General features: G+C 35.3%; 1 long non-coding RNA gene across 1 annotated transcript; it reads left to right on the top strand.

Annotated features, from left to right (window-relative positions):
- Positions 1-33,750: 33,750 nt before the first annotated feature.
- On the top strand, positions 33,751-37,414 carry LOC113333543. The gene is made up of 6 exons (XR_003352127.1): positions 33,751-33,958; positions 34,061-34,125; positions 34,203-34,291; positions 35,318-35,472; positions 36,867-37,019; positions 37,134-37,414. It is a non-coding gene; the product is annotated as an uncharacterized LOC113333543 (long non-coding RNA).
- The last annotated feature ends 34,675 nt before the right edge of the window (positions 37,415-72,089 follow it).

Raw genomic sequence — 72,089 nt, forward strand, 5'->3', positions numbered from 1 at the left:
TGATGGCTTGTTATAAAGCTATAGTCAATGGAACAATATCTTATAAAATTATCCAAAATATATTTGCCTCTTTTTTGCGGATACAAAGCTTTTACCATATCCTTTGCTTGTTGTGAAAAACTAGCATTTGATAATTAGACCTTCAATACAAGTCAAAACTAGAGAAATGATGGCTTGTTACAAAGCTTACAACCAACGGAACGATGTCCTATAAAGTGATCCAAAGAATATTTTGTCTCATTATTACACATACAACGTGTCTACCGTCGCCTTTTCATATTGTTAGAAACTCTCTTTTGAGAATGAGACCTTCAATTCAAGCAAGAACAAGAGATATAATGGCTTTTTACGAAGCTTACATTCAATGGAACAATATTTTATAAAATGATCCAAAAATATTTTGCCTCATTTTTGCGAATAAAAGCCGTGTACCGCCGAGTTTTCCTTTTCTTAGAAACTCACTTTTGCGGATGAAACCTTCAATTCAAGTCAGAACTAGAGAAATGATGGCTAGTTACAAGATTACAACCAATTGAACAATATCTTATAAAATGATCCAAGAAATATTTTGCCTCGTTTTTGCGGATACAAATTGTGTACCGCCGCCTTTGTATTTTATTAGAAACTCGCTTTTGGTAATGAAATCTTCAATTCAAGTCAGAACTAGAGATATGATGGCTTGTTACAAAGCTTATTGTCAATGGAATAATATCTAATAAAATGATCCAAAAAATATTTTGCCTCATTTTTACGAGTACAAGGCGTTTACCGCCGCCTTTTCATTTTGTTAGAAACTCGCTTTTGAGAATGAGACCTTCAATTCAAACCAGAACCAGAGATATGCTGGCTTGTTACAAAGCTTACAATCAATGGAACAATACCTTGTAAAATGATCCAAAACTATTTTGCCTCATTTTTGCAGACACAAGGCTTGTACCGCCTCCTTTGCCTTTTTTTAGAAACTCTCTTTTGTAAACGAGACATTTAATTCAAGTCAGAACTTGAGAAATGATGGCTTGTTACAAAGCTTACAACCAATGTAAAAGTATCTTATAAAATGATCCAAAAATATTTTGCCTCATTTTTGCAGATACAAGGCGTGTACCCTGCCTTTACCTTTTGTTAGATACTCGCTTTTGCGAATGAGACCTTTAATTAAAGTCAGAAGTAGAGAAATGAAGATTGTTACAAAGCTTACAACCAATGAAACAATATATTGTAAAATGATACAAAAAATATTTTGCCTCGTTTTTGCGAATACAAAGTGTGTACCACCGCCTTTGCATTTTGTTAGAAACTCGCTTTTGTAATGAGACCTTCAACTCAAGTCAGAACCAGAGATATGATGGCTGGTTACAAAGCTTACAGTCAATGGAACAGTATCTTAGAAAATAATCCAAAAAATATTTTGCCTCATTTTCGAGGATAAAAATCGTGTACCGCCGCCTTTGCATTTTTGTTAGAAACTCGTTTTTTCGAATAAGAGCTTCAATTCAACTCAAAACTAGAGAAATGATGGCTTGTTGCAAAGCTTACAGTCAATGGAACAGTCAATGGAGGAGAGGCAGATTTGATTTGATTTGATTGATATTGGCATTAATTTAATTGGAGAAGTGGATTCGTACTTGGTACTGATTCTATTTTATTTTTTGATTTGTGCTAAATGAAGTCTCTGAATAGAGGAACAATATGTGTTCGTCTTTTCCACCAGAAAAGTTTGTCCGTCTTCTTCTGTCAGTCGTCTTCTGTTTTGGGAAGCAGGAACGAAACCGCTGGAGTAAAACCTGTCATGTCCTGTCCAGTCTAGCAGGAAGGAAACCGGTCCGACCCAACCAGGCCCAACTCGGTCCGACCCAACCATCCCCAACTCGGTCAGACCCAACAGAGCCTGTCCTGTTCTATTATGTTTTTGGAGTGTGCGCGACCAAGGGCGTTCTGGATTTGTGTATATACGGTGGGAACCAAATTTTGAGGTATATAAATATAACGCGAGTTTTTATATGCTAGGGGTATTTACTCGCTAGGCTTATTTATTTATTTTTAGGATATGCCTGGTTTTGTTTATTTTTGTCTTAAAATAAGTCAACAACATATAAATAGTCAATTTAACTATTTTTATGGATCTCAATCATTCAGAACTTTGGTCTTAATGCTATTTCTTCTCTTAAATATGATATTGGCTATAGTTGAATGGTGTATTTTGTTTAATTGGTCGTACCAACTCAATTCCAATGTATTTATTTGGGGTTTAGAAGTACTTGAGCACCATTATTGTGTATTTGATATTTTCTTCCCAAATTTGAAATGTTTCGTGGGATGCAATCCACTGCTTGACTATTAAGAGTCGGCATTTTCAAAAGATACGTTGCAAATAAAATCATATGTATTCCAAATTTGGTGAATGAACTCATAAAAGATGATATGAGTCAGCAAATTTCCATTTATCTACTTCATCCATGATACTAATGAACCAATATATGTTGATATATGACAACAAGAAAACTATCTTTAGTAATCTACTCAACCTAAAATAATGATTTTTGTTAGAGGGAGAGAAAAAACAGATCCGAGGAGAACAATAAATCGTAATCGATTCATTAACTAGGAACGATTCAATATAATTGTACGAGCCGGACTAAGTTACCCTGCGTTCAAATAAATTTTTCCCACACTTTGGCCATTCTCATCGTCTTCTTCTAAGTCCTAACACTTAATTACCACCATTAGGAAAATCCAGTTCAAAATAAAATATCCCTAGAATTAAACTATACAAAAATGTTAGTCGCGATAAATGTTGATTCAAAGTGAGTTAGTGCGCAAAAAATCAGAATCATATTTCTATAATTTATCACTGTTAAGAAAAAGTACTGTCCATGATATGATGGGAACATTTTATTTTGTTTGATAGTGAAATTCCGCGAGAGCTCACAAACACGATCCTTGAAACCCATCACCATCATGACATGTATCTACTGCCCTACTGGTGATATTTGGAATTCTCTATGTGTTAACACAGATTGTTCATTTGTGTTTTTAGGCTCATGCGGATTTATTTTCTTTGATGCTAGGCAACAATTATTATCTTAATTGTGATTATAGTAAAATTCTCGTCCATTAATGAAACCTTAAGTTTGGTAGTTAGGGTTGGGGAGAAGAACAAGACGGCAGGAGATATAGGTTTTATTTTGATGATGACTCGATGGGCATGTGAACAATTCGTTTGGTTGGAAAGGGTGATTTCGTCCGACTCGATAATATATACAAAACCGGCCTTGATTAATGAGTCAATTACGATTTTTGCTCTCCTCGGATTTCTTTTTGCTCCCCCTTTAAAAAAAATCAAAGTAATTGGTTGACATGTGTAGTGAGATTCACTTGGCCTATTGAGATAAAGAAATTTCTCAAATTAAGTTAAATGTAGCAAAATTGAAAATGGAAAGAACCCCGAAGTAATAAGAGTTAGACTTAATGACTCATATAAAGCATGTGAAAAGGGACATATATATCATGAGGAAAAGATGTATTTTTTTCCCAGTAGCAATGACACCAAAGTACATGTATCAGCTGAATATGGGATGAAGCTAAGATGTAATTCTAGCTCCCATCATAAATGAAAGAGTTGGAAATGCACCTGGTCATAGGTGTTGATATATACAATGTAATGTGTGTATCATAGTAGCAATCAATTTTCACTTCAACTTTAATGGCAACAAGAACTTTGCCGGGCCAATTGACTATCTTATTCAGTTGAACTAGATCCAAAATCTGCACCTATGGAATGAAAACGCGAGACATAAATTCTTTAAAGCACTTGAGATATATTGGGTGAAACGTAATACATATTCAGTCTAAAGTACTTGAGTTGAATCAAACTTTTATTACGTAATAAGGCAACACCACTTATTAGAACTCTCAAGACCCAAATTTTTAACTCATAGTTGTTTTTCTTCCACTAGCTTAAGGAATTTAAACTAGTTATTGAACTATTTCCTTATAATATGACTACGAGGATTGGATCATCGAGCACAATGCTTCTCAAAAAAAAAATTTCAAGATAGAACAAAGACTTCACAATATCTTTATATGTACCGAGAGATAATCACACCTTGTTTAAATTCGAAAGAACCCCATGCAAATGGATATCATGTGAATCCTGACTGTGATGATAATGTAATTGATTGCATATTTTATAGTCACTAAAGTATTTGGAAGGAAGCATACTTTAGAGAGACTAATGATTCAATTTAGTGAAATGTAAATCACTATGTTATTGATTTGGATTATTAAATCCATATTGACTCCGACGATGAAATGTTGCAAAATGACTCACTTTGGTTGTGACATGATGTTTCGTTTTGAAAGGACTCATACATACATCGCTTTGTTTGAGTGGATGAGACAACGAGAAAAATATTGACCGAATGCGAAGTAACGACATATCTCTCAATAAGTGTTTTCTAAAGTACCAGATGTACAACTCCCTCCTCCCTTCCATTATACTTTTAGGTAAGAGAGCATATCACTCATTTTACAAAGTCTTCAGTAAAACAGGATCGAGACCATCCTAAGATGCAAATGGTAAACAATCCATATTACAAAGATAACAAGGTGAAATTTAGAAAATTATTCATGCAGAATGCGGACCATTAAAGTGACTTACGGCTCTGGTGAATGTTTTGACATTTTGGACTAGTTATAGTTCCCAAGAAATTTGCGTTTAAAAACGCCTAGCACATATTACACAATACAAAGTGCAAAGGTTCACCACCCTTATTAATGCTAGAGAATTTACATCAGAAGGACTTGATGAATATTGCGTGTTTAATAGGATCAATATAGAGCATCTTATACCCAATGGTTGACAGACACATTTTTGTGACCAAATTGTCCTCAATTTTCAGTATTGTTGGTACTCGATTTTCTACTTATTATGGTGTTTTATGTGTTTGTAGGTATTTTTGGAAAATAAACATTTTTGGAAGATTCGGCTCGAAAAGTTAGTATAGGCACCCGGAGGACACATGTTATTCGGACTCTCAGTTTTGGATAAGGGGTACCTAACTGATAAGGGGCACCCCAGGAAACCAACTGCTAATCGCACCCCATTACTGGTTAAGGGGGCTCCATCTTCTTCCTTGATTTGAAAAGAAAAAATTGGCGGGAAATTTGGTTTCAACAGTAAAGGATTTATTATCTTTAAGATAAGAATATTTTCTTGCCTTACAAAAATGAAGTTTTGAAGAAAAAGGAAGTTATCTTGTATTAAACAAGAAAGATATCCTTAGAAGATTTTATCTTGGATTTTATTCTCCGAATTAAAGAAGATTTGGGTTTAGTAAAAAATATATATAATAAAGAGAAGGAAAAATTCTGAAGATATTTTTAATTAAAAAGAAGAAGATTTTGGAGTTATGGAAGAATATATTTGAGTGATGTGTATTGTGTGTATAAATAGATAGCTAGAGAGCACATTTGGGGAGAGTTTTTGGGAGAGAAAAGAAAATCACTGTTTTATCATTGTTTCTCCCATTTCATCTTTGTAAACACCCTTTGAGCAATAAAAATGAATTTTGAGCGTGTTTCCATGATGATGAGTTAATTCTCGCGCAACCAAGGCAATGGATGAAGCTATCTATGCATGAATGATTGGTAACAATTTTATTTTCTCTAATTTACAATTTATAATTCATTCAATCACCGCTTTTGCGGAGTTCTAAATGTTCACATAATTTTCTTAATTACTTGTGATTCAATTTGATAGATTATACTTTGTTTAATTGATTGATAGTCTATAGGGAATACAATTAATATTTGGGAATACGTTTGATTATGTTTGATTTAATAAATAAAGGACTTAAAGGATAGTTAGAGTTTTGAAACATATTTGGTATCGTTCTTTCATGTATAATAATGGAATCTAGTGTTTTGGTCACTTTTAATATCTTGAAATCAATTTTGCAATAAGTTTTCTATTTTTAAGTTTTATAAGTCTAAAATCTTTTGCTTTCACAAGTCTCAACGAACTTATTACTACAACTCAATTTGAAATCACATCAGTTTTTGGCGCCGCTGCCGGGGACTTGTCTTTAGGCTAGAGTTTTTAGATTTTTATTTGTTTTTCATTTTCATTTTATTTGTTCTTCTTTACGTTTCTGGGTTTTTGTGTTTTCCTTACAGATTTTGGAATTTGGAGCGAAAAATTTTTTACCAAAGCTTTTGGTGAATGCTTAAAGATTTGGAGTAAAAGCAAAGCGAAAGGAGCGAAAGAAAAGGAGAATAAAAATTAATTAAAAAAAATAGAGAGAGATTGAGAGACAATTTTTTTTTAGAATTTCTTTTAGATTATTTTTTTCTTTTGCACTTTATTTTTGGACTTTGGACTTTGGGACTTTATTTTTTTTTAAACCCTACGGAAGGGTAGTTTAAATATAAACTGTTTGCAGAGAAGGACGGAAATTACGATATCGCCTCGGCCCCTTGGGTTCGTACATGACATAGGAGTCGTGGCCCGAGTCGACTTCAGCGGTTCATCCCCCGTCTGGTACGGGAGGTAAGTTTGTCGAAACACTCGCGAATCTCCTGTCTGCGAGTTACTGTATTCCTTCGTTTGCATATATGCTGAGGATTTGAAAACGGATGCTTTAATTTCCTAGTAAATGGAAAGGACTGATCATACAAGATAAGGGTTCGGATTTCATCACCGTTCCCTTCTTGCCCGCCTTAGGAAAACGAAACCAAACGCGAACCTAAGCCTAAAATTTGACTAGAACGAGACCTATAGGGTAACGAGCTTAATAAGAAAGTCATTCGAAAAATATTGGTTACTCTTTTAAGCATGCATCAAAGTTCATGATGGTTTCTGCGAGTTGAATACCCCGCCTGGTAATGTCGGTGATGCCTTGGGTATCAAAGCTCCATTAAGCTTCCCTCGTCTCGATTCAACTTACTTAAACTCGGATTGATTCCAGAGGGGTTTGCTTAAATTGTAACGAATTCCCTTTCGAAGGATTAGAAGCTGGTCTAGAAACAATCTAAGTGGAGCCATCATGCTTTTTGTTTGCTATAAATCTTTAGGTTTGCTTTGGTGGAGTCAGTCTGCTTTGTGTTTGCATAGAACTTCCCTTCCTTTTAGGATTTCTTTCTTTATCTTTTGTTTTTCTAGTGTATGCCCAAGGTTATTAAAGAGCGGGCTTGGAAAAGAAACACTCTAGGTCGTTTGATTAGTGATAAACCTAGTAATTCTTCTTGTGAAGGCGGGGAGCTCGAAGACTCTTCTTTTGAGAGCCCTGTTTTTGGAAACTTCAGTTTTGAGAATCTGTCTCTTCGTGAGGAAAATACCCCTAGTACTTCAGTTGTGCCAGCAATGGCAACTTTGAAAGATTACATGTTCCCAACTAGGTCCACCCGAGCTTCGTGCATTAAATTGCCAGCCACCACGGCTAATTTTGAGATAAATCCTAGTATTCTGCAGATGATCCTTATATTCTTAGGAAAAGATGATGAGAACCCTTATTTTCATATTAGGGACTTTGAGGAAATTTGTGGGACAATTAGAATAAAAGACCTTACTGATGAAGTTTTGAAACTTAAGATGTTTCCCTTTTCCTTGAGAGATAAAGCCAAGACCTGGATGAACAACCTACCATCTGAATCCATTGAAACATGGCAGGAACTTATTGCTGCTTTCTATATGAAATTCTACCCTAAGCATAAAACTGCGTCTGTTAGGCAGAAAATTAGTGCTAGTGTGCAACAAGAGGGAGAGTCTCTTTATAGGTTCTTAGAGAGATTCAATGATCTCCTATCCCAGTGTCCTCACCATGGATTTGATAAGATGAAACTCGTAGAGATTATTTATGATGGTTTAGACTATTCAACCAAAGCCATGGTTGAGTCTATGTGCGCTGGTGAGTTCACTAGTAAAAGTGCTGATGATGCTTTCACCTTCTTAGGAGCTGTCGCTGAAAAATCCCAACAGTGGGAGTCTTGTGTTGAACCCCCCAAAAGACTCTTGGTCAATAGAAGTAGCACCAATGTGGTAGATACAAGCTTCGGGTCTGATGCTAAGTTTGCTGCTTTGTCTAGAAGGTTAGAAGCTTTGGAATTGAATCATCCTAAACATAGGTCTCTTGTTGAACCTGATGATAGGTTTAGAGCCTCTCAAGTGTCTAGTTGTGGAGTAGAACCCAATAACTCGTTTTGGGAAGGTCAGGTTAGTGAAGAGCAAGCCCATGCTGTCTATAACAATGCTAGGTTTGAGAACCGACAGAAGTTTGACCCATACTCAGAGACTTACAACCCTGGTTGGAGAAACCATCCTAATTTTTCTTGGTCTAAGGGTCAGAATCAAGGACAGTCTAGTAATTCTCAGCCTCCCCTAGGTTTTGGTTATGCTAAGAACTCTTCAGGTCAACCCCAGTTTCAGAAAAAAGATCTCCACCTTAGAAGAAACCCTTACTATGTTAGCAAAGAACCATGAGATGTTATCAAAGAACCACTGTGGTTTTCAAGAAGAAACCAGGCAGAATTTTAAGAATAATTCCCAGTCTCTTGCTAACTTAGAACTTCAAGTCGGCCAAATAGCTAAGTTTCTTAGTGAAAGAGAAGATGGAAGTTCCCTAGTCAAACTAATCCTAACCCTAAAGGAGAGAAATCGTACAATCATGTGAATTCTATAACAACCCTTAGGAGTGGAAAGAAAGTTGACAATAAGGTTGCCATGCCTGATAGTGAACATGTTGTAGTTCACCCTTCTGAGCCAGAAAATGAGGAGACTGATAGAGTCTCCAAAGAGACCAATGAGGGTCCTGCTGAGCCCGGCTTTGTTCCCAGAGCCCCGTTCCCCCAGCTGCTAGTTCCAACTAAGAGGGAGTCCAACTTTAATGATATATTGGAGGTTTTTAAGCAGGTTACTATCAACCTCCCATTGTTAGATGCGATTAAGAGATTCCCGCTTATGCCAAGTTTCTTAAGGATATGTGTACGCGAAAGCGAAAATTAGTGTCCAGAAGAAAGCCTTCCTAGCTAGTCATGTGAGTTCTATTATTCAGAATACCACTACTCCTAAGTATAAAGACCCAGGGTCCCCTACTATTGCACAATAGGTAAACACCGTGTCGAGAAAGCTTTGCTTGACTTAGGAGCCAGTGTGAACTTACTGCCATACCATGTGTACCTTAAGCTAGGACTTGGTGAGATGAAACCTACCCAGATGACACTTCAGTTAGCTGATAGGTCCGTTAAAATTCCTCGTGGTGTGATCGAGGACGTTCTTATTGAGGTCGACAAGTTTATTTATCCAGTGGATTTTGTTATCCTAGATACCCAACCTGTCCCTGACCCACAGAACCAAATACCAGTGATTTTAGGTCGCCCGTTTTTAGCTACATCCAATGCGATCATTAACTGTCGAAATGGTATTATGAATTTGTCTTTTGGTAATATGACTATTGAGCTGAACATTTTTAATATTAGTAAGCTACCCTCTGAACTAGATGACTCGAACATAGAAGAGGTGAACATGATAGGAACATTAGTCGAGGAGTCATTACCAAACACTTTGTTAGAAGATCCATTAGAGAAATGCCTAGCCACTTTGGGATTGATTTTGATGATACGATGTGATTAATGAGGTGAATGCTTTGTTAGATTCAACCCCTTTGATAGACACTAGTAATGGCTGGAAACCTAAGTTCGAACCTCTACCCGTTTCTGAGTCTACCCTAGTTCCTTCGTTAGAAAAGCCTCCTAAGTTGGACCTTAAACCATTACCAGATTCCCTGAAGTATGTGTTTTTAGGCCCATCTGAAACTTTACCTGCGATTATAGCATCCGACTTGGATAGTGATCAGGAAAGTAGGCTAGTGACTGTCCTTCAGAATAACAAGGAAGCTTTAGGGTGGACCATAGCAGACATTAAGGGTATAAGTCCTACTGATTGTATGCATCATATCTATTTAGAGAGTGACACCAAACCTTCTAGGGAGATGCAACGTCGACTGAACCCTAATATGAAAGAAGTAGTTCGAACCGAGGTTCTTAAGCTGTTAGATGCAGGCATTATCTACCCCATTTCAGACAGTAAGTGGGTCAGCCCCGTTCAGGTTGTTCCCAAGAAATCCGGTATTACTGTAGTCCAGAATGATAACAATGAGTTAATCCCAACCCGGGTGACCACGGGTTGGCGTGTCTGTATTGACTATAGGAAATTGAACAAGGTCACTAGGAAGGACCACTTTCCCCTTCCCTTCATCGACCAAATGCTAGAGAGATTAGCTGGACGTAGCCATTATTGCTTTTTAGATGGATACTGCGGTTATAATCAGGTTGTTATTGCCCCAGAAGACCAAGAGAAAACCACTTTTACCTGTCCCTTTGGTACCTTTGCGTATAGACGCATGCCTTTCGGGCTATGTAATGCCCCTGCGACCTTTCAGCGTTGTATGTTGAGCACATTTTCTGACATGGTAGAACGGTTCTTAGAGGTCTTTATGGATGATTTTTCAGTGTTTGGTTCGTCTTTCGATGAGTGCTTGCATCATTTGTCATTAGTTTTGACTAGGTGTAAGGAAAAGAATTTAGTGCTTAATTGGGAGAAATGTCACTTCATGGTTCGTTCAGGAATTTTTCTAGGGCATATAGTATCTTCGAAGGGTATAGAGGTAGATAGAGCCAAAGTTGACCTCATTAAAACTTTACAGGTCCCAAAAACCGTAAGAGATATTAGGTCATTCTTAGGGCATGCAGGTTTTTATCGTCGATTCATTAAGGATTTTAGCTTAATTTCTAGACCTCTTTGCAATTTGCTTGCAAAAGACGTTAAGTTTGTCTTTGATGATGCTTGTTTAGAGGCTTTTGAGAAGCTTAAGAATTTACTCACTACCGCCCCCATAGTCCAGGCACCCAACTGGAACCTACCCTTTGAGATCATGTGTGATGCTTCAGATTATGCTATTGGTGTTGTGCTAGGTCAGCGAGAAAATAAGTTACTTCATGTGATTTACTATGCTAGCAAAACTCTGAATGATGCCCAGTTGAACTATACCACTACGGAGAAGGAACTATTAGCTATTGTGTTTGCCTTAGACAAGTTTAGATCCTACCTCTTAGGTTCTAAGGTCATAATCTTTACTGATCATGCTGCTTTGAAGTATTTCTTTCCAAGAAGGATACTAAACCTAGATTGATTAGATGGATCCTATTGTTGCAGGAATTTTCCTTAGACATTAGAGATAAAAAAGGTGCAGAAAATGTAGTAGCAGACCACTTGTCTAGGCTTGTTGTGGATACCCTTAATGATTCTCCTCCTGTTAGGGATAGTTTTCCTGATGAACAACTGTTCTTTGTTACCCAAGCACCTTGGTATGCGAATATAGTGAATTATCTTGTTACTGGTCGAATGCCCCAACATTGGGGTAAACAAGATCGTTCTAGGTTTTTAGCCGAGGTGAAGCACTTCTTTTGGGATGATCCTTATTTGTTTAAGTATTGTCCAGACCAGATTATTAGGAGATGTATACCTGAGAATGACCAGTCCAGTATTATTTCCTTTTGTCATGATCATGCTTGTGGGGGTCACTTTAGTGCTAAGAAGACTGCTGCTAAAATATTGCAGTGTGGATTCTATTGGCCTTCGTTGTTTAAAGACTCCCACAGTTACTGTGTTACTTGTGAACGTTGCCAGAAATTAGGAACCATTTCCCGTAGGAACATGATGCCCTTGAACCCTATTTTAGTTGTTGAGGTCTTTGATGTATGGGGTATTGACTTTATGGGTCGTTTCCTAATTCTTTTGGTAACTTTACATCCTGTGTGTGTAGACTATGTCTCTAAGTGGATTGAGGCGGTTGCGTGTAAAACCAATGACCATAGGGTTGTGATTGAGTTCTTGAAAAATAATATACTTACACGTTTTGGTACACGCGAGCTATAATTAGTGATGGAGGGTCGCACTTTTGTAATGGACCTTTTAGGCTTTTGATGAAGAAATATGGTATTACACATAAGGTAGCTACCCCATATCATCCACAGACTAGTGGTCAGGTAGAGGTTTCCAATAGGGAGATAAAGCGTATATTAGAGAAAACAGTTAATCCTAATCGGAAAGACTGGTCGTCTAGGCTTACTGATGCCTTATGGGCTTACCGTACTGCGTTTAAGACCCCCATTGGAATGTCGCCTTATCGGCTTGTGTATGGCAAGGCATGTCATTTACCTGTTGAGTTAGAACATAGAGCTTATTGGGCTGTTAAGCAGCTAAATTTTTCACTTGACAAGGCAGGAGCCCATAGGAAACTCCAGCTCAATGAGTTGGAAGAGATTCGTATAGATGCTTACGATAGTGCGAAGGAGTATAAGAACAAAATGAAACTTGTGCATGATAAGAATATTTTAAGAAAGTCATTTTCTCCAGGTCAAAAAGTTCTTCTGTATGATACCCGCTTGCATCTTTTCCCTGGGAAGTTACGTTCTCGGTGGACGGGTTTTTATTGTTCGCACTGTCTTTCCTCATGGAGCTGTTGAGATCGAGACACCAGATGGTAGTAGTTCTTCGAAGGTTAACGGTCAGAGATTGAAACCCTTTTTAGAGCCCTTTCCTACAGGTGATGTTGAGGAGGACCCTGTTTACCCTTGATTGACCATCGAGGCGATTGTATGTTGTATATTAGTTTTTGATTTCTCTCTTCACCCAGGTACTATCTTTCCGACTTTTCTCTTTACTGATTCCTTGTGTTACCTTACTTTTTGGTATTGCTCTTTCATTAGAAACACTAAGGACAATGTTAGATTTAAGTTTGGGGGTGGGGAAGAAACTTTTTGTTAGCTTTTAGTTGCAATAAGTAAACTCCAGAGCCTAGAAATTTATGCTTATTAAGGTTGGCACTAACCAATCCAAGTGGATGGGAACATCTTGGTTGTAGGAGTTGAGGAACCAATCTGATTAGATGGAAACATCTAAAGAGTCTATTCTTAAAAGCACAGAGCTCAGGTGTTAGAATTAAAAAAAAAACATGGTAGTTTCACCATAACTCGTTGAATCCCAATACCTTATGTATTTATTTCTTAAGTGATTTGATGGGGCACACGACTCAAGTTGTTACCATTGCTAGGGTGAAATAGGGTGATTGAGATACTTAAAAATATATATATATAAAAAAAAAGAAAAAAAAAAGTTTGAGACCAGACCATCAGACCAACCGGAATAAAATCAATAAAGTCGACCACTGGTGCCCTTGTATATGCCAGTTGTGTTGACCTAGAGTTAGGTTTATCGACCACTGGTCCCCTTGTATATGCTATTTGTGTTGATATTAGTCAGACTGGTATCTCAGTCCATCAGGATAGGTTCATCTTGGCAGAGGCCTTCAGACAGATATGGGAAACACCGTTCACTTTGAACCATCTATTTTTATCTTTATCCATCCTCTTAATCTTTCCATGTGATTGGTTGACTACGGTTATGATGTCTAGAAACTATCTGATTAGAGCTCTGTCACTTATATATGAATTTTAGTATGTTGAGTGCAAACTCGTGTACATCAATTGGAATTTCGCATCAGGGTACTTTCTCTTATAGTCAATGATTGTACGCCAACCAAGGAGATTCTTTAGTGCCTTCTAAGGTTCTGCGTAGATAGCTAAGGTCTGGAGTAAAGGTTTTGTGGGTACACCTCTGGTAAACCCTCCAGAGACAACACTCCACCGCTAGGGCCACCTAGCGGTTTAACAGCTTGTTGCACGTGCTAAGTGTAGTCATTTTTATTTTTCTAGATTAGATTTGCTCGAGGACTAGCAAATAATAAGTTTGGGGGTATTTGACAGACACATTTTTGTGACCAAATTGTCCTTAATTTTCCGTATTGTTGGTACTCGATTTTCTACTTATTATGGTATTTTATGTGTTTGTAGGTATTTTTGGAAAATTCGGCTCGAAAAGTTAGTATAGGCACCCGGAGGACACATGTTATTCAGACTCTCAAATTTGTATAAGGGGCACCTAACTGATAAGAGGCACCCCAGGGAACCAACTGCTAATCGCACCCCATTACTGGTTAAGGGGGATCCATCTTCTTCCTTAATTTGAAAAGAAAAAATTGGCGGGAAATTTGGTTTCAACGGCAAAGGATTTATTATCTTTAAGATAAGAATATTTTCTTGCCTTACAAACATGAAGTTTTGAAGAAAAAGGAAGTTATCTTGTAATAAACAAGAAAGGTATCCTTAGAAGATTTTATCTTGGATTTTATTCTGCGAATTAAAGAAGATTTGGATTTAGTAAAGAAATATATAGAATAAAAGAGAAGGAAAATTCTGAAGATATTTTTAATCAAAAAGAAGAAGATTTTGGAGTTATGTAAGAATATATTTGAGTGATGTGTATTTGTGTGTATAAATAGAGAGCTAGAGAGCACATTTGGGGAGAGTTTTTGGGAGAGAAAAGAAAATCACTGTTTTATCATTGTTTCTCCCATTTCATCTTTGTAAACACCCTTTGAGCAATAAAAATGAATTTTGAGCGTGTTTCCATGATGATGAGCTATTTCTCGCTCAACCAAGGCAATGAATGAATCTATCTATGCATGAATGATTGGTAACAATTTTATTTTCTCTAATTTACAATTTATAATTCATTCAATCACCGCTTTTGCGGAGTTCTAAATGTTCACATAATTTTCTTAATTACTTGTGATTCAATTTGATAGATTATACTTTATTTAATTGATTGATAGTCTATTCTTAGGGAATACAATTAATATTTAGGAATATGTTTGATTATGTGTGAATTAAGAAATAAAGGACTAAAAGGATAGTTAGAGTTTTGAAACATATTTGGTATCGTTCATTCATGTGTAATAGTGGAATCTAGTGTCTTGGGTACTTTTAATATCTTGAAATCAATTTTGCAATAAGTTTTCTATTTTTAAGTTTTATAAGTCTAAAATCTTTTGCTTTCACAAGTCTTAACGAACTTATTACTACAACATCATTGAAAAATATCATCAATGGTCTCGCAGAGGCTACCATCAAAAGTTACAGATGGTGCCTAAGGAATAGGTTATGCGTACCAACCTATTTGTTATTGCTTTGGGGATGTGCAATATTACACGCATCTTACTTAATTCGTTTTTAGAACCCAATATTAGTCAACCTTTTTGCGTACCAGTTGGTAACTGGATTTAAGCCTGACATTCGTGTTCTTACGTATTTTTGGTTGCACTATGTATGTGCCATTACGACTCCACATTGTACTATGATGAGTCTTCAAAATTGTTAAGTAATTATGTTGGAAATGAGTTCCAAACAATTATCCGCATTTTAAAAATTTTGGCAGGAGATCTCTTACCGCTAGATTTGCGGGTTATCACTTTAATAAGACAGTCTTCCCTTCGTTAGGAGGAGATAAGAAAAAATATTTTCTAAGGTAACGACAGGAATTGTCGTGGTGTGTTTCCACTGTGTCTCATATTGATTCTTGTACTCCACAAATGTAAACGTGAAGTGATAAAGAATATTCGATTTTCAGAATGTACACTGATGTTGCTAAAGTGATGATATCACACATACCAGCTGCAAACCTACCTGCAAAGTTACAAATCTTCAATACAGGATATATATCATTTTTGTAACTACACTTAGTGGAAGTGTGGTTGAGGCCGTGGCTCCATAAAGGAAGTTGGAGAGACCACTTGGTTCGATCAATCCTCACCTAGAAAGGAAGTAAGTGAGTAAGGCACAACTTATTTATATCATCAGAAATCATCTCATAAGATTGTCTCTGAATATGTCCATGAATCAAACTGGAGGACGCTCCGAATTCTTAAATGATTCTAGAGAACAATGAAATCCTGACGGATTATGGGAATGCATATGAGTCAATGGAAGGATCATGCGTGCACAATGATGATATAGTCCATAAATAGTTGCTTCATAAGTAGAGCACAATGGGATCGAACCATGCTTTATTTTGATTAATTTCGAATAAATAGCATATTTGGCCTACGCAATCCAGGTAGAACTTAGTTCTTTGACAAATATACGGGTATTTGGTGTGGTAGTGCTAACCAACCTAGTGTAAATGTTGTGGACATATGTGGTTATTTGTCACTTAGTGTAGTGAGAAGAACGAGGTCTTAAAGTATAAAGAATCAATTTGTGGCGCGAGGTTTCTCACAAACCCCTGGATCGCTTACTCTTTTGAACATCATAATGTTCAGTTAATTATTTTGCTTGGTAGTTTCAAAAAAACTTGAAACATAGTAGATGTGGTTATATCTCTGGAGATTTAGACTCAAAGATATTTGCAAAAGTGCATGATGGAATTTTGCTTCCCAAGTACAATGACTCTAAACCACGGAGTATGTTTGCAGTTACACTGGAACACTCACTTATTGATTTAAACAATCAGGCGGATGTGGTATACCCGTCAAAGTGACTATTTGATTGGGAAGGGATAAACAAGTAAGGTTTCGTGCCATGCGCATTAAATAAGTTCCTGATTCATAATTATAGCTATCTATGTCGACGGTATGGACATGATAAGTATTCTTAATGGAATAAGAGATCTTACAAGCTATTTAAAATCTGAATTTGAGATGAAAATCCTGGGAAATCTCGATCTTATCTATGTTCTAAACTAGATGACCGAGCTTGTGGTAAATTATTCCACCAGTTTGCGTATGTCAATTGTCAGGAAATTTAACAAGGACGTGCATGCTGCTAGCACTCCCATGATTAGTCGAGTTTTAAATGTACATAAATGACCAATTCGTCTAAAGGAAGATGACGAAGTTGGGTCTGGAGATGAACTTTCCTTATCTAAGTATAATAGACGTATTATTGTACTTAACATAATATACTCGACCAAATGTTATATCCTCAATGAACTTGTTAGCTAGATATAGCTCAGCGCCAACGCGACGTCATTGGAATGGTATAGTGAATGTAATCATGTGCTTAAAAGTAAAAATTGACATAAATTTTTTTTATCCATGCAAAGAAATAAAAAGGAATGCTAACGAAAGTGCAAACCAAAGGTTTTTGATTATAAAGGAACAATAATCTATTCTCCAATGAAAGTAATCAGGGGGAGATACTGTAGACTACTTTCTAGGTCATTACCGATATTCAGTTTCGAAAAGTACATGACTAAAGGAATAGTCTGGAATAACTCTGAAAGTAACCAGGGAGAGATGCCGACATCAGGAGGAGTATCCAAGGATATGATGTCAACATAATTTACTTCGAAATTGAATCTATGTTGTACTCTTTTTACCTTCGATCGAGAATAGTTTTTCCAAAAGGGTTTTGTTACTCGACAGGGTTTTTAGCGAGATAATACTAAAAGTACCAAGTATGTTGAACGTTGAAGACATAAGGATCGCGTTGATATTATTGAAAATATTTGAATCAAAGAAATGAAACACGATAGTCCGTTAATCAACGTAACTTCCAGAATCAACAACATGGTTCTATAAACATCTAAGTCACCAAAGTAAAGTGTGATAAACTCCTTTTGACTTCATTAGACTAATGAAAATTTTCTGACATCATGGGGAGCATCTAATGGTGTGTTGAACTATTTTCTTTCACCGAGTTTTCTTTTTCCCACAGGGTTTTGTTACTCGGAAAGGTTTGTAATTTCCCAGCTAAGGCTATTGTCTTTCACACGAGGATTTTCTGCCTTAGGAGTTGTGAAGCAACTAGTCAACTTCAGCGGAGCAAATTGATCATCTACAACAGATCACCTTTACTTACATCTTTCACGTTGTACTCTTTTCCCTTCGCCAAGGTTTTATCCCACTGGGTTTTCCTTGTCAAGGTTTTAATGAGGCAACGTATACGAATCCAACTTTGTTCTAAGTTTACTTAATATTGTACTCTTTTTCTTTAGTTCAGGTTTGTCCCTCTAGGTTTTCCTGACGAAGTTTTAACGAGGCAATTAACTCAGACTCGTCGATCTCTGAAGATCGTATTGCATGTGATGAACTACATGTAAAGAAGAAGACAACATGTGAAGTACTACATGTGAAGAGTTGTACCAAGATTTTATCCCACTGGGTTTTTACTTTTCAAAGTTTTAATGAGGCAATTGATTTCGGCACAAGTCATTAAGGAAAGGAAGACATTTGAAGAACTACATTCGAAGCATGAAGTACTGTTTATGAAGTTCTATTGGACCGCACAAGGGGGAGTGTTGTAGGTCCTACAACCCATAGATGTGCGGCCCATCTAGATATCTAGGGTCTCCCTTCTACATGTATATAAAGGACATTGTTCCATGTAACCCTTCTAATGATTAATAAGAAACTCTGCCTCTTTCTCTATCATTCTCACCGTTATCACTACAAAACCATATAATATGTTGCCTTTTTTTTTTGCGAATACAAGGCGTCTACCGCCATCTTTTCATTTTGTTAGAAACTTGATTTGAGAATAATACCTTCAATTCAAGCCTGAACTAGAGATATGATGGCTTGTTACAAAGCTTACCGTCAGTGGAATAATATCTTATCAAATGATCCAAAAATATTTTGCTTGTTTTTTTGCAGATACAAAGCGTTTACCACCGCCTTTGCTTTTTGTGTAAAACTAGCTTTTGATAATGAGACCTTCAATTCAAGTCAGAACTAGAGTAATGATTGCTTGTTACAAATCTTACAATCAATGGAACGATATCTTATAAAATGATCCAAAAAATATTTTTCCTCATTTCTTCGGATACAAGGCATCTACCGCCGCCTTTTCATTTTGTTAGAAACTCGCTTTTGAGAAAGAAACCTTCAGTTCAATCCAGAACTAGAGATATGATGTCTTTTTACAAAGCTTACAATCAATGGAACAATATATTATAAAATGACCCAAAAATATTTTGCCTCATTTTTGCAGATACAAGGTGTGTACCGCCATCTTTGCCTTTTGTTAGAAACTCGCTTTTGCGAATGATACCTTTAAGTCATGTCAGAGCTAGAGAAATGATGGCTTGTTACAAAGCTTACAACCAATGGAACATTATCTTATAAAATGATCCAAAAAATCATTTACCTCATTTTTGTGGATACAAGGCATGTACCGCCGCCTTTGCCTTATGTTAGAAACTCGCTTTTGCGGATGAGACCTTAAATTCAAGTCAGAACTAGAGAAATGATGTCTAGTTACAAAGCTTACAACCAATGGAACAATATCTTATAAAATGATCTAAAAAATATTTTTCCTTGTTTTTGCTGATACAAATTGTGTAACGCTCCCTTTGTATTTTGTCACAAACTCGCTTTTGGTAATGAAACCTTAAATTCAAGTCAGAACTAGAGATATGATGGCTTGTTACAAAGTTTATTGTCAATAGAATAGTATCTTATGAAATGATCTAAAAAATATTTTGCCTCATTTTTACGAGTACAAGGCGTTTACCGCCGCCTTTTGATTTTGTTAGAAAGTCGCTTTTGAGAATGAGACCTTCAATTCAAGCCAGAACCAGAGATATGATGGCTTGTTACAAAACTTATAATCAATGGAACAATACCTTATAAAATGATCCAAAAATATTTTGCCTCATTTTTGCAGATACAAGGCTTGTACCGCCTCCTTTGCCTTTTTTTTAGAAACTCTCTTTTGTGAATGAGACATTTAATTCAAGTAAGAACTATAAAAATGATGGCTTGTTACAAAGCTTACAACTAATGTAAAAGTATCTTATAAAATGATCCAAAATAATTTTGCCTCATTTTTGCAGATACAAGGCGTGTACCCCCACCTTTACCTTTTGTTAGATACTCGCTTTTGCGAATAAGACCTTTAATTCAAGTCAGAAGTAGAGAAATGATGGACTGTGACAAAGCTTACAACCAATGAAACAACATCATGTAAAATGATATGAAAAATATTTTGCCTCGTTTCTGCGAATACAAAGTGTGTACCACCGCCTTTGCATTTTGTTAGAAACTCGCTTTTGTGATGAGACCTTCAATTCAAGTCAGAACCAGAGATATGATGGCTTGTTACAAAGCTTATAGTCAATGGAACAATATCTTAGAAAATAATCCAAAAAATATTTTTCCTCATTTTCAAGGATACAAATCGTGTACCGCCGCCTTTGCATTTTTGTTAGAAACTCGTTTTTGCGAATGAGAGCTTCAATTCAACTCAAAACTAGAGAAATGATGGCTTGTTACAAAAGCTTACAGTCAATGGAACAATGTCTTATAAAACGATCAACAAAATGTTTTTCCTCGTTTTTGCGGATAGAAAGCGTGTACCTCCTCCTTTACATTTTTTCAGAAACTCTTTTTGAGAATGAGACCTTAAATTAAAGTCAGAACTAGAGAAATGATATCTTATTACAAATATTACAGTTAATGAAACAATATCTTATAAAAAGAACCAAAAATATTTTGCCTCATTTTTGCAGATACGCGGCGTGTACCGCCACTATTGCCTTATGTTAGAAAATCGTTTTTGCGAATGAGACCTTCAATTCAAGTCAGAACTAGAGAAATGATGGCTTGTTACAAAACTTACAACCAATGTAATAATATCTTATAAAATGATCCAAAAAAATATTTTGCCTCATTTTTGCGATACAAGGCGTGTACCTTTGCCTTATGTTAGAAACTTGCTTTTGCGTATGAGACCTCCAATTCAAGTCAGAACTAGAAAAATGATGGCTTGTTACAAAGCTTACAACCAATGGAACAATATATTATAAAATGATCCATATAATATATTGCCTTCTTTTTGCGAATACAAGGCGTCTACCGCCACCTTTTCATTTTGTTAGAAACTTGCCCTTGAGAATAAGACCTTCAATTCAAGCCAGAACTAGAGATATGATGGCTTGTTACAAAGCTTACCATCAGTGGAATAGTATCTTATCAAATGATCCAAAAATATTTTGCTTGTTTTTTGCAGATACAAAGCGTCTACCACCGCCTTTGCTTTTTATGTAAAACTAGCTTTTGATAATGAGACCTTCAATTCAAGTCAGAACTAGAGTAACGATGGCTTGTTAAAAATCTTACAATCAATGGAACAATATCTTATAAAATGATCCAAAAAATATTTTGCCTCATTTTTCGGATACAAGGCATCTACCGCCGCCTTTTTATTTTGTTAGAAACTCGCTTTTGAGAAAGAATCCTTCAGTTCAAGCCAGAACCAGAGATATGATGTCTTGTTACAAATATTACAATCAATGGAACAATATCTTATAAAATGATCCAAAAATATTTTGCCTCATTTTTGCGGATACAAGGTGTGTACCGCCATCTTTACCTTTTGTTAGAAACTCGCTTTTGCGAATGATACCTTTAAGTCATCTCAGAACAAGAGAAATGACGGCTTGTTACAAAGCTTACAACCAATTGAACAATATCTTATAAAATGATCCAAAAAATCATTTGTTTCATTTTTGCGGATATAAGGCATGTACCGCCGCCTTTGCCTTATGTTAGAAACTCGCTTTTGCGGATGAGACCTTAATTTCAAGTCAGAACTAGAGAAATGATGGCTAATTACAAAGCTTACAACCAATGGAACAATATCTTATAAAATGATCCAACAAATATTTTTCCTCGTTTTTGCGGATACAAATTGTGTACCGCTGCCTTTGTTTTTATTCACAAACTCGCTTTTGGTAATGAAACCTTCAATTCAAGTCAGAACTAGAGATATGTTGGCTTGTTACAAAGCTTACTGTCAATGGAATAGTATCTTATAAAATGATCCAAAAAATATGTTGCCTCATTTTTGCGAATACAAAGCATGTACCGCCGCCTTTCCATTTTGTCGAAACTCGCTTTTGCGAATGAGACCTTGAATTCAAGTCTGAACTAGAGATGCGATGGCTTGTTACAGAGTGATGAGTGCCAAATATTGCATTTTTCTATATCTTTTTATTGGCATGTAACTCATCTTTTGTGCTTTAATTCCCTATTCTAGCCCAAATTCTGTATTTTCATTGTTTTCAAGAATAAATATGTTTACTAATTAATTTTGTGTTTTAGGTACTAAATAAAGCTTGGATGAATTGAGAAGCCAAAAGAGCAGAGGAATGGTAGCTAACGACTACCGAAAAGATATATCGGAAAGCCCCCGTGAGAAGGCCGTGAAGCACGAAGGAAGATCACGTATAGCGAAGCCGCAATCCGCTTGCAACTCTCCCGCAATCCGCTTGCAATCCTAAACTAAGACATGGGCTGGGTAGAGAACCCAAGAACCAAGATCCAAAATCCAAACCCATTTCCTCTCCCGAGCCGTCAGATTTGTTAAAGCTGCTTATCATCCAACAACACCTCCACTCAATGCATCAAAATCTGATACACCCACTCAACGCTAAATCCACCTATCCTCTTTCCCCTAAGAGCGTCCACAGTGGGAGAGTAAACCCAAATATTTGGTCTTTTGAACAGACGTAGTGGAACGTACTATCGATCAAATTTGGATCAACGACTAAAACCCAGAGTATATTTGGTCTGGGACCAAAACTAAACCCAGATATAGTCGAGCGTTGATATACTTCACGCCCCACCACCAGGCGGACATATAGTGCACGTCCCACATCAGGCGTTGGTATAGTCTACGCCCCACACCAGGCGTTGGTATAGTTTACGCTCCACATGGGGCGTACGTAAAGTCTACGCCCCATTTTTTTTTTTTAATTATTTTGTATGGGGCGGGCATTATACCCCCGCCCCATTCTTTGTTTTCAAAATCAATTTAGTGGGGCGGGCTTTATACCTCCGCCCCACTTCTTTCATTTTTTTTTTTTTTTAGTGCACGTCCCAATCAGGCGTTGGTATAGTCTACGCCCCACACCAGGCGAACGTATAATGTACGTCTGACCAAATTTAGTCTTTCCACCGTAGCGTCACACACCATACTAAACCCAAAATTTGATCTTTTTTTCCCTCTTTGGTCTTTGGTTATACTCGCACCACTGCAGTTGCTCTAATCGACCAGAAACCAAACCCAACTCATTTTCCTTTTCTTTTCCATCTGCAGAACAACCACCACTTGCATCTCCTCCATTAACTCCATTACTCCCCTCTCCTCCGCATACTGAGCACAAATTCACCACCATTAACTCCTAATTCTCCATCTCTCTCTATCTTATCTCTATTCTTATCAAGAACAGTAACCCTAAAGATAAGATTTAGAGAGGTAGAGTTAGGGTTAGCTGTACAATTGAGGAACATCGATTCAATGATGTTGCAGAGAAATTGAAGGCAGAGAAAGTCAATGGAGTATGGTTGGTGAGTTGGGTTATCATTAAATTTCGAATAGAAGAAGGATTGATGGCTGTTGTGTATAAATAGGGAAGAGTTTTGTGCTGTAAAACACATGCCCGGATTAGCCGGTACACCAAGCTGTAGTTTATATTTGTTTTCAGTATTGTTATTATCAAGTTCTAAATTAATCTGCTAAGGTTTAGATGAAGCCCTTGATTGTATGCTAAGTAGTCAGTTTTCATGTTGTTGTTCTTGTTGTGCTTAAATTGATTTAGGATTGATAGTCAACTAATGGATCAAATTATCCTGTGATCAGTTGTACTGTAAGAAGACAGTTGATACTAGGGGTGAGTTAGTGATGTTAACTGATAAATCATCCATTTGAGACCTCTCTGGAAGAAGATCTCTTCTTAGTTGATATAGGAAGGATTAGTTAGCTGGTGGACCAAATGAGCCTGTGATAAGTTGTACTGTAAGAAGACAGCTTATACTAGGGGTGAGTTAGGAAGATTAACTGATAATTCATCCATTGTAATCTTCCCTGAAAAGGAATAAGAACATAACTGGAATAAGTATTACTTTAACATAGAATTAGGAGGTGAATTCGACTGACCCCTGGTTTACAATCTATCTTGTATCTTTGCTTTAGAATATGTGTTACTACTTGATCATTGCTACAAGCTTGTCGTATCGACACCAAACAAAACCCCTTGTTGTTATTCTCACTTTGAATCAGTATAGTAAGACCATAAGCTTCACGTTACACCCACCTTGCCCCTGAGGATAGACCTGTGCTTGTCCTGTGTTACATTAGCAAACTGTGCACTTGCAGTTTGACATAGTCGTAGGCTTCTTTCTAGTCCTACCAAGTTTTTGGCGCGGCTACCGGGGACTCGGTAGCGGTGTAATTGTTTTTGTGGTTCCTATTTACTGATTTTTGCTCAATCATGTATATTTGTACTTAGATTTTCAGTTGTTGTTAGTATATTATAGCGGTTCAGTTCCATCTGTATATATTGCATCTTGCATCCTGGTATTAGCTTTTGATTTTCAGATTCATACCATCACTGCATTTAGTTAAGTTTCTGTCAATTTTTGCCTGCATCTCATATCTTCTCTTTCTCATTTCTCAATTGAATCCTGTTTACAATTGCAGTTTTGTTAGCTTCACCTTGTGTCATTGTATTCTGTACCTGTTCCATTGCAACTGTGCAATTTCAGATAAGCTTAATCTTCCCTGGTTGACAAATTCAGCAGAACAGTTCAAATCTGCCGTGTCATGCATTAGATTCTTCACATCCAGTTTAATCAATAGTGATAATTTCCTGTCTTTGCTTCTAGCTGCACAATTCTGGGAACTGAAATTCTTTTCTGAGCTACTAGGTACTGTGGTGCTGATATACAAACCAAGGAAGGGAAGGAGCAGCACAATCTGTGAAAGAAAGAAAGAGCTGCGAAATAGATCAAATTTGTTGGTATTCTCCCTGTGTCGTGCCAAAGGTAAGTTTCTCAAACCTACCAGTATGACTAAGCTCGCCTTCGCTTGCTCCATGATCTGAGTTGTTTTGATTTTTGTTTTAGTGAAAAGAGCTTCATAGTGTGTTCATCAAAGGTGAGAAGGCCACTCATTAAGTTAACAGCAACACTATTTCTAAATAAAATAGAAACAACCATTTAGGACAGGTAGGCTTTGTCAGTCAAATACTTTGTGATTACAGTAAAATTGCATCCTTGGTAGAATACCTGAACTGCTGAACTGCAGATACTTTGGGATAGGTCTATGTGTGTTATATCATTCTGTTTAGGAGTTGCTACATCATGTCAGGATTTGGTCTGCAAGTGGGGATGAGAACAAATCTATTAGAGAACATGCTTACGGATATACTTCACATTATGAGCCTTCCACAGACATGATGTCAATAGTTATAGGGATTATTATTATGGACATTTTCATAGACTTGAGCCTCAATATACATACCCTAATGACTATTCACACATGTATCATCCACCACCAGGGAATGTTGAACAATTTTGTACTCCCATGAGCACTTTTACGCAATCTGTGATGGAAAATCTTAAACTGAATGAACAAAATAATGCCAGATTTGAATTGCAAACACTGCATGATCATCCATATAGCAACACATCTGAATTTCCCTTCGGCAGTGAACATCATGCTCAACCATGTACTGAATATCCATATGAAACAAGGATACCAACTATTGAAGATTCCCCTTCTATTGAACAACTTAATATGATACTAAGGATGAATCTGATTCATTTACAAAATGTGGAAAGGGAGGAATTTCAAGATGAAATGTTTGTTTGTCCTAATGAAATAAATTGTGAAAATAGTGTGTCTAGTCTTACTCGTGCAAATGATATTGCATATGAACCTGTTTTAGAAACAAATGAATGTACTGGAAATACTATGATTTTTGATGGGATAAACTACTCATGTTACGATGATGATGATGATAATGATTTAGAAGAATATGTCCACTCTGAAAATGTTGTTATGGAATCTTTTGTTTCTGAGACATTAAGCTCCATTGTTGTGACTTTGACAAATGATGTTTCTTCTGATTTTCTTATTCGTAACACTGAATTGCTGGATGATGTTGCTACTGATTTAGATATTGTGCAGTTGAACTGTGAAAGGGAGCATAATACGCAGCTTGTGCCTGATAGGTTTGGTATGTCTAATTCTATACCTAGGTCACAGTATGATGTCTCTTTTGATTTGCCTATGCATGAGAATAAAATTTTGAATGTTGCTGATGATACTGAATTGGGGTTTGCTGATTTTTTCAATAACTGTGAGCATGATAGAGCAATACTTGTTTCTGAATTGGGAAAAACTAGACTGCATAGTGATATTTTTGAGCCTAAAAATGAATGTAACTTAAATGCATCTGATTCCCTACCTAGAGCACAGTATGTTGCTCCATCTGATTCTCTTATGCATGACACAAAGGTCACAAAGGTTTTGGATGATGATTATGAACTGGGGCTTGATGATTTGTTATATGAAAATGAATATGATATACCTGTTTCTGGCTTAGGGGAAGTGTGTGATGGTACTAGTGGCCTTATACATGAAAACAATTTAGATGTACCTGCTTCCTTGCCTAAGTCACAAACTGAGACTCTTTCACCCAACTTAGATTTGGTTTGTAACAAAATTGTAAAACCAACTTTTTTGAGAATACCTAATCTAGGATTGGAACTGTGTGCCTCCCAAGTCCTTTTGGATTATTTTGCAGCTAAAAATAATACCTTTGATGAGCCACAGTTGGAGTTTACTCATGTCTCTCCATTCATCCCTGACAAAGTTCACTTTGAACTAGATCTTGTGCATGATGCGCCCCTGAAATTGTTAGATTTTGTGCCCAAAAGTATATCTGTTGAAAAATCCAGATTTGTGGGTAGCTCATTTTGTTTTGCAGTCTCACTTGCATTTCTGTCCTATTATAATTGTGTGAGGCTGTTAAAATTTCTGCATTCCGTCTTTTGGGTTGATCCTCAACTCTTTAGATTATTAATGTATGGTGAATTCTCCCTCTATATAATCCAGTAGGTAATGTTTTCTATCTTGAGTCAGTTGAGTCTTCTTTTATCTTATATATATTGTGCTAATCCAATATGATCTCAGCTGAATATGTTGGATTCTATCCTTGAATAATGGAGTTCTAATCTTGCTTTTGCCGACATACCGGTAATTTCTTCCTTTTCACTAATCAACATGGTTCTCATGGTATGTTGTTGTTTAAATTCCTATCATCTTTTGAAACATTGAGGATAATGTTAGATTTAGGTGTGGGGGAGTGCTTTCCATATAGAGTTTTTAGTCTTTTCCATTTAAAAAAATAAAATAAAATAAAAATCAAAAATTTTATAAATACTTGCATAAAACCTCCAACTTTTAGAGATTTTAGAGTCACTAGCATGCTTCTAGCTATGTTTACATAGAGAGTCTGACTGAAATAACTGAACTTGGAAATAATGGAGAACACAATCGGGTTTCTTGGTTGTTAGAGCGTTAAAGTTGGATTTAACCATGCCGGTGGGCAAATTAGGTGCAGCAAAGATATTTGGTATTAGAGTTGTGATCACCCTTAGTGGAGACTATCTATTTTTGCATCAAGCGAGGCACCAACCTTCAATTTGTGTGACTATCTAAAAAGTCCTTTTAGAGAGTGTGTCACCGTACGTAAATTCCGGGTAGGAATGGTGAGCTACCCAACTTCGCACCACTTCCAGCATTATTTTTGATCTCTTGAGTGCTAATTTTTTCAATCATGAGGATGACGTCTAAAGATGAAAACTCCTTCTTGTAGTTTGATTTGCAGTTAGCACCATTCTCTCTCTCAACAACATCAACAGATCCATAGAAACACATCATCATCAACGAGCATAGCAACGTCAGGATACATGAAGAAAGTTGAAATAGTCCGAGGTTTACATGCAACAACTCAAGGAAAGTAAAATTCTTATTCAAAGTAAATATACAATGAAAAAGCGGAATTCTATACACATTTGAAGAGGTATTTTACAAGAGTAAAGAAAACAGAAAAAGATGAGAATTAATGAAATTTTTGAAATCAAGACAATACAAGTTGTGAAGAATCAAGTTATAAAGTCCTTCCTTCATGGCTTTAATAGTTTCATTATTATTTTGTTATTTTCAGTTCGTGATATCGAAAAGAAAAAAAAAGTTAGAATTTGTTTTTAGTTTTGTTTAATAAACACCATGAAGAAGATTAAGAGAAAAATTCAAGCAGCAAGGAATTAGAAGAGAAAAGTTACATATGTCAAGATTCTACGAAGTTCAGAAGTACATCATCAACAGTTGAAGACCAAATATTGAAGACGTTTCTATGGATGCTGTGAGAGTGGTGTTGATTTCCGATGGATGTGAAGGTAAGTGAGTACTCCCATCCTTGCTAATGATTGATTTCCTTTCTTAGAGATCATCAGAAAAAGATTATTTTTCTCCACAATTTTTGTGGAGTCTCCAGAAATTATTTTGGAAGGTTTTCCTTCCCACCATTCAACGTGTGCAGGATTTCACTCTTTATTCCTGTCTGCACACATGAAAGACTAGAAAAGCGGTCTTTTTGAGTGAAATTATCATAAAACCTTATTGGTGAGGAAGAAGTCGAGGCTTGTGATCACTCTCGAACCCGAATTCTTTCATATGGTGTGGTTACTTCTCGCTCAACTCTTAAGGATAAGAATGCGTTCTTTTGGTATTTCTAAATTCTTATTACTAGCATGCAAAAACTCTATGTCCTCATAGCTCCTTGGATGCTTGAGACTCTATTACGCTCTTAAATTGGAGAGGGTTTTGTGGGTACATCTCTGGTAGGCCCCCACGAGACTACGACTCGTCCACTAGGGACACCTAGGGGTTTAAAGGCTTAGTGCATACGCTAAATGCATTCGAGAGACCAGCGAGAGTGGTATAGTTAGGATTTCTTAATTTCTGTTTCACTTGAGGACAAGTAAAATCCAGGTTTGGGGGTATTTGATGAGTGTCAAATATTGCATATTTCTACATCTTTTTATTGGCATTTAAATCATCTTTTGTGCTTTAATTCCCTATTCTATCCCAAATTCTGTGTTTTCATTGTTTTCAAGAATAAATATGTTTACTAATTATTTTGTGTTCTTAGGTACTAAATAAAGCTTGGATGATTTGAGAAGCCAAAAGAGTAGAGGAATAGTGGCTAACGACTACCGAAGAGATACATCGGAAAGCCCCCGCGAGAAGGCCGTGAAGCACGAAGGAAGATCGCGTAAAGAGAAGCCGCAATCCGCTTGCAAGCCTAAACCAAGACATGGGCTTCGTAGAGAACCCAAGAACCAATATCCAAAACCCAAACCCATTTCCTCTCCCGAGCCGTCAGATTTGTTAAAGCTGCTTATCATCCAATATCACCTCCACTCAATACAACAAAATCTGATACACCCGCTCAACGCTCAAGCCACCTATCCTCTTTCCCCTAATCGACCAGAAACCAAACCCAACTCATTTTCCTCTTTTCTTCCATCTGCAGAACCACCACCACTTGCATCTCCTCCATTAGCTCCATTACCCCCCTCTCCTCCGTATACTGAGCACAAATTCACCACCATTAACTCCTAATTCTCCATCTCTCTCTATCTTATCTCTATTCTTATCAAGAACAGTAACCCTAAAAGATAAGATTTAGAGAGGTAGAGATAGGGTTAGCTGTACACTTGAGGAACATCGATTCAATGATGTTGCAGAGAAATTGAAGGCATAGAAAGTCAATGGAGTATGGTTGGTAAGTTGGGTTATCATTAAATTTCGAATATAAGAAGGATTGAGGGATGTTGTGTATAAATAAGGAAGAGTTTTGTGCTGTAAAACTCATGCCCGGATTAGCCGGTACACCAAGCTGTAGTTTATATTTGTTTTCAGTATTGTTATTATCATGTTCTAAATTAATCTGCTAGGGTTTAGATGAAGCCCTTGATCGTATGCTAAGTAGTCAGTTTTCATGTTGTTGTTCTTGTTGTGCTTAAATTGATTTAGGATCGATAGTCAACTAATGGACCAAATTAGACTGTGATCAGCTGTACTGTAAGAAGACAGTTGATACTAGGGGTGAGTTAGTGATGTTAACTGATAAATCATTCATTTGAGACCTCTCTGGAAGAATATCTGTGCTTCATTGATATAGGAAGGATTAGTTAGCTGGTGGACCAAATGAGCCTGTGATAAGTTGTACTGTAAGAAGACAACTTATACTAGGGGTGAGTTAGGAAGATTAACTGATAATTCATCCATTGTAATCTTCCTTAGAAAGGAATAAGAACATAACTGGAATAAGTATTACTTTAGCATATAATTAGGAGGCGAATTCGACCGCCCTAGTACCCTTCAACCCCTGGTTTACAATCTATTCTTGTATCTTTGCTTTAGAATCTGTGTTACTACTTGATCATTGCTAAAATCTTGTCGTATCGACACCAAACAAAACCCCTTGTTGTTACTCTCACTTTGAATCAGTATAGTAAGACCATAAGCTTCACGTTACACCCACCTTTTCCCTGAGGATAGACCTGTGCTTTCCCTGTGTTACATTAGGACACTGTGCACTTGCAGTTTGACATAGTCGTAGGCTTCTTTCTAGTCCTACCAAAGAGCTTACGGTCAATGGAACAATATCTTGTAAAATGATCCAAAAATATTTTGCCTTATTTTTGTGGATACAAGGCGTATACCGCCGCCTTTGTCTTTTGTTAGAAACTCGCTTTTGCAGATGAGACCTTCAATTCAAGTCAGAACTAGAGAAACGATGGCTTATTACAAAGCTTACAACCAATGGAACACCATCTCATAAAATTATCTAAAGAATATTTTGCCTCATTATTACGGATACAACGCGTCTACCGCCGCCTTTTCATTTTATTAGAAACTCTCTTTTAATAATGAGACCTTCAATTCAAGCTAGAACTAGAGATATGATGGCCTGTTACAAAGATGAAAGTCAATGGAACAGTATCTTATAAAATTATCCAAAAATATTTTGCCTCATTTTTGCGGATACAAGGCGTGTACCGCCGCCTTTGCCCTTTGTTAGAAACTCGCTTTTGCGGATGAGACCTTCAATTCAAGTCAGAACTAGAGAAATGATGGCTTGTTACAAAGCTTACAACCATTGGAACAATATCTTATAAAATGATTCAACAAATATTTTGCCTCATTTTTGCGGATACAAGACGTCTACCGCCACCTTTTCATTTAGTTAGAAACTTGCTTTTTCGAAGGAGACCTTCAATTCAAGCCAGAATTAGAGATATGATGGCTTGTTACTAAGCTAACCGTCAATGAAATGGTGTCTTATCAAATTATCCAAAAAAATATGTTTCCTCTTTTTTGTGGATACAAAGCATTTACCACCGCCTTTGCTTTTTGTTAAAAACTAGCTTTTGATAATGAAACCTTCAATTCAAGTCAGAACTAGAGAAATGATGGCTTGTTACAAACCTTACTACCAATGGAACAATATCTTATAAAATGATCCCAAAAATATTTTACTTAATTTTTACGGATACAAGGTGAAAAAGCAGGGGTATAACAACCACACCCAATAATTCGTTCGACAATCTGTATGGACTAACTCCAATGTAATTCCGAGATCACCAGCTTATAAAGCGAGCTCAATCAAGAAATATACCAAAGAGTTATATCTTAATTTCTCAATACAATCAATTATCGGAAAAAATAGAAATCTGTGAGCCCGATTGATATGAGAAATAACTTGGACTGTACCAAAGACCAGTGCCCAAGTGCCAATCAATTCCTACCCAACAATCACGGTCGTATTTACCAATTGATTGAACTACGCACAACCATAAGCCAAACAAATTGACACAATTTTTCTTAACCGGAAACAATTGAATCACATAAACAATCCATACACAACATAATGGAACATATCAATTGTACCAAAATTTTGTTAAGCAAAAGAAAAATATATACAATATAAACAAGCTTTTTTTAAACATGAAAATGATTAACTAACAAATAAAATCGTTACCTCAATTTCCATAGCCACATCTCCCCAGAAATATATATATATATATATATATATATATCAATTAAGCGCGAGTTCAAATAAGAACTCCCCCCCTGTGTGTTGTCATCCTCTCGCAAGAACAAAAGAACAACAACAAAAGCAACCTTTACCAGAGAAAGGTTGAATCGGTTTTAACTAATGAGCGCCAATAGCAAAAGTTGAAAACCCGAAACACATATTTTATGCTAAACACAACTCATGTAAACATAAATTGATTCAACATATTGTGACTTTTCACATATGAGTTTCAATCGGAACACCTTATGATCCTTTGATAAAGACTACCAACAAGGGCTAGAACTTAGTCCCGCTAAATCAAAAATCCACACAAATCATAAGGGTTACACCATATGAGATTGAATATTAAGGTTAATAAAAACCGAAATCAGACATCTCATAAATCAAATAGTTTTTCGAAACCATTTTTTGTGAATCTTTTAGTGCTATATATTTTTAAATAGACTTTGCATAATAGTACGGATAGATCATTGATTTAAACGGGATCATCAAAAGAAAAACAACATACTATGACAAACAAGTCCAAAATAATCCACAAACTGAAAAGGTTTATAACACCTTAAAACATAAAATTTCAAAAGACAAACTAATCCTAAAATTTTACTTAGAAGTTTCAACAATTTAGGACAAAGGAATCTAAGAGCTTGAGCTGGAGTTGCTCAGACCAAATTCTACTTCATAGTATGTGTCTTTGTAATCTTGAGCAATCCATGTAAGATCTTCAGCAAGTTCTGGAAACTTTTTTGATGCAAAATTCACTTGACGCTCAAGACAATCATTCCTCCTACTAAGCCTTCGATAAAAGGTTTCAAGATCAAAATCTTTCATAGGAGTACTGTGAGAAACACATACATTTGTTCCAGAATGTTCTTGTCCTCTCATTCTCTATATAAAAATAGAATTTTTTCGAGCGCTCTGGTTAATCGGAACTCCTAGTTGATTCTGGCCCCACCATTTTATTTTATTACGAAAATTTATTTTTATTTTGAAAAACAAAGTTTTTTCAGGAGCTTTCATTCATCAGAGCTCTTGGCCCCAGCATTTTGTATTATTTTAAAAATTTGCAAAATTATTAAAATAACAAAAGTTTATGGAAATATTTATATATTTTCCCCAAAAAAATCATATAAAATATTATAAAAAATCTTTTTAAGATATTTAGTAAAACATGCAAATAAATATCATCATAAAAAAAAGAAGAACATGCAAATAAATAATTACAACTAAATCAGGATTATATCAAACGTCATGATTAACCTATTAACATTATACTACGCTTCTTGATTCTCATCATAAAAATAAATCATCCATAGAATTAAAAAAATGTCCAATATTCAATTATAATTCTTATTATTAGAATAATTCCAATTAAAGTTCCAATCAATTTACAATTAAACTAATGGGTACTTAAAATTCAAAATCAAACTTTGGGTAGTTGTTGATACTTACCTGTGGATCGAAACATGCTTCCTCTTGTCAAACAAGAATAATTCTGTTCAATAGTCGATATACAAAATCGTTAGTAGAAAATCATGGGGAAAGCATTAGAGCATGATAATAAGCAACAGTTTTTTAAAAGAAAAAGAAGAAAAAGATCATTAGCGGAAATTATAAATCACATGGGTTTCGTTAATTCCATAAAAGAAAATAAAAACAATTCAATTTTAAGAAATATTTCAACCAGGAAATATGGATACTAAAAAATATATGGTTTTCCGAAATAATTAAAAAATGATATTATTTCTAAAATATCGGATTTTATCTATGGAATTTCTAGGCTTTGTCAACAACTATATAAAGCACTCAAGCAGCACAAACTCTAACCGCTTGCACAATTATTTTTATCTTCTTCTAGGGTTTTATTGTTTTGTATTCTTCGTCGATCTTATGTTTTTTTGTTGATTTTATTTTGCAATTTCTGGTGGATATATATTCCCCGCATTGAAGAATGAAATGAGGGAGTTCATCTAGCTTTCTACATGAAGCATAACTTATTCTAAAACACAATTATTATTCTATTTCCATCAACTGAAAAGGAGCTTCTCAATACAGTTTCACTCTCATATGGAGATTCCGTCAGAAAACAGTACCTCGCTCATACGGGTATTCTAACCTTGCTGACCTTAATTTCTCTTATTTGTTTGTTATTGTTTCACTGATGTTTTTTTGTTCTTTTTTTACTTATTTCTCTAATTTGTTTCCTAGACCTAATCTTCACACGGTGCTTATAAATCAAGACGTGCGGGAGCATCATCCTTGGATGAGATCAGGTTTATTTTCTTACATCCTATCGATTTTATTCAGGTTTTATTTTTTAAACCCTAGCTGATAATACATCGATCTGCAGGATATGCAGCCCGTTCCGCGGAATAGCTTGGCCGGTTACGAGTGATCTAGCGCAAAAGAGAGGCTTATGATGGGAATGAGTATATCTAGGTACGTCAAAAATATAATAGAATTATATTCCAGCCTTTGGACCTCCACTTTATATTTCGACCAAATACAAATTGATCGTTAATATCAAACAAATCAATAAACTATAGACTTTGCATCACTTCAGAGCTAAGAGCTCTCTGGAAGTTCCTGAGCCTTTACACCTATCGGCCTTAAAATAACTTGGTTGTTTTTTGTCTCCGAGATATTTTTTATATTAGTCCTTCTACTTTGCAAAATTGACATACCGGGAAAGGTATATGTTCTGCACAAATTATTCTATTTTTCTTGGTAGGCTTGGATCTTAATGATGCACATTTTAAAATCTTCCCATAGTTGTATTTCCGTTGAAAGTTAAAATGTGGTTTCATTTGTTAAGTTTACTTTATCTTTATATCTGTGACAGTCAAAGCCAAGTATTTCCCATTAAGAGCATCCACAGTGGGCGAGTATAACCAAATTTATGGGATGAGATCCTAACACAGTGGGACGGAGTAAAGATCAAATTTGGACCAAAGATCAAATTCCAGACCAAATATGGTCGCGACCAAATCCCAAATTCTAATATAGTCGGGCGTAAATTTAAAGTACGCTTGATGCTGGGCGTAAATTTAAAGTACGCTTGTTAACGGGCGGAGATTTAAATTACGCCCGATGAAATTTTAATTAAATAAAAAAAAAAGGAATGAGGCGGACTTTTAAAGTCCGCCTGTTAAAATTTGCAAAGAATGGGGCGGACTTTTAAAGTCCGCCTGTTAAAATTTAAAAGGGATGGGGCGGACTTTTAAAGTCCGCCTGATGAAATTTTAATGGGGCGGACTTTTAAAGTCCGCCAGACGAAATTTTAATCATGTACCGTTGCGTCACACCACGGACTAAACCCAAATTTTGGTCTTTTTTTTGATCTTTGATCTTTGGTTTTGATCGCACCACTGCAGTTGCTCTAAAGGCCTACTTTTCATGTAATTTCTGCTCTATTATTGTATTACTGTTCAAGACCTGTACTTATTTTATTATTGGTGGTAGCAGCGGTAATGAGCTCAAATTGTACTTGGAACATTTTTTAATACTGTGCAAGATTAAAGCATTTGAGGGACCATGAAGTTATCTGAAGAGTAAGAAGGTGCCAAGAATATAATGAGGTGTATAACTTTGAACCCACGGTCCAAATATAGTTTCACCAGGTGAAGTGCCTACCTTTTTTATTTATGCATAATGAGTAACATCACAGATTAAAATGGATTTTTATTTGATATTTTAGTAATTTTAGGGGCAAGCAATCAAGAAAGATGTCTTGGAATTATTAGGGGCAAGCAATAGCCAAGACTAAGATTGAAGATGTCTTGGATATTACTGAGTTAAAGAGGGTTATAGGCAACTATTTTTACACCATTGGGTTTGGCAATTGAATTATTGATACTGCCAGTGAAAATAACATGTTATGTTACCAATGATCTCATCCTTTAAGCGTTCAGAACAGAATGGGCTTCCTTTCTTTTGTAACCTTATTTTGCTAAGTTGGGCTTTGCGTTTTTGATCTCTTAGAGTGCTTAGTATGGCATTGATAATGTTGTTTTGATTTTTATGAGGATTAGATTTGTGCCCGCGCGATGCGTCGGGCTTTTTCTATAAACGTATGTTTGATTTTAATTTGGTGTACACGGGGCTCCGCCACGCACCGTGACGATGCCTTTTTTATTTGGTGTTATTGGGCGAATATTTTAAATGGGTGGAGAAAAGAAAAAAAATTATTTATTGATTCTTTTTACTTTCACAAAAATAAATAAATATGTGGGTTATTTTTTTCCTCTATGTATTAATTTGGAACTTTTTTTCCTTTATGTATTAATTAGAAAAAAAGAGTGCTAATATATAATAACTTTTACAAGAAAAGCCATTTTTCTTTTGGGGAAAGCCGATTTTTGGTCGGCCAAAAATGACTTGAAGTTAAAAAGTGAGGAAATAAAAAAACTTAATTCTTTCTTCGTCTAATCGTTTCATTCTAAGTTTTTTTTTTTGAGTGGAATCAAACAGCTATATCCCTGAAAAATACTAGAAAAAAACTTAAATGGTTTCGTTTGTTAGCCAAAACAACAACAAAGACAGGTTAAGAGAATAAAGAAAATTAGTTGCAGAAAGAAATGTTCAGAACAGTGATGGGAGTCGGTTAGGGATTGCGTGTGTTTTCAAATTAGACTAATATATTAGGCACTTTATTTCCAAATTAAGTTTGGACTTTCATAAAGTTTTAGACACGATAAGTTAACTTTCATTAAACTAATTAAATTTAATTTTATATTAGAAAGGAAATTAGTTAAATTTTCGAAATTAATATACAAATATTCTAAAAGATATTTTATTTTTAGAATCATTTGCATATATATCCGGGTATTTATAATAGGAAAAAAACAACAACTAATTTTTGCGAAAAATCAACCCAAGGATCAAGATGTTCGGAAAAAGAAAAAAAGAACTAGATTTAATTTTTTTACTTTTCTTTGGTTTCCTCAAGAACTCTATTTATATGTATTTTTTTATTCTTTTTAATGGTTTAAAACTATTTATCTGTTTCTTGCAGAAAGGTGAAACCGTTAATCATTTCTCGGCAATTTAATAAAAATGAAAATCAATGCAAAGATAGAGGAGTTGAAGCTTTTTTAAACAAAAAAGAGATGGAAAAAATTTCGTCGGTAATGAGACAACCTAAGACACTTCTGCGCTAATCATCTAGGTTTGATTTTGTGTTTCCCATTTTGTTTTTCTAAATTTGATTCCTGTTTTTTTTTTTTTTTATGGTTTCAATTTGTGAGATTTGATTCAGAGTTTTTGTGATTTATATTTATAGTGCTACCCAAAAAAAGATTATATGGCGAATTCAAAGCATGGGTGTTTGTGTTAGCATTCATTGGCATCGCTGGCGATCTTTGTTTGTATTAGTATTTTTGCTCCACGAGTTTTGGGAAATAGTATGTCAATTGATGGGTAACATCGCCGGTGATTATATTCTTTCTCAAGATACATTGGTGCCACCGCTACCTCAGTTTAATACGCACTTCGAAAAAATCTATGTTGAGGACTGCTACGTGGACTTTATCAACCTTATACCGTGGAGAGACATCAATAGTGTAGTACCATTCGATGAATTGAGCAGGTGAGGGGGGAAGTTGTTGGAGTTTTTTTTTATGGTATTAAGGTGGTGCTTATATTTTTTAATTATTACTTTATCTTTTAGATTTTTTTTTTCACTTTTATTTTTGCCAGTTCTTTAGCACCTTATACATTCAAAGGGCACCATGGGCATAGTGAATCAGGACTTTTAGAAAGACAGCAGAAAACAACGACTTTGTTAAATTCATCCGCAGTATTATCAAGTTTTGTTTTCTAAGATAACCTTCATAGCCATCGAATTTAGGTTTTGTTAAACACTAGCAGAAATTTTGAATTATTAACTTTAAAAAAATTTCTGGACATATTTTGGTCCGTCCAGTAATGTTCATGTTTCAAGTAAATTTTTTGGAACTTTGGTCTTGGGTATTCCTTCAATGTTCCATTTTAGTTTTTGTAGGAATATTGCACATTCAAAATGTATTTCTCTAGCTCTAGGATGAACTGATAAAGTATTCTAATACAACTAGAATCATTTAAAAACATTCTTTGGTTGTCACCCGAGTTTAACTATGTGGCCTTCTCAACTATAACAACAAGGGCTAGAAGAAATCAATAATACTTAATTATACTTAACTTACAAAAGTAATCAAGAGATAAATACTTCGTCATAATTTTTCCAATCCATTTTTTCCCGTAAAATAACTGATTAATGTTGGTTCGTAAAATAACTGATTCACTGATTAATCCCGATCCATGTTTGAAGTTATTTCAAGTAGGTGTTTGAAAATAATTTCATACTATATAATATCTTTACTTTATTAATCCCAATACATGGCTTAGTACCCCCCCTGCAATATTTAGGGCGATACTCTGATTATTCTTTTTTAGTTTTTTTTTTGTAAAATTCTGTTCCAAGAAACAACAATTTTACGTGGACGCCCAATCCCGGGATTGAATTATACCCTCTACCATCGGGATTGATGCGTTGAAAAGTAGGTATGTGATGTCTCTCTCTCAATAATAATTTCAAGAGAAAATACCGGGATACAAAGCATTTTCCTTGAAGAAAAAAATAACATATATGATTCAGAATGCAAGTATATGATTTCTGAAGAAAAATATATCAGTGCATTTCCGTGATTTCGACTTCCCGAATGATTCTAAACGTAAGTATATGGTTTCTGAATAAATATATATCAGTGCATTTCCTTGATTATGACTTCTTCGACGGGGAGCAATTCATATGCATTGCACTATTTAGAGTTTGCAATCTATTGTATATTGATATCATGTTTATTTTTAGTATCTCTAATATAACCAGGTACAACAATATAACGAGCGTGATTTTTTAACGAGCAGTTGAGTTGGATGCTTGATTCCTAATGAAAGTATATGATTTCCGAATAAAGATATGTCAATGCAATTCCTTGATTACATCCTATGTAAAGGGAAACACTTCATATGCTTTGCACTATTTAAAGTTGGAAATTTATTTTATATTAATATTATGTTTCTTTTTAGTTTCTCTAATATCATACATTGAATCTACTATATAGTAAGTGTGATTTTTTATTTAACTACAAGAAGTTGGAGCACTGATATATCTTTCTTCGACGGTAAGCACTACATATTATTTTCACTTCTTAGAGCTGGCAATCGATTTTATATTAATACCATTATTTTATTGTCTCTAATTAATATCAGGTATTGCTATAACTATACAGTGACTGTGATTTTTCAATTAATTAAATCGAGTTGAGTTGTTGCTTGATTCTTAACGTAAGTATATGATTTCTGATTACATCTTGTTTGACGGGAAGCATCTCATATGCTTTGCACTATTTAGAGTTGGTCAATCTATTTTATATTAATACCATTTATTTAGTGTATCTAATATAACAATCGATACAACTTTACAGCGAGTGTAATTTTTCATTTAATTACAGGGAGTTGGAGCCTGAAATAGTAATTGAGTTGGCCGCTTGATTCTTAATGAAAGTATTAAATTCCGAAGAAAGATATATTAGTGCATTCGTTGGTTACATCTTCTTTGATGGGAAACACTTCATATGCTTTGCACTATTATTTAGAGACGTCAATCTATTTTATATTGATATCCTTTTTTTTTAGTGTCTCTAATATCAAATATTGATACCTATAGTGAGTGTGGTTTCTCTTTTAACTATAAGATGTTGGAGTCTAGAAATACTATTTTGAGTTGTTCGCTTGATTCTTAACGCAAGTATATGATTCCGAAGAAAGATATCTTAGTGCATTTCCTTGATCATATCACTTCGACGGGAAGAAATTCACATGCTTTGCACTATTTAGAGTTGGCTATCTATATAATATTAATATTTTATGTTATTCGGTGTCCTTAATTTTAGATATTAATACAACTATATAAAGAATGTGATTTTTCATATAACTATAAATTGTACTGATGCTGACAATGTAATGAGCTATTGACTGATTTCAAAGGATGATACAATTTTTCAAAATTTTAATAAGATTTCATAATCTCCAAAACTTTAAATGATACGTAGTTTTGTGAATTTGGTTCCCATTGTTAATTTACAAAATGAAAAATAATTACACTGCAGTTGTTTATTGAACTCCTTTAAGGAAGGGTGCGGGGCGAAGCCCCGCCTCACCAAATGGACGCCAGTTCCCATCACACCTGGTGCATAGCACGGGTTACATGCTAGGAAATTAATTAGATTAAAACTCTCACGAAAGTATTGTCCACCTTACTTTTTGTTGACGGTGTCACTAATGGACGGTTAAATACGTGATGTAAACAAAGTGTAACACAATTTTTAATATCCCGATCAATAGAGTTATACCAAGTGTCCTCACCATAGCTTCTACATTAGAAAAGGCCTATTTCAGCCAATAAAACAACGGTTTCATCACCGTTCAAGGTGAAAGCTTATTTTGTCAAGACCTTTTAAGAGGGAAGATGAGGACATAAAAAGCTTATTTGGTATCCAGTAATTACTATTTTTCTCATGTGTCCAAAAGTTTGATAGTTCACTTTCATATAAGGCGTCTGAGGCTGTTGTTAAAGTTTTCCATTGTATCCCGGACTAATAGTCTTTATTTCATCCTTCATCATCCTTTCAGTTTTACTAGAAACTAAAAGTTTGTTGGCAAGCTCCTGTTTTGGAAAATGCAGCGACAAATTATGTAAACTTGGCCAAGTATGCCAGTGACAGTTTTTGGTTTTCCGGACACCATTTTTGTTTTTCAGTTCAGTTCCATAAAGGAAGATGTGATACGCTGATTGATGTAGAAAATACTGAAGACAAAGGAACAGGTTTATATTCTTTATGGTGATGATGTTATGTTTAATGTGCCTGGAATTAAAGCATTCATTGAGCCGAGAGTTTTATATCTTTTTCATTTGAATCAATCTTAGAGAGCTCCGGTGCTAGAAAAATCCCAAAATACTGTGCGTATTTGGATTTTATCTTTGCAAAAAACCAACGACTATCTTTAAAAAAAAATATTACTATAAGATCACTGAAACTAAATGAGGCAATGTGCATTTAGTTTTTCCATATAGTTTTTTACTTTGTTTTTATAACTGCATTTAAAGTGTATGAATTGGTATGTACAATTAGTTTTTTCATTTAGATTTTTACTTTGTTTTTTATAGCTGCATTTAAAGTGTATGAGTTGGTTAGCACAAGTAATGTCGAGCGTTAAGAGGTATATAAAAGCAGACATTTTCCTGCCAGGTTCAAGGCTACATCAATTGATATAGTTCTGTTCTACAAAACTCAATTAGTTATTGTACTAATCCTATTTGCTTCACTATCATACTCAATAAAGTGGCTCATAAGCTTAACCAAAAATGATAAATTTTCGGTCGGTTCATAGTCGTGACTCAAAAGATACACTTTATTTATACAAATGGACGAGGGTCGGGCACAACACAAGGCTTACACAATGCCTGATTCTACTTGAGATCAGGAGCTTTGATGAAACTGAAAATCTAACGTACATTGGCATTTCCAATACATCCGATGGACCAAAAAATTTGAAAATTATCATCATGAAGAAGAATAATTCACGGGATGCATATGCCAAAACCATTATGCATCAATGCATATCTTATACTACCATATTTATAGACTATATTATTCACCAACCAGTAGCCTACATGAATGAGATCAATGGATAGAAATTTATTATGATTTAGTTTAAATTTATTTCATTTGGGGTTTGTCTATTATTCTTTTGCTGAACTTTAGGTTGTTTTTTTCTTAAGAATAAATTTGTCTGATCTTTTAGGAACTCAAAATATGCATGTATTGTTTTGGTAGAATTTTTATAAGTCATGAATTTTTAGTTCCAACTTCCAACATTATGGAGTGGTTTTTCCTGTCATATTATGAAGTGATTTTGCAGATCATATGGATGCTTTATGGAGTTATCCAGCAATCATACCATTTGAAAAATCCTTTCTCGACCATCCATTACCCTGGCTCTCAGTAAATGCATTGATATCGCTGGGACCTATCACTCTTTCCAAATGTGCATAAAGTGCATGTTCTAAATCTTCGAGACCAAATATCTTCAATATTCAAACAAAATATCGAAGCAGTTCTCAATAGTCAATAAGATATATGCATCCAACCCTAATTAGTAATTATCTTCTGTATATAAACCAAAGATTAAAGGTTTTATAAACATAATGGTGCACGTTTCAAAAGAAAACACATAATGTATCTAAAAGAATTACATTTTTATCATCATAAACTACTCGAGGAAAATGGTATGGTTTTTCCTTCTTAAACTGCTTAGGAAAATTAAATCATGTAACTAGAAGTCTAGAAGACAATTCATGAAATGTAGCATCGAGAAGTTCTGTAAGGTGTGGAGAATTAGTTATCCTAATAACTACTACCTTCATAGCGATATTTTTCAAAAGAAATATAATGATACATTTGCATAATAGTGTGAAGGATAACAATCTAGAAGATGTTTTGGAAATATTTGATTATTTGAGGACAAGAAATATATTTCTCTTTCTATTTGTTTTTTTTTTTTTGGGTTAAACATGGAAACCAAGACAAAGAGAAAATGGAAGAATATTTATGTCCAAGGAAGCGATCGTTCAGGGACAAAGAAGAGGTGGAAAAATGTTTTACGACCAGGAAAAAGAGGATGTCAAAGAATGCTAAAAGAATTTCATTTTCATTGCATTGTTTCCCATGAAATTGATATTTGTTTTAGCCCTCTTTTTTTTTTCTTGCCCATCAATTCAGATAATAGCTTATTTCTTTTTACCATTTTTCTTTTTGTAATTTTTACGTTTTGTAGAAATTAGTTTTAAACATGAGCCTAATATTCCACAAGCAAGAAGTAAACCCGTGCATCGCACAGGTGACAAACTAGTTCTATTAATAATAGAACGATTATGTGGCTTTGGCACAAGTCTTTGAGAATCATTGACAACAATTTCAAAAACACCGCAAATTCTAGTGATAAGACATGGAAAACCCATGCCTTTGCCACTATTCAAGATTCTTATCATTTGTCTGATAAAAAACTACAAAAGTCAAAGTTTGTAGTACCAATTACCATATGATAGATTAGTTCTGCCACGTCTCAACTCCACGTCACCTCGTGCATGTTTCTAGGCGACAAATTGGATATAACAAGCTTTCCAAAAAACTTGAGATGTTTCGGAATATCATTGATATATAGGTTGTTTCCCTTCCACGTGCTCCCACCAAGGATCTCAACAATTTATTCCTTGTTGAAATCATCATTTCGAGGTAGAAATGTATTTTCAAGATTGCAAATCAGTAAATAAGCAATGACTTCCCTATATACCTCAAAACGTCGTCTCCGAACCATAGTGAAAAGCTTACACCTTTTAGTATCCATGCTGTGTATATTAGCATAAAATTCGACCACTAGACTCAGTGACCCATAATAGTTTCCGGTATGAATATCACCCCAGTCATCACGGCTACAAATCAAACTCACATATTTCAAAATTTCAAGAAACACATATTTCTTCTCAACAAACACCTTTTAATATCTATCAATGTAACTCTGACCAACAAAGTAAAGTCCGGAACTAGTATCAAAAATAAGGGTTGGCATAGAATCGATAGTTTCATCAGTGAAGTTAGGTGTTCTCTTCTATGGGTTTGATTCGAACCTTCTCCTCTAGTGAAGTTCCTATTATGCATGTTACTAGGGTTTTTGTAAGAACTCACATATACGAACAAGAGTAGAAGAAATTTACAATCGGAATTGTCTGCTGACATTTGAAATTCTCCTTTTGATGTGAAGCTGAGGTAAGGGTGTAAATTTTGCCCGGCAGCCCGAGGCCCAGTACCGTCCGTCCTGTCCCATGACAGCCCATGGGTGACCGTGGCCCTTTACGGGCTGGCCCGACCTATCCCATTTAAATAAGAGGGCGGGCACAGGCCACAATTCGAATTTTCTTTCCCGGCGCAATACCCTACCTATTATCCCGTCAATGCTACCCGCCATGTTAGCCCGCCAGTGTTATCCATTTACCTAGCCTAAGTGACTATTCTCATTTGTTTTATCCTAGAATATACTTGGTACATATACTTAATACAGTCAAGCCTCATAGTTTTCATATGTATTTCTTAACTTTTATTCCATTGGAGTCTAATTTTGTTAACCATATAGAGAAAATATTGAGCAAAATCTAAGGCAGATTCCTTTTCTGATGATTCAATTCAGGAAAAATTATAGGAAGTTTGGTTTATCTTATTCCCATCTCAATTCTCGTATTTGATTATTAATTTTAAGTAAAAATTGTGTATTATTACTAATTTCTTTTTATTTTTAACAATATATATGTATAATATATATATTTGTTTGTAATATTCAGGGTCCTCCTGGCCCTACCCGCCCGAGCCCAAATTACTAAACAGGCTTGGGCAGGCCATGGGTACTAACTGTAGATAAATAACCCTGCCCGCCCGTCCCTTTTAATTTCATGGATAAGAGATGTTCCGGCCCGCCCTATACCGTTCCATTTAATAAATAGGTCGGGCTGCCCGGCCCGGCCCAATTTACACCCCTAAGCTGAGGCAAATTGAAAGAACCCTTCGATGATTGAGTGGGATAGAACCAATTTTTTGTTTCGAACATAAGATAAAATCAAAACTCTTATTGATCTCTGGTTTGGAATCAAATATTTCTCTTTCTTTCGAAGAGAAGAGAATATGAGAAGAGTTTTCATTCTTCGTTATTATCACCAGAGTAGATGTCGGTTCAAAACCGGTTCCACGCGGATCGATTAGACAATTAGTTCATGTATCCGGAACCCAATTTTCAAGTGGACTAGTTGGCCCATATTTGAAAGGATCATGGGCTTACGATAGGCTGAATATCCTATGAGAATTTTGTGTAATTCATCATTATTAGCCAGTTGTTTTTCTCTAGACACAGTTTTTATATATAACACAACATTGGTCATACAGATGTTATAATTGATGTCATCTGAATTTGGACAAGATTCCAAAGTTATGTTATCAAGAGAAAAGTTCATGCAGTAGTCATGTAGATACTGACTTCTTCCGGATATTGGTTCTTTAGGACAAGGTTTTTAAAGCGTGAAGCGTTTTTCAATTTTAAGAAGCGAAACGTATGTTGAATCATCAAGCGTCGCTTCATGGTTAATGTTTGAATCTCCCGTAAATAATAACAGTTGCTCTAAGTTAGTTGGGAAATGTAAATTTAATAAGATAATATTTGTACAAATAAAATATATATCCAATTGCCATAAAAAATGTAGTCGTGGCTCTGTGGTTTAGACGAGAATAAGCGCTTAGTAGGTGCTGGGTTCGATTTCCGCCCTCAGAACTTCACGTTTTTTATATTAAATTTTTTGGGCGGGAAGTATGTGAAGCGCATATATTAGAGAATCTAACACGCTTCGCATCATATTCGCTTCACCGTTGCTAGTCGAAGCGTTTTGGAACATTTTGGAGAGAAGCGTACACTTCGAAGCGTGAAGCGTACGCTTTTAAAAACCATGCTTTAGGAGCTTGTTTCATGGCTTCAAGTTCCAAAAGAAAACTATCCACATCATCTTGTAATTGCTGACTATCACTAAGAATTCTGCAGGTCCTTTTTAAAGACTCCTCTTCTTTCAACTCGTAAAGTTTGATCTCCAAAGATAGATCACTGATTTATTTTTCAATTTCAGCAAACTCAATGAGTTTTCGATTCATTTTGTCTTTAGGATCTTTAGTGAGTCTGAGATACAATTGACAATCTTCTACAGGCCAAATATATTTGGAGCGTAGAGGCTCGACAATTTCATTATCTGTCTTATCCATTTCTTGGATAAAAATTGAGAAATCTTGTAGGTAATATTGTAACTTAATAGGTTGGATCGCACCAAACATAGATTGTTAGATCTTTTCGTGTTTGCCCGCTCTGATACCAATTGAAAAGACGAGGGTACCCAAATACACCACAATCTTTTTAATTCAACTCATAAGTCCGTTACCAAATGTGATCGTCTATGGACAGAGTCAAGACAATACGACAATTTGGTTCACACTTCGTGTAACCGTCTATGGATACGGGATCGAGACAATACGACAACAAAGTATGTACTTGATAATAGGTTCTGAAAACCGAAACTCTGTAGGATCAATATCAAGTATTACGGATTTAACGTAAAGTGTAATTTACTTTAATTATAATAAACAATTATAATGCGGAAAAGTAAAGCAAATAGCACATGAAGATTTTGTTAACGAGGAAACCGCAAATGCAGAAAAACCCCGGGACCTAGTTCATTTTTGAATGCTCTCGGAATTAAGCATCTATACAAAATCTAATACCAACTTCGTCTAGTTGAGACCAAGCGGACTACCATTGGCCACTTTGTTTCCTCAGTATCCCTACGCCTTCGACTTCTAGAGTCACGCACGTGAATAACAAGTCCTTTGGATCGTATTCACAACAAAGGAAGAATTTGTTTGGTAACTTAGATTCAGATTTACAATTATCAGATTCGTATATTGAAGAATACCACCAAATGATAGTTGTCGATCTCACGCAACTAATCAATCAAGTTTATCAAAGATAAAACCGATTTTAGTTGGATCCCAGCCGATCAAGGTTTATGCACTAAATCCACAAGAAACAAAAACTAATAAAACTTCTTCTTCGTCTTCAAATATTTTATTGCCTTCAAATACTTGCACAACACCACTTGAATCTCTTGTGATCAATCATACACAGAACAGAGTCTGTTTACAATGGATTATCACAAGATGTCTTTAGATATAATAACAGTTATAAAGATCCCGTCAATACTTTTGATCTAGTCTAAGTGAATCTTATATCAGAAGAGAAGATTCTCAAGAATAAACAAACTAGGTGCAATCAAAGTTTCAACAACCATGAGTCAATCAAATCAGATCGACAACTAATAATACTGCAATTATATAGTTTCCCACCAACGGTACTCGTAGAGCTTCTTGATCCCCACATAAGTTGTAAACGAGCGGTCGTAAGAGATTTCACCTAATTAGGATACTTTCCTACCCAATTAGTCGGCTCCACCAGAAACAACAAGAATTGAAGTTTGCCTGGCTCTTAGGATGGTTTACTAGAAATGCAAACTTAGGTATTTATATACCAAAGATGTTTGGGCACCAAGGAATTTCAAAAACCAAAAATATTCTCAAGATATGCAATGAATGCCCAAATTCGGTTTTCTTAATTCCAATAAATGTTGGTCTAATATTTTTGAAATCTCTCAAATAAAATCTCCAATTAGTAAATGCACATTAATAATTTTTATGCTCTAGAGCTATGCATTAATTGCTGGTAATTAAATCATATAAAACCAAAAACCTTAATTAAAAGATTCTTAATTTATTTCTGCACGGGATCACCTTGAGTACCAAGACATATCTTTGAACAATTAACGATAAGATTTACTTCTCGTGTTCAAAGTATGTTGACATCTTTTCAGTGCAAATCCTTAATCTTATATTTACATGGTTTTGCTTCTTGGAATCGGTTCTAACACACTTCTAAACAAGTTTAGAATTGGATCTACCAGTATTCCAAGACTACTATGTGATTGGTCATACCAAGTCACAATGGTTAGTTGTGATCGGTCCTACCAAGTCACATACATGGGTTCAGATCGCTTATACCAATCACTAGGATCGGTTCTATCTAAACATGGTATCCACTTGTGATCAGTCACTAGAATCGGTTACACCAATTACAAGGATCGGTAACATACACTTATGATCGGTCATACCAATTACCAGGATCTGTCACACCAATTATAAGGATAGATCATACCATCTCATGGTGATTACCTAGGATCGGTTACACCAATTACCAGGACCGATCATACCAAATCATAATTCTAGGTATTGTGATCGGTTATACCAAGATACATAACCTGAGTTAAGATCAGTTATACCAACTCACACATATTGGCTTAAAGAATATGCTATGAATAGCCGTACCAATAACCTATTGATTTCCCTTTCGATCCATGAAACAAGTTCATGAATGTACTTCCTTTAAACAAATGTAAAACAATGTTTCCTAGGATGAAATATTCACCATATACCCATAGACATAATCATAAAACTATATACCAGATTATGTCGATGTCATATCTACGAAGTTCAAAATATAAGTGTTATACTTAGTAGTTTAATTCCTTAATAATATGATCATACTATTATGATCATGTCTCATCACTAGAGTATTATATACAATATGTACAGTAATACAGCTTCGAAATTATGTTTTCAATATGTACGACTTGAAAAATACGTTAGGAATGAAACAAAATCAAGTCAGTATTACTAACCTCAAGTGGAAGGATGATGTCGTCTTTGTAGTTCGTCATTTCTTCTCATTCTTCAAGTCTTCGGAGTAATACTTGTATGTCTCAACATTCCTAGACTTTTTAGTCTAACCTAAACGAAGTTGAATCTAGTATTTAATCAAGCGACTCTAGATGAGTTTTGATACTAAAATATGACAACCAAACTTGACATAACAATGCTTGGTGAGTTCAACCGAGCTATGCTCTAACACTTATAAAATGATCCAAAAAATATGATGCCACATTTTTGCGGATACAAAACGTGTACCGCCGCCTTTTCATTTTGTTGAAACTCGGTTTTGCGAATGAGACCTTCAATTCAAGTCAGAACTAGAGATGTGATGGCTTGTAATAAAGCTTCCAAACAATGGAACAATATCTTATAAAATGATCCAAAAATGTTTTTTTTTTCATTTTTGAGGATACAAATCGTGTACCGCCGCCTTTGAATTTTGTTAGAAACACGCTTTTGTGAATGAAACCTTCAATTCAAGTCAGAACTAGAGATATGATGGCTTGTTACAAAGCTTACAGTCAATGGAACAATATCTTGTAAAATTATCCAAAAAATATTTTGCCTCTTTTTTGCGGATACAAAGTGTTTACCATCGCCTTAGGTTTTTGTGAAAAAATAGCTTTTGATAATGAAACCTTCAATTCAAGTTAGAATTAGAGAAATGATGGCTTGTTACAAAGATTACAACCAATGGAACAATATCTTATAAAATGATCTAAAAAATATTTTACCTCATTTTTACGGATACAAGGCGTCTACCGCCTCCTTTTCATTTTGTTAGAAACTTGGTTTCCGAGTAACCATATGAGTCATCTTTCGCTCCTTGAAGAGTTTTGAAATATTTCTACTTAAAACATCTTCAATTAGAACGAAAATTAAAGGTGAGAGAGGAACACCCTTCCTCAAACCTCTACTTATGATGAAAAACCTTCCGGACTTCCATTAAGAATGACAAAAATGCGAGTTGATTCAAGAATACTAATAATCCACGAACACCAGTTTTCAGAGAATCCGTATCTCCTAAAAACTTCAAGAACAAAAGACCAACTCATGGTATCGAAAGCCTGAGTAATATCAAGCTTCAAACCAACATTGTCATCTTTCCTCTTTATTTATAGCTCATTAACAAGTTCAGCAACAAGACTAATATTCTCATGAATGTTACAACCCTTCATAAAAGGCACCTGTTCTTCAAAAACCAACTTATCCAAGACACTACCCAATTTGGTAGCTAGAATCTTAGTGAAGATTTTGAAAAATAAGTTACTAAGACCAATAGGTTTAAAATTACGAAGAATATTAACACCTTTTACCTTGGCAAGCAGGATGATGAGACTAGAATTAACACCATCGGGAATGTGTTTCAAATTCCAGCAGAAAATAATAGCTTTGATTAAGTCATCATGAATGATATCCCAACAATGTCTATAAAAACATCCAGAAAAACCGTCCGTCCCTGAGGCAATATCAGCATCCAAATCCCAGACAACATATTTAATTTCTTCCGCAGAAGGAATGCCATCCATTAACAAACTTTCCTCGGGAGTTATGCTAGGAAGTTCATAATCAAACAAAAACTCATTAATGACAGTTTCCTCCCCATTAAATTTATCTTCATAGTAATGAACAACAAGATCACGTAACAGCCCACTATGCAAATTAGTGTTACCAGCATTATCAATTAGCTCAGAAATAACATTACTGCTTCTTCTAGTACGAATAGTATCATGAAAGAAAGCCGTGTTACTAGCATCATCAACTAGCCAATTATTACGCGCCTTTTGCTTAAGCATTGTAGCCTGTTGCAATCTCGTATCCTGCAAAATAGTCATAGCATCCTTCAGAGCATTTTGTTTAGAAATATCAGTGGGGTCTTCATCAGAAACACGCGCAGTTGCTTCAAACCTCGGTTGATTTTGTTTCAATATGGAGTTGACGTTACCGAAAACTCTAAGATTCCAATTATTCATTTCAATCTTCAGGTGCTTTAGCTTAAAATGGAAAATGACGTCCGAAGTACCAAAAACAGGAAGATTCCAATTCTCGGTAACCATACGTAAGAATTCTGCATGTAAAAACCACATTTTTTGAACACGAAAAGGAGCTCGCTTTGGTGTCGCCACGACAAAGGGATAACCAATGAGAGTAGAATGGTCGGAAACTTCCCTAAGAAGAGCTTTACACCGCCAATTCTCAAACTTAACCAACCAAGCTGGATTGAGAATTGCTCTATCCAATTTACTAATAATCCTTTGCATACCTGACTGACCATTTGTCCACGTAAGTTTACAACCATGAGCATCAGATTCAAATAAATTATTTTCATCAATCCAGTCACTAAATACATTTATAACAGAAGTTCTTGTTTCCAAGCCTCCACATTTCTCATCACAACACAAAATATAATTGAAATCTCCAATGACTAGCCAATGGATATCCTCATTCACCATTGTAAGCTGTTGCCATAACCTGCTGTGAATTACTTGGAGATAACTTGCATGAACAAAAGAAATGTGAACACCATTTAAGGACACCGCAATGGCCTGCCTACTAACATTTAAGTAGGATCGTCAAAAATATCCAGCCAGAAAACCCAAATATTCCCAATAGAAGTACTAGAAGTATTGTGAATTACCTGTTTATTGAAACCTCCAAATTGAGATGAGAAATGAAGCTATCTGTACAACTAACCTTTGGTTCAGCAATACACAGAGTCTCAGGCTTGAAATCATGAATTAATTCTCTAAGTTTAAGACGTGCATTGGCTTTTGCAACGCCATTTATATTCCAATACAAAACCCGCATTAAACAACCTTTGGAGTAGGATAAAGTAGCTTAGGTTAAGTGTTATCACCCTTTCAAGAACCACCAGCGTCTGGAAATTTAGGTTGTATACGAGGAGATCTCCCATTTCGAGCACGGATTCCTAAATCATTGGACTCCTCAGTGTACGATAATTGGGTTTGCTCCACCATGTTCGAATTTTTTGGCACAATAGGAACTCTAGAAGTAGTACGTTTCTTCTTAAGGTTATCCTGCTTAGCTGCCTGTTTTATAGCATGATAAACACCCCAGTCCTTTATCTTTTCTGCCGAATTCTCAAGGTCAGTCGAAGAATCAGAGTGGTCAGCATCTGTTTCTACCATGCCATCTTTCTCTTCATTGTTAACAGAGTTCAAGACATTGAACTTATTATTATTGAAAGTATGTTCCGTAGCCAAAATTTCATCACAAAAAGGAGTAGAAGATGGTTGAACAACATTCCTATCAAGCATAGTCTTACTAATTCTTGCCAATTCGTCTGACGTACCCGACTTAGTTACTTCGGAGCTGGTTCTCTCTAACGCAATCCTTTTCGCTAATGCTATTTGCGCATCTACAGCAAGCTTAGCTTCCGCAGCGCGAAAATAGCTTCGGAACAAGCAACATCATCTTCAAGCTGAGTTATTTTCTCCACATCACCGGCATTCTCTTCAGGATTTACAGACTTGCCAGCTGCTACCCCAGAGATTTCAGCGACATTATCATTATTTGGAGTACGCCTCTTGTTTTTTTGGTTGTTGTCAGTCTTGATTAGAATTACTCTTAGGTGGTTGTTCAAAACATGCCGTTGTTTAGCCTTGTCACTAGCCTTCTTCCTTCATTCCTCATCAGCGTGCCCAATGATGATGCAACGCATACAAGATTTCAGAGGTTTATGGATATCAAGGTATTGCCAGAAAGTTCTTCCTCCCGCAGTAAGTCTGATCCTTTTAGGGATATGCTTAGCAAAGTCAATATCAATCAGGACAGATGCAAAATATCCAAACTCCAAATCTAGGGTTCGCTTATCCACCACTATTGGTGTTCCAAGAACTTTACCCATCGATAATAGAGATTTCTCGGTACATAACTCAGCATGTAGGCCTGGAAAACATACCCACGCTGCAGCATGTGAAGTCTTCTATTTTTCGGGATCAAAACCAGGATACCAATCGATGAGACGAATTTGGGGGAGTTTAACCCTAACTCCCCATAAATCTCTTTTTTTTTTTTTGAGAGAGATTTGGTCCAAGCACAAAAATATCATGAAACTCCCTCAAACTCCCCCAAATTGTAAATTCCCTATAACTCTAGTGTTTTACAACTAACAAGGAGTTGAGATTTTAATCAAATCTCTCACCACTAACAGGGGAGTTTAAGGGATTTTGAGGTAGTTTTAGAAACTCCCTACAAATCTCTCACCACTAACAGAGATTTTAAAAGATTTTGACAAACTCCCCCACGATTAATATGGGATTTGCCAACTCTATTGAAATAGATTGAAATTTCCCACGACTAACACCATGTTGTTCATGCTGATTTACGTACCACTTTTTGTTTCGGTTCCTCTCCTTAGTATGTTCATCACGTAACATGATAATGAAAAAACCCTTACTCATCGACATAAACCTAGCATAACAAGGGTTTAGCTGCCATTGAGTTTCCAAAATTTCCTTACAACACTCCAAACTCCAATCCAGTGAAGTTCAATCTTGCAATAAAACTGTTTTGAAAAGGCTTGCACCCTTCCTGAAAAAAATCCGATGGTATCGAAAGAGATGGTTCACCATTAACCAAAGTAGGGTTAGGAAAACTATTAATATCAACTGTTGTAGGAAAAATAGTTTTATTTTCTTTCACTTTGTCAGTGAAAGATTGATTGGTTTCAGTAGTTGGATTTTGTAAATGGTATTAATGCAGATTCCATCATGAATCAAAACAGAAAATCCCAATGATCAAAGATGAACAACGAATATATATATTTTTTCTCCCGAAAACCTAGAGAAAAAACCGTTAGTTCTCTTTCCTCATTTTTTTTTATAAACACTATTTCCCTTATCAATAAAACAGTGTCGTATAAAAGGATCCAAAAAATATCTTGCCTTGAAGGATCCAAAAAATATCTTGCCTTATTTTTGCGGATACAAATTGTGTACCGTTGCTCTTACATTTTGTGAAAAACTCTCTTTTGATAATGAGACCTTTAATTCAAGCACGAACTAGAGAAATGATGACTTTTTACAAAGCTTACAATCAATAGAACAGTGTCTTATAAAATGATCCCAAAAATATTTTGCCTCATTTTTGCAGATAGAAAGCGTGTACCTCGCCCGCCTTTACATTTTGTTAGAAATTCTGTTTTGCGAATGAGACCGTCGATTCAAGTCAAAACTAGGGAAATGATGACTTGATACAAAGCTTACAGTCAATGGAACAGTATCTTATAAAATGAACAAAAAAAATATTTTGCCTCATTATTGCGGATACAAAGCGTGTACCGCCACCTTTGAATTTTTTAAATATTCGCTTTTGTGTATGAGACCTTCAATTCAAGTAAAAACTAGAGAAATAATGGCTTGTTACAAAGCTTACAGTTAATGGAACAATACCTTATAAAATGATCCAAAAAATATTTTCCTTCATTTTTGCGGATACAAAGCGTGTACCACCCGCCGCCTTTGCATTTTGTGAAAATTCTCGTTTGATAATGAGCCCTTTAATTCAAGCGAGAACTAGAGAAATTATGGCTTATTACAAAGCTTACAGCCAAGAACGGTGTCTTATAAAATGATTCAAAAAATATTTTTCCTTATTTCTGCGGATATAAAGCGTGTACCGCCGCCTTTGTATTTTGTTAGAAATTCTCTTTTGCGAATGATACCTTCAATTTAAGTCAAAACTAGAGAAATGATAGATTGATACAAAGCTTACAGTCAATGGAACAGTATCTTATAAAACAATCCAAAAAATATTGTGCCTCATTTTTGAGGATAGAAAGTTTGTACCGTCGCCTTTGAATTTTTTAAATATTCGCTTTTGCGTATGAGACCTTCAATTCAAGTCAAAACTAGAGAAATGATGGCTTATTACAAAGCTTACAACCAATGGAACAATATCTTATAAAATGATCGAAAAAATATTTTGCCTCATTTTTACGGATACAAGTTGTCTACCGCCGCCTTTGCCTTTTGTTAGAAACACGCTTTTGCGAATGATAATTTCAATTCAAGTCATAACTAGAGAAATGATGGCTTATTACAAAGCTTATAACCAATGGAACAATATCTTATAAAATGATCCAATTAATATTTTGCCTCATTTCTACGGATACAAGGCGTCTACCGCCGCCTTATCATTTTGTTAAAAACTTGCTTTTGAGAATGAGACCTTCAATTCAAGCCAAAACTAGAGAGATGATGGCATGTTACAAAGCTTACCGGCAATGGAATAGTTTCTTATAAAATGATCCAAAAATATGTTGCCTCATTTTTGCGGATATAAAGCATGCACCGTCGCCTTTCCATTTTTTTGAAACTCGCTTTTGCGAATGAGTCCTTCAATTCAAGCCAGAACTAAAGATGTGATGGCATGGTACAATTCTTACAAAAAATTTTTTGTCTCTTTTTTGCGGATAAAAATTGTGTACCGCCGCCTTTGCATTTTGTTAGAAACTTGCTTTTGCGAATGAAACCTTCAATTCAAGTCAGAACTAGAGATATGATGGCTTGTTACAAAGCTTACAGTCAATGGAACAATATCTTATAAGATGATCCAAAAAATATTTTTCCTTATTTTTGAGGATACAAATCGTGTACTGCCGCCTTTGCAGTTTTGTTAGAACCTCGCTTTTGCGAATGGCATCTTCAATTCAACTCAAAACTAGAGAAATGATGGCTTGTTACAAAGAATATACTCAATGGAACAATGTCATATAAAAGGATCCTAAATATATTTTGCCTCACTTTTGCAGATACGAACCATGTACCGCCTCCGTATTTTGTTTGACACAAGCTTTTGTGAATGAAACCTGCAATTCAAGTCAGAGCTAGAGATATGATGGCTTGTTACAAAGCTTATAGTCAATGGAACAATATCTCATAAAATTGTCCATGATATATTTTCCTCTTTTTTGTGGATACAAAGCGTTTACCACCTCCTTTGCATTTTGTGAAAAACTAGCATTGGATAATGAGACCTTCAATTCAAGTTAGATCTAGAGAAATGATGGCTTGTTACAAAGCTTGCAACCAATGGAACAATGTCTTATAAAATGATCCACGGAATATTTTTCCTCATTATTACGGATACAAGGCGTCTACCACCGCCTTTTCATTTTGTTAGAAAATATCTTTTGAGAATGAGACCTTCAATTCAATCCAGAACTAGAGATATGATGGCGTGTTACAAAGCTTACATGCAATGGAACAATATCTTATAAAATGATCCAAAGATATGTTGCCGCATTTTTGCGAATACAAAGCGCGTACCTCCGCCTTTGCATTTGGTTAGAAATTCTGTTTTGTGAATGAGACCTTCAATAGGTTTCACAGATGAGTTAACTCGGAAACATCAATTTTTTCTTTAGTCATTTTTTCTAGATTCTTTTCGTTAAATCTTTGTACCATTTATGCTTTATCTTATGTTCTATTTCTCTTCTATGATTTAGAGTTACTTTTAGTTTAGTTTTCTTTTCTTCTAATCTAGTTTTTGAATAATTTTTGAATATTTTCAAGTGTTTCATGAAAACTAATCTCTTTCACTGTTTTTCCGATATGTGTTTACATCTTTTGTTGTCTTCAATGGCGTTTGCCTATATGTGTTTTGTGATTTACGCGTTTGCAGAGCTTGTTACCCATCGTTTGATAGAAAAGTTTGTTTGTGATGATATCATTGAGAAGAGTTTGAAGAAACAGAATGTCCACACTGAATCACCGAGTCAATCACACCATAAATCCCGCCTGAGCTTTTTTTTGAATTTTCCAAAATTCAAAATTTTCAGTTACCGATCAACAATTAATTACCTCTTTACCGGCTGGTCTTTAGCTAATATCCCCTGTTACCCTATTAAAAAGATATTCAGTTAATCAAAATAAAGGATAATTATCTTAATTTACATGATAATATCTTTTATCAAAATATCTCAAATCTCAATCTTTATAATTATCTATCCCCTCCAATATCCTACCACAAGCTTCCTTGCTCAAGCTCTAAAGAAAAACAACTTTTTTCCATGGAGAGTGAAGGAGGTGAACCCATTTCTAATCTTGCCAACAAGTTCAAAAAAGCCTTACTTGATTTAGGTGATACCAATAAAGTTGCAATCTGCAAATACAATGAAACGGAGGGAGTTGAAGAAACTGATAAATGGGAAGCTTCTGCTATTAGAAAAGTTATCATTGAAGGTAGTATGCGTGTTGAAACTGTTGAAAAATGGATAGGCTTTACTTGGCCTTTCATGACTCCAGATGATCTTCGGATTATAGAAGTAGATCCAAATATCATGATTTTTAAGTTCAGCAACTGGAATCTCCTTAACAAAGTGATCAATGAAAGACCATGGAGTATCAAAAAACTACTTCTGGTGGTGCACGACTATATTCCAGATATGGTTTACACAGAAAAGCATTGGGGAATTCAACAGTTCTGGATACAATTGAGGGGTTCATTACCAGAACTAATGAATGCTGCTGCGGATACAAAAATAGGAGAAATAATGGGAGAAGTGGTCAAGATAACACCAGCTGATGTTATCCCTGTAGGAAGTGATCCAGTCAAGGTTTGTGTTAACATCGATCTTACAAATCCTTTAAGAAGAGGAGTAAAAGCAATCTCAAATGATGGCATTTCTCGCTGGATCAAGTTTTATTTTGAGCGTCAGCCACCTGGTATATGCATGGAATGTTATGTCATAATGCATTGCAAAGTTGCTTGTAAGGATGCTGCCAATTTCCTGATTAAGGCGCATGAAAAGCCATATTACTTTCGCAAAACAAGTAACATAAGGAAAAGTATTGTTCCATTATCGACTTCAAATGCTCCAGCTGTGAGAAAGAATCAAAAGCACTTTGTAAAATCAGCTGCTTTAGTACCACCTAAAGATGGACTTTTTGTCAATATGGATTTTCTACTTAAGGATGCTGCAGCGGTTGATAATGAGGAATCTACAAGACTTGGCAAAAGACACAAGGTCATGAGTGGAGAGGGAACATCTCATGATGAAAATGAAAATGTGGCTTCTGCTTCCAACAATGATATCATCACAAACATTCAAACAACTCAAAGTGTCACAAAAGGGGACAACAAAGCTGTGAATGCAGAAAAATAAAATCAGGTACACCTTTATCTCACTTACTGCAGTCTTCATAACTTTATTACTTGGCTTAAAATTAAGAGATTCATTTTCCTAGGCAGATGTTTTAATCTTAACATGCTTTTATTTCATCAATCATTCATAAAGTTTAATTCACGTAAATTCTTTGCATTCACTTTTAATACTCATTTGTGGAACTACTTTGCAGTTCACTATACAAAAAAGTCCTCTTCCAATTACAGCTGTCGAATTTCTGTTGTAGTCATGAAAATTATCTCTTGGAATGCTCAGGGTATTAAAAACCCAGATACTAGGAATCACTTAAAAGATCTTATTAGAACTCAAAACCCAGGTATTATATTCTTGTGTGAGAGTAAAATTGAAAGCACTAAGTGCATCCCTCTTTTAAAACAGTACCATTATCCTAATAGTGCTTTTATTGAACCAATTGGTCTATCAGGAGGATTAGTTCTTCTATGGAAAAATGGGTTTACTTGTGAAGTAGTGGATAAGGCCTATAATATGTTCAATGTTCTGGTTCAAGGAGATCTCAGTAAACCTGAGTTCTTATTAACTTGCATGTATGGTCAGTCAAACTACTCTAGGAAAAAAGATCAATGGAATTTCATTCACATAATTAGTAATGAAACTAATAATCCTTGGATAGTTCTTGGAGATTTAAATTTTCATATTACCAATAATGAGAATGAACCTTCTTCCTCTTCTGATGGCTGGGTCAATAATCTAATAGCGGATTTTGGTTTAGAGGACATAGGTTATGTGGGTAAAAACTACACTTGGACAAACAACAATCTAGGTACTGGTACCAAAAAGTATAGAATAGACATGGCTCTTGGAAACTCTAGATGGTCTCTAAATTTCCCAAATAGTAAGCTTTAACCAAGTTGGAAGTGACCACAGTCCAATTATGTTAGTCACCAATACCACCAACCCTAGCTGTTGGAAACCTTTCAAATATTTCTTAACCTTGCTTAATGATGATTCTTGTTCTGTGGTGATTGCTAATGCTTGGAAATCCATTATCTATGGTTCTTTTGCTTTTCAGCTAGTCAACAAACTGCATATTACTAGGAAAATGTTGTCTTTGTGGAATAAAGAGCATTATAGAGATATCAATCAGCAAGTTGATAAACTGCAATTGAAGTTATCTGAACTACAAGCCAAGACTCCAGATTTTACCTTAACTCAGGAAGTTATCACTTTCAACAAAGAACTAAGCAAATGGCACAAGATTCAAAGTGATTTTTACCAACAAAAATCAAGAGAGCACTTCATCAAAGACATGGATAATAACAACAAGTATTTTCACACCAAAGTCAACAAAAAGAAAACTAGAAACAATATAGATGCCATTCAATACTATGATAATTCTTGGTTGTTCACAAGAGATGATATCTCAGCTCATCTGACTCAGCATTTCAAGACCATTAGCACTACTGCTAATCCTTGTTTTGTGGATAGCTTATATAATGTCATTCTTTCCATTATCACAGATGAAGATAATCTTGCTTTACCAAGAATTCCTTCCTTTGATGAAATACATGGTACACTTAAAAGCATGGAAAGTTGGAGTGCTCCTGAACCTGAAGGCTTTCAAGCAGGATTCTACAAGATTCAATAGAGTATTGTTGGAGAAAATGTGTGCATGATGGTTCAAAAATTCTTTGAAACCAAGCATATACTCAAGCAGATCAACAAAACTTATATATCTCTCATTCCCAAGAAGAAGAAAGCTACCTGTGCAAGTGATTTCAGGCCTATTGGACTGTGTAACACATCTTACAATATTATTTCTAAAGTTATTGTCAACAGAATAAAGCCTATCATGGAAAAATTATTTCTGTATTCCAGGATGCATATATCTCTAGGAGACTTATAAGTGACAACACTGTCATTGCTCACGAAATAATCCATTCCATGAAGAAGAAAAGAGGTGAAACAGGTTGGCTTGCTTTGAAACTTGATATGTCAAAAGCATTTGACGGGTTAGAGTGGTCTTTCTTAATCAAGGTACTTCAATATTTTGGCTTTTCAAATGACTTCTGTGACTTGATTTATCAGTGCATCAGTACAACTTCATTATCAGTTCTTCTTAATGGCTCTCCTTGTGAAGAATTCAATCCAATAAGAGGTATTATACAAGGTGATCCACTTTCACCTTATCTATTGATTTAATCTATGGAATATCTATCTAGGCATCTGACTAGTGCTCTTCATGATAACTCCATTAGAGGCATTAAAGTGGCTGCTCTTTCTCCAACCATTAATCACCTGCTTTTTGAAGATGATTGCTTGATCTTTACTCAAGCAAATATTTCTTCAGTTAACAATTTGTTGGAATTACTTCATAACTTCAGCTCTCAATTAGGCCAAGCAATTAATTTTGAAAAGTCTGCAGTTCATTATAGCAAGAAGACAAAGCCAAAAGTTGCTTCTACTCTAACTCAAATCTTGGGAGTTAAAGTCATGAACTCAAAGGAAAAGTATCTTGGCTCACCATTGATTCTTGGTCATTCAAAACAGGAATCATTTAAATCCATTAAGGAAAATTTTGAGAATAGATTTTCTTCTTGGTCAAGTACTTCTCTTTCTCAGGAAGGAAGAGGAACTATGATTAAACATGTTCTAAACTCAGTTCCTATTTATCAAATGGATTCCTAACAATATTATACAACAACTTACCACTATTGAAAGAAATTTCTTATGGGGATACAATAATAATAGAGGTTCCAATCCTATAGCCTGGATAAGTGTGTGCAAGTCTAAAGAACAAGGTGGTTTAGCTTTTAGAGACTTGGAGAAGCTTAATCTAGCAATGATTACAAAACTTGATTGGAGAATTTGTAGTGATTCAAGTAGTTTAATGTCACGGGTTCTAGGAAGTAAATACTTCAAACAAGGAGATCTTCTTCATCAAAATACTTCAGTCAAGAATTGCTCATATACTTGGAATCGTATTTCTAAAGGTATGGAAGTTGTTAAGCAAAATTACTTCTTGGAGATAAATAATGGCAAGAGAACAAAAATATGGAAGGAAAAGTGGATACCAGGAATGCAACATCCTCCAATTCCATTAAATGATCTCCACATGTTTTATGAAGATGTATCTGAGCTATATATGCCTCATTCCAATCATTGGAATCAAAACCTGCTTGACAGATTGTTTGATGCAGCTACTTCCCAGAAAATACAGTCCTTATTTATTGATTACACTAAGGATGATGTGAGGTTATGGATGCCCTCTAAAGATGGTACTTTTTCAGTAAAGAGTACTTACCAATTACTGACTCAAAGTAGCAATGAAGTTCAAGTCAATGGAGTAAGTATTAATTCTAGAATCTGGAAAGCTTTGTGGAAGACTCCAGCTGCACAACATATCAAAATGTTCATCCGGAAATGCATTAGATGCATTAATAATACCAAAAGTAGAAGAGCTCAATTCAATCCAGAAGCTGAAACTCATTGTGATACTTTTCGACATGGTCTTGAAGATATTGAACACATTATTTTTGCATGTAGACATGCAGCGGCAGTATGGAGAAGCATCAACATCAACATAGATGTTGTTAGAGAAAACTGCAATTCAGTTTCAGAATGGATCATAAGTTGGTTCACCTCTACAGATAATTCCCAGGATCAGAGATGTCTTATTACATAAATGGTTGGTTCTTGGATATTATGGAAAGATAGATGTGATGTCGTATTTTAGGGAGTAAATCTAAACCCCAACACTACTATGCATAAAATTCACTACCATACAGATTCTCACATGCATTGCATTAATCCTTCTCATCCTGCATTATTAAATACTAGTAATCCTAATTCTAATTGGAAACCTCCTATTGATGGTGTTGTTAAATTCAATGTTGATGGTCCATATATGCATGATTCTAATCTCTTTGGCACTGGCATTGTGTTGGGTGATCACACAGGCTCATGCATTGGAATCAAAGGGAGCAATGGAGATGGAGAATTTAATTCATAAGAAGTAGAATGTATGGCAGTCAGGGAGGCACTCTCTTGGGCTAAAGAACTGAAGTATCCACGCATTCAAATTGAAGCTGATGCGAAGATGGTTATTGACACCATTAATAGGAACATTTTACTCATTCAATGAGAAAATAGAAACTTAATAAAAGAGATCAAACACTTAATCTCTAGTTTTTTGTTTTGTGAGTTTATTCATGTAAGTTGCGATGATAATCAAGTGGCTGATGCTGTTGCAAAGAATGTTAGGCAAACCGCATTATCAGTTTTTTCTTATGATAACTTTGATTCAGGTACCTGTGATCTTCTGGCAAAAGATCACAGTCCCTGCTAATTATTAATAAATTTCTCTTTATCAAAAAAAAAAAGAATGAGACCTTCAATTCAAGTCAAAACTAGAGAAATGATAGCTTGATACAAAGCTTACAGTCAATGGAACAGTATCTTATAAAATGATCCAAAAAGTATTTTGTCTCATTTTTGCGGATACAAAGCGTACCGCTGCCTTTAAAAATTTTAGATATTCGCTTTTGCATATGAGACCTTCAATTCAAATCAAAACTTGAGAAATGATGGCTTATTACAAAGATTACAACCAATGGAACAATATCCTAAAAAATGATCCAATAAATATTTTTCCTTATTTTTACGAATACCGCCGCCTTTGCACTTTGTTAGAAACTCGATTTTTGCGAATGAGACCTTCAATTCAAGTCATAACTAGAGAAATGATGGCTTGTTACAAATCTTACAACCAATGGAACAATATCTTATAAAATGATTCAATTAATATTTTTCCTCATTTTTGCGGATACAAGGCGTCTACCACCGCCTTGTCATTTTGTTAGAAACTTGCTTTTGAGAATGAGACCTTCAATTCAAGCCATAACTAGAAATATGATGGCTTGTTACAAAGCTTACCGTCAATGGAATAGTTTATTATAAAATGATCCAAAAAATATGTTGCCTCAGTTTTGCGGATATAAAGCGTGCACCTCCACGTTTCCATTTTCTTGAAACTCACTTTTGCGAATGAGACCTTCAATTCAAGTCAGAATTAGAGGTGTGATGGCTTGGTACAAAGCTAACAAACTATGGATCAATATTTTATAAATGATCCAAAAAATATTTTGCCTCGTTTTTGCGGTTTAAAGACTTCTGTGGGATCAAGAAGCTCTACGAGTACCGTTGGTGGGAAACTAGATGATTACATTGTTATTTTAGTTTTTGATTATTGATTTGATTAACTAACGGTTGTTGAATCTTTGATTGCACCTAGTTTGTTTATTCTTGAGAACCTTCTCTTCTGATATAAGGCTCACTCAAACTAGATGAAAGATTTAACGTTTCTACGAATCTAAGTTTTTCTAGATCCATAAGATATATTCATTGATTTTCCATTGTTAACAGACTCCGTTCTGTGCGACAAATCAATAAGGAATCAAGTTTGTTGTTGCAGGTTGTTACTTTGAAGATTAAATCGAAGATCGAAGACTTTGAAGATTTGAAGACTTTTTATTCTTGTGTTTTTATCTTGGTGTAACTTTCTGTGACTTGATTTTCCGGGATTAAAAGGTTGTTTATTTTCAATAAACATAAGCCTTTTTAGATCAACAAGTTGTTTGTGATTTTATCATAAACCTTGTAATCAAGATTGATTATTTCGGTAATTATTGTCTTGTTTGATCTTGTAACCGAAGAGCTTCGTATATGGTAATGGGTCTTAAAAATAGAAGATATGTAACTGTGTTTTTATCATATATTTCGGTATTGTGATTATAAATTGAATTTGGTTACCAAACAGTTTATCCTTTTCTGTTTGGAATACGATCCAAAGGAATCTTGTCTTTCCAGTTGAAAGATTGGTAGAAAAAGTTATTATGAACCATTAAGAAGATATATTAGATTTAGTTCTAAAGAGAACGTCTATTCTGCTAGGATATCTAGTACCAAATATCTATTGAGAACTTCGGTTCTGCTAGATATTATCAAAACAAGAATACTGCTGAAGCTGGGTAACTAGGATTTTAGTTTACTTAGTATTGTCTACACGAAGTTACAGGTTTACTTTTTGTGGCGTCTTAATTCATTAAGTATTCAAAACTGGACTAGGTCCTGGGATTTTTCCACAAGAATGTAGTTTTCCTCGTTAACAAAATTCTGGTGTGTGCTTTACTTTTTTTCCGCATTATAATTGTTTTTATATTTATTTCCGCATTATAATTGTTTTTATATTATAATTAAAGTAAATACACTTGTACGTTAACTAGGAACTTGATATTTATCTTATAAGGTTTCGGTTATACCGTATTATTATCAAGTGAACACTTTGTTGTAGTATTGTCTCGATTTCATATCCATACACGATCACAAAGTGTATTGGATTTATCCACTTGACTTTGATATTCTCACATTGTTAGGCCAGTCAGGACTTGTTAGAGCATTGCTCGGTCGAACTCGCAAGCGTTGCTATCCCAAGATTGTTTGTCAAGTTTAGTTGCAAAAACTATAAGTCTTGATTTCTAGTCTACTTATAGCTAAGTCTCAGATTAGGATAGTAAGTGTAGTTGAGCTTTAGACTCCACGACGTTCATCGAATGAAGACGAAGAACTACTCAAGGGAACTTGTGGAACTTCATCAACAAAGAGGTATGTGGAGACTTGAACTTATCTATCACTCAAAAGTATATATATTCAATCTCCTGTTTTGAGACAAAATTCGTATTGCTATATAGATTTCGATTATACACATTTTCTATTTCGAGCCGAGTTTATCTCGCTTATTTATTTCCCGAAATATGTGTTGGTAAGCTTTCGCTTTGGCCAAGTTCATCTTTACTCGTGACGAAAGTCATGTTGATTATTTCAATAAATTGAAAATCACTTTGATGAAAATAGTTTGTGGATAACAAATATTTTAACATCCTCTAAGAAAGTTTCAATGGTTGAAATGAGAGTTTAGAAAAATTAACCATGTTTGGATAAAAACATAGTGTGTTCTCACATTTCTGTAAAAGTACAAAACCGGGAACCTAAAGTATGCATACTCGTACGCGTACCGGCGGTTGTTGGAAATCCGGGTAAGTGTGCGTACCCGTACGCATACTGGCGGAAGTTTCACGTCCGTGAATTTCTGCTGGAGTTTGGAAGTAAAAACAAACTCAATCCGGTCACTTAAGTACGCGTACCCGTTTGCATACCTAAGAAGGTTACTTTCTAAAATCGGTTTGTTCATGAACTGAAACATTTATATAATAAGGAATGCAATCTTTGCAAACCGTGGCTATAATGTTCATAAATCGATTCGAGTGAATCAAAATCGATTTTGCTTCGATTGTGTCTTGTATACTTCTATGAGATTCAAACAATTGAACAAATCTCTAACTAGTTCATTTGAGTCATTTGAACTAGTTATGATAAAGATGAATAAGGTTGATATGAAAGTGCTCTTATGGCTAACCATTGGTTAACTATTGTTGAAACAACTAGGTGTACATGTTTAGGTACGGTTACCCAAACCTAAATGAAGGTACATTTCATTTGTGTATAACAAGCTAAGTTCGATCTAACGGTTGAAAGATATTAGCTAGAATCTAATCAGGTTTTCATCTAACGATGAATATTGAATGCTTTTTTACCAAGGTAACTTAGATTGCAAAACCTGATTTGAAATCTATATAAAGGAGAACTCTAGCAACTGGGAAACCTAATCCCCACACCTCCTGTGTGATACTAGTTGCATAATCTAGAGTCGATTCTTCTTTAACCTTAGGTTTTTCACGAAACCCTGTAGGTTAATGACTTGAAGACTTCATTGGGATTCTAAATCCAGACCCAACTATTTCTCTGTAGTTGTGTGATCTTATCTTGCTGTTTTCTATCGTATTTGTGTACCATCGTAAGATTGGCTTAAGATTTTTATCTCCTATAGGCAAGATAGAAAAGTAGTCACAAGCACCTTTGTCTCATCGTTTGTGATTCCATAATATCTTGTTTCGTTAATCGATTAAGATTATTGTGAGGTGATTGATAATATTAGGTTGTTCTTCAGGAATATAAGTTTGGGCTATCAATTGGTTTCTGTTCACCTTGATTTATCAAAACACAGAACAAAAACTCGTAGTTATATCTATGGGAGACATATTTATCTATTCAATACACTTTTCCGTGTGATACATATTTGTTTATCAAGTCTTTGACTTTGGGTCGTAGCAACTCTTAGTTGTAGGTGAGATCAGCTAAGGGAATCAAGTGCGTAGTATCCTGTTGGGATCATAGAAGTAAAGAATGCGATTGTACCTTGAATTAGTGTGAGATTTATTATGGTTCAACTACATTCCAGTCCGAAATTAACTTGTAGTAGGCTAGTGTCTGTAGCGGCTTAATACAGAGTGGTGTTCAAATCTGGACTAGGTCCCAGGGTTTTTCTGCATTTGCGGTTTCCTCGTTAACAAAACTTCTGGTGTCTGTGTTATTTCTTTTCTGCATTATATTGAGTTATATACTTTAAATATCACAGGTTGTGCGTTGAATCGATCAATTGGTAAATCCAACCTTTGGTTGTTGATTGAAATTGATTGATCCTTGAACATTGGTATTTGGTACCGTTCAAGTTATTTCTCTTATATTCAATCAGACTCGCAAATTCCTATTTGTTTGATTGCGGATTGAATCGAGAAATTGAGATATAACTCTTTGATATACTTTTTCTTAAGCAAATAGAAATCTGCGAGTCAACATATCTCTCTTTCTCTATTCAATTCCTACTCAAGCAAATAGAAATCTACGAGTCTAATTGAATACAAGAGAAATCACTTGAACGGTACCAAAGACCAATATTCAAGTATCAATCAATTTCAATCAACAACCAAACGTCGGATTTCCAATTGATTGATTCTAACACATAACCTGGGATATTTCGATTATATAACAAAATATAATGCGGAAAAGAAATAACACAGACACCAGAATTTTGTTAAGGAGAAAACCGCAAATGCAGAAAAACCCCGGGACCTAGTCCAGATTGAACACACACTGTATTAAGCCGCTACAGACACTAGCCTACTACAAACTAACTTCGGTCTGGACTGTAGTTGAACCCCAATCAATCTCACACTGATCCAAAGTACAGTTGCGCTCCTTACGTCTCTGATCCCAACAGGATACTACGCACTTGATTCCCTTAGCTGATCTCACCCAAAACTAAGAGTTGCTACCACCCAAAGTCGAAGACTTTAATAAACAAATCTATATCACACAGAAAAGTATACGGTAATAGATAAATCTGTATCCCACAGAAATACCTACAAGTTTTGGTACGTCTTTTGATAAATCAAGATGAACAAGAACTAATTTATAACCCGATCTTATATTCCCGAAGAACATCCTAGTATTATCAATCACCTCACAGTAATCTTAATCAACGCGGTGAAAGAATATATTGTGGAATCACAAACGATGAGACGAAGATGTTTGTGACTAATTTTATATCTTGCCTATCGGAGATAATAATCTCAAGCCAACCGTTAGGATTGTACTCAACACGATAGAATATGCAAGATCAGATCACACAACTACGAGAAAATAGTATCAGTCTGGCTTCACAATCCCAATGAAGTCTTTAAGTCATTAACAAGGTTTACAATAAGAAATCTAAGGTTAAAGGAGAATCGACTCTAGCTAATACAACTCGTATCACACAGGAAGCGTGGGGTTAGGTTTCTCAGTTGCTAGAGTTCTCCCTTATATAGTCTTTCAAATCAGGATTTGCAATCAATGTTAGCTTAGTAAGAAAGCATTCAATATTCACCGTTAGATGAAAACCTGATTAGATTCAAGCTAATATCTTTCAACCGTTAGATCAAAAACTTATCTTGTTACACACAAATGAAATGCACGATTTTAGGTTTGTGTAACCGTACCCAACCATGTACATTTGTTGGTTCAACAATAGTTAACCAAATGGTTAGCCATATGAGCACTTTCATATCAACCATATTCTTCTTCACCATAACTAGTTCAAATGACTCAAACGAACTAGTTAGAGAGTTTTTCAATTGTATAAATCTTATATAACCACACAAGACACAACTGAAGCAAAAACGATTTGATTCACTCGAATCGATTCATGAACTTTATAGCCACGGTTTGCAATTTGCATTCCTTAGTTAAATTAAATATAAGTTCACAAATAATCGTATTTAGATATAACCAACTCAAGTTCGCAGACTTAGTTCGCGGAATTAAGTTCCCGGAAGGAGTTCACAAACTCCAGCATATATTCTCGGGAGGAGAACTTTCATCAGTTCACGGACTGAGTTCACATCTCTTGTTCCGATTTTCCTGATCAACAAAGTACGCATACTTTGGTTCAAGGAATAAGGACTTATACATATATGTGTTTCCACATAATGCTTATATCCAACATTGGTTATATGATCTAAACTCTCGTTTCAATCGTTGAAACATTCTTATAGGACATTATATAGTTGTTATTCACAAACCATTTTTCGTCAAAGTTATTTTCAAAGTGATTGAAACATAACATGACTTTCGTCACTAGGTAAAGATGAACTTGTCCAAAGCGAAAGCATACCAACACATATTTCGAGAAATAGATAGGCGAGATAAACTCGGCTCGAAATAGGAAATGTGTATAATCAAAGTCTATATAACAAAACGACTTTTGTCTCAAGATAGGAGATAGAGTAGATAGACTTTTGAGTGATAGATAAGTTCAAGTCTTCACATACCTTTTAGTCGATGAAGTTCCACCAGTTCCTTGAGTAGTTCTTCGTATTGTATGATGATCTCCATGGAGTTCTTGATCTCAACTACACTTTCTATCCTAGTCCGAGACTTAGCTATAGTAGACTAGAAATCAAGACTTATAGTTTGATCACTAACATTGGCAAACATGCTTGAGATAGCAACGCATGTGAGTTCGACCGAGCAGTGCTCTAACAATCTCCCCCTTTGTCAATTTTAGTGACAAAACTATCAATACATATGGAATACAAAAATAAATAAATAAACTTTTGTAGCTCCTATTCCACATGCCTAATCTTCAACATTACTCGAAATCTTCGTCACTTTCAAGTACTCCAATGATCCCAAAGGTTGTAAGTTCAGCATCATCGTTGTTGAAAATACGTAGCTATAACAATGAGAAAACAAGTATTCTCAGTCATTGTTATACAGTGTCATAGTATCATTATGCAGCATCAAAGTTCAATTGTATCACAACTTCGACAATGATACTATGATGATATGTATCACTCCCCCTTAGTCAATACTCCATCTCACATGGAAACCACTCCCCCTTACATAATGATCCGAAAATCATATGTATTTGTAGTGTTAACTACATATTAATTCTCCCCCTTTTTGTCAATAAAATTGGCAAAGGTACGAAAACGGGATCCTAATGAAATTTCCAAAAGAGACATTTCATGACCAAAAGAAAGCATATATCAACTTGTTTAGATGCAATCATAAACCCGAAGCTAAATGCTTTCATCAAGGAGTTTATAAAGATACAAGATAACCCCTATAATATTCCACAGCTGCACTCCCCACAAAGATTTGGAAATTAAGCACAAGTTCAATTAAGAACTCTCCCCCATAAAATGTCATTCCCGAAAGAACAACAAGAGCGACCTTAATTTCAAAAGAAAATAAGGATTTCTTTGGACATAACAAATTACATACGAATATGAATTTGAATCCAAAAGTATTCAATTAGATTAATCACAAGAGAACCCATAATTAATCTAATCAGAAATATACAACCAAATTAAGCACAAAAGTGATAAATTTAATTGATCATGCTCGACATAAGAGAACTTACTGAGCCTCACAGTATATACATAAAATAGGCATCAGGGAAGATCAATACTGCGGAATATACAAGGATTCATTCTATTTTCCATTACTATTCGCACAATGACGTATAATAGAAATAATCCTTGTCAACAAAAGTTCATCCTATCTTCCATCAATAATGACATAATAGGCTTCAAACTTTTGAGTTGTCAAAATTCCATTCATTCTTTTATCAATGCATGCATATCGACATATGAAAGACTTAACTTTTGAAAAGGTATGGGACAATCACAGTTCACAGACGAAAACACACATATCCCATAACAAATTGCAATATATAAAACCATAAAGATTAATACTGCAAAAATCATCTTCCAAAAAATTTTATAATTTAAACAAATAAACCTAAAAACATGAAGATGAAAACGTTGGACATAGCTATATGTAATCACAATAATGGCTATTCCAAACTCTAGTTATCCTTCTAAAAAAACAAGAAAATAGAAGATTTACTAGGAAAATTAAAACCAACTCTTTAGAGAACATGATTTGAAAAACACTAAAATCGGTCATCAACTAGCAATTGAATATGGACGAGCTCATCAATTCGTTTTTCAGAAAATCAAGATTCCTTATTGCAATTCCGAGTTGTTCACGTACGACCTAAAAATCTCGAAGAAGATTTCCTACAAGTTGTAATGACATCTGAACTGGTAGTTTGTTTTCATGATCAATAGCATGATAACATGTTATGAAAACAGGATTTTTGTGAAACTCGATAGTCTTTCCCTTCATGACTTCATCATCTTCGTTGCTTCCATCCATTGTGCACAAAAAAAAATTCAATAGAATCTTTTGACCTTATGGAACAATGTATCAATTGATGACACATATATAAAAGAAGTTCCATAAAAACCCTAGGAAACTTGTATATGTACGTGTGGGTCAGGTGTACGTGCACTCGTGGTCACAACTCTTACATGACCAAGGGGAATGGAGAAGCCGAACTTTGAACAAAGGATGAACTACTTAATTCCAAGAGAATAATTGCAAAGAAGCAAATACTTGGAGGAAGGACGATAAACAGGGATTTTTCTCTCAAAAGAGGATGATCAGAATTATCTTCAAGAAGGAAGAACTGGAGCAGGACTCGACAGATTTTTTAAGATCATCAACAACAAAACAATAAAAAGAAGAAAGAAGAGAAACAGACAACCTTGACAGCATTCTCAAGTCACACTTCTTGAGACTATGAGCATCCTTCTTAGACTACAAGAGGAATGCTACATTGAGCAGTCATGTTGTATTCAGATGAGCATTTCGCTCATCAATATTGACTTCTTTTTTCTCTCCTTCAAGAGGATTTATAGAAAAATTGCTTGACTTACTTGAAGGAGTTTTATCAAGAGAGGAACAAGAAGTACCTGAGCCAGCCGCTTTCCTTGTCTTTTTGATGCTCCGTTTGAGTCTGTTTATGTTGATCTTAAGCTCTGAGACTAGATTGTTGATATGAACGAAATCTGGAGCAGACGACTTGGATCCACAGTCTTCTTTAGAGAGAGAAAAGGAACCCAACTTTTCTTTCTTTCTCCTATGCCTTTTTCTCTTTTCAGAGTTATTTAAGAAGTCAGTTTCCCTTCTGCCATTTTTCCTTCTACCATTGTAGGCATTTTTAGTTTCAAATGCACAATTAAGAAAAGACTTATCACAGTATTTTTATTGATTGTCAACAATGCCTTTTACTCCAACATGAGAATCAGGTTTAAGAACTTCTTTAGACATCCAAACAAAAATGTTGTGAAGTTTTTTATTCCTCAAACGAAAACGACATCTTCGTTCAGGATGTCCCATATTTCCGCAATAAAAGCAGTTAAAGGAATTTTTCTTGACTGTTCTCGTGTGAGTAGATTTAGAAGGAGAAAAATCCTTGTTTCCAGAATCATTACAAGATGCGAAAGGTTTCTCGCATGAAGAGTTATCATTAGCTTTAAAAACATTGATCTTACTAGTTTTTGGAGCGTCTATTCCTTTATAGCCCAGACCACGTGTATCACGATGTTCTTTACATGCTCCAATCATAGAGGATAATTATGTAGAGCTAGAATTGAATCTACTCAAACTCTCTTCCAGTGATTTCACTTTATCAAGAGCAGCAGCAAGGTCAGTCTCCAAGGATTTTTCTTTGGTAAGAAGACTGAGTTCTTTGTCATTAAAACATTTTTGTTGAGACTCATATCTTGCTTCAGATTCTGCAAGTTTTTCTTTCAACACAAAGAGATTTTCGTAGAAGATTATCACATTCGGATCTTTTCGGGCGTACATCTTCTTCATGATCTTTAATAATATATTGTAAGAGTTTATATCCATAATCATATCCCTTAAAGAGTTTTCTCAATTTTCTATTTTCTTGACAAAGAGGACCCATGTATTTACTCAAGCAAGTTGTTGATTTCTTTTCTTTCAAGTCACGGTCAAACAACTTGATATACTGAGAGACTTCCTCATCAAGACTTTGTCCTTCTTCTGAATCACTGTCATCCCGAAAGATCATCCAACTGATCATCAAGAGATTTCTCCCAGTTAAATGCAGATTCAGACAACGGACCAGAGACAAAGTATTTTTTAAGATCTTCGGGACTTTGAAACTCACAAGGGTGACTCTGGACTGATGTTGCGTTATCGGAGATATTCTCATTGTCCATAGAGTCATATCACTACAAACACAGACTTGTAAGGTCTTTAACGTGTTTTCCTGCTCTGATACCAATTGAAAAAGCGGGGGTATACAACCACACCCAATATTTCGATTAGCAATCTGTATGGACTAACTCCAATATACTTTCAAGAGAAT

This window comes from Papaver somniferum, unplaced genomic scaffold (genome assembly GCF_003573695.1).
Source record: "Papaver somniferum cultivar HN1 unplaced genomic scaffold, ASM357369v1 unplaced-scaffold_133, whole genome shotgun sequence".
Taxonomy (NCBI): Eukaryota; Viridiplantae; Streptophyta; class Magnoliopsida; order Ranunculales; family Papaveraceae; genus Papaver; species Papaver somniferum.